The 68,792-nt window shown below is 32.7% G+C and overlaps 8 protein-coding genes and 1 pseudogene across 16 annotated transcripts; 4 read left to right on the top strand and 5 right to left on the bottom strand.

Annotated features, from left to right (window-relative positions):
• Positions 1–2,205: 2,205 nt before the first annotated feature.
• On the bottom strand, positions 2,206–3,399 carry LOC114730136 (subtilisin inhibitor CLSI-I-like). The gene is made up of 2 exons (XM_028917153.1): positions 3,339–3,399; positions 2,206–2,436 (listed from the first exon to the last, which is right to left on the bottom strand). Exons 1-2 carry the CDS (start codon positions 3,397–3,399, stop codon positions 2,207–2,209), a joined length of 291 nt encoding a protein of 96 aa, XP_028772986.1. The 3' UTR covers position 2,206.
• Positions 3,400–4,786: 1,387 nt separating this feature from the next.
• Positions 4,787–9,144, bottom strand: LOC114730145 (uncharacterized). The gene is made up of 12 exons (XM_028917170.1): positions 8,738–9,144; positions 8,487–8,619; positions 8,306–8,379; positions 8,158–8,204; positions 7,924–8,074; positions 7,792–7,836; positions 7,519–7,723; positions 7,369–7,430; positions 6,957–7,057; positions 6,495–6,549; positions 6,350–6,397; positions 4,787–5,397 (listed from the first exon to the last, which is right to left on the bottom strand). The coding sequence occupies exons 1-12, from the start codon at positions 8,949–8,951 to the stop codon at positions 5,219–5,221; spliced, it is 1,314 nt and encodes a 437-aa protein (XP_028773003.1). The 5' UTR covers positions 8,952–9,144; the 3' UTR covers positions 4,787–5,218.
• Positions 9,145–15,345: 6,201 nt separating this feature from the next.
• Positions 15,346–17,125, bottom strand: LOC114730144 (uncharacterized). Its single transcript, XM_028917169.1, has one exon. It carries the CDS (start codon positions 17,031–17,033, stop codon positions 15,669–15,671), a length of 1,365 nt encoding a protein of 454 aa, XP_028773002.1. The 5' UTR covers positions 17,034–17,125; the 3' UTR covers positions 15,346–15,668.
• Positions 17,126–26,841: 9,716 nt separating this feature from the next.
• Positions 26,842–27,362, bottom strand: LOC114730138 (transcriptional regulator TAC1-like). Its single transcript, XM_028917156.1, has 2 exons — positions 27,047–27,362; positions 26,842–26,966 (listed from the first exon to the last, which is right to left on the bottom strand). Exons 1-2 carry the CDS (start codon positions 27,360–27,362, stop codon positions 26,842–26,844), a joined length of 441 nt encoding a protein of 146 aa, XP_028772989.1.
• Positions 27,363–33,578: 6,216 nt separating this feature from the next.
• Positions 33,579–34,319, bottom strand: LOC114730137 (transcriptional regulator SUPERMAN-like). Its single transcript, XM_028917154.1, has one exon. It carries the CDS (start codon positions 34,317–34,319, stop codon positions 33,579–33,581), a length of 741 nt encoding a protein of 246 aa, XP_028772987.1.
• Positions 34,320–42,214: 7,895 nt separating this feature from the next.
• Positions 42,215–43,775, top strand: LOC114730142 (tropinone reductase homolog). Its single transcript, XM_028917167.1, has 5 exons — positions 42,215–42,288; positions 42,376–42,583; positions 42,770–42,986; positions 43,295–43,407; positions 43,608–43,775. Exons 1-5 carry the CDS (start codon positions 42,218–42,220, stop codon positions 43,773–43,775), a joined length of 777 nt encoding a protein of 258 aa, XP_028773000.1. The 5' UTR covers positions 42,215–42,217.
• Positions 43,776–46,224: 2,449 nt separating this feature from the next.
• On the top strand, positions 46,225–63,822 carry LOC114730139 (tropinone reductase homolog). Of its 5 annotated transcripts, none has more exons than XM_028917158.1 (5): positions 46,225–46,378; positions 46,476–46,683; positions 46,878–47,094; positions 47,346–47,458; positions 47,655–47,927. In XM_028917158.1, exons 1-5 carry the CDS (start codon positions 46,290–46,292, stop codon positions 47,820–47,822), a joined length of 795 nt encoding a protein of 264 aa, XP_028772991.1. In that variant the 5' UTR covers positions 46,225–46,289; the 3' UTR covers positions 47,823–47,927. The 5 variants fall into 5 exon arrangements, with proteins under 5 accessions (XP_028772991.1, XP_028772990.1, XP_028772993.1 ...); XM_028917157.1 differs by lacking the exons at positions 46,225–46,378; positions 46,476–46,683; positions 46,878–47,094; positions 47,346–47,458; positions 47,655–47,927 and adding exons at positions 53,702–53,838; positions 53,940–54,147; positions 62,538–62,754; positions 62,862–62,974; positions 63,434–63,822; XM_028917160.1 differs by lacking the exons at positions 46,225–46,378; positions 46,476–46,683; positions 46,878–47,094; positions 47,346–47,458; positions 47,655–47,927 and adding exons at positions 53,702–53,838; positions 53,940–54,147; positions 55,365–55,581; positions 55,692–55,804; positions 56,016–56,321.
• LOC114730140 (uncharacterized) lies at positions 58,567–60,512 on the top strand. Of its 5 annotated transcripts, XM_028917163.1 has the most exons (5): positions 58,567–58,618; positions 58,770–58,852; positions 59,104–59,294; positions 59,413–59,561; positions 60,073–60,512. In XM_028917163.1, exons 3-5 carry the CDS (start codon positions 59,169–59,171, stop codon positions 60,113–60,115), a joined length of 318 nt encoding a protein of 105 aa, XP_028772996.1. In that variant the 5' UTR covers positions 58,567–58,618; positions 58,770–58,852; positions 59,104–59,168; the 3' UTR covers positions 60,116–60,512. The 5 variants fall into 5 exon arrangements, with proteins under 5 accessions (XP_028772996.1, XP_028772999.1, XP_028772998.1 ...); XM_028917166.1 differs by lacking the exon at positions 58,567–58,618 and having other exon boundaries at positions 58,667–58,852; positions 59,190–59,294; XM_028917165.1 differs by lacking the exon at positions 58,567–58,618 and having other exon boundaries at positions 58,667–58,852; positions 59,180–59,294.
• Positions 63,823–64,043: 221 nt separating the features above from the next.
• LOC114730143 (tropinone reductase 1-like) lies at positions 64,044–66,831 on the top strand (annotated as a pseudogene).
• The last annotated feature ends 1,961 nt before the right edge of the window (positions 66,832–68,792 follow it).

Raw genomic sequence — 68,792 nt, 5'->3', positions numbered from 1 at the left:
TAATAAATAAATATGTAAAATAAATCTTACATATAAAATAACGTTAACTTTCACGTTAGGCTCTATATTAAGGACACGAGGAGTACTAATTATATATCTTTCGCATAAGGATTAATCTGTTATTTTACCATTAATTAAAATAAACCCTCATTCTCCTGATGTCTCGTCGGTCGCGCCGTCTTCAAACTCTTCGGCCTCAGAACATCAAAACTGATACGCGAATGGACAAACTCTTCCTGTATTGAGCAACATCCAATTCCAATTAACGCATGTAACGGAGACGATAAATATGACCGGAGCAATAATTGTAATTAAGCTAAGCTATACTTTATTCCAGAAGCCTCCATATAGTCAATAACTTAACTGATGTGTAAATGGAGAAAATTTTTTTCAACCGCTACTTTTAAATCCCAAATGAAAAGAGGCGTAAAGAAATTTAATTTAAGCAAGACAACGAATGATATGTGCAAGCAAATTTAAGTCCAGTCATGAGTTTTGGCTACTTCAATGTAAATGTCTGTGCCATTATCTGATATTGAAGGTTTTTCCTCTTCAAAATCCATGTTAAATGGCTCGTAGTCAGTTGAATTGTGATCTAGAGTAGGAAATAGGCTCAATTTTCTTCAAGTGGACAATAATGGGGTTGAGAAGGAGGGTTTATTTTGATGATAAAATCACGATTTAATCCTTGTGTGCAAAATAATAATTAGTATAAAATCATCAAATGTCACGTAAGATGCCACATGACGTGCCACATATCTTCTAGTAATTTGACGTGACAATTTCCGTTAAAAAGATAATAGTAAAAAAAATAAAAGATTAGGAAAATTATTAAACTTTAAAATATTAGAAAGGTTATATGCAACTGACTCATAGTTAATGGAGCTTTTATATAATTTAGCATTTAATAAAATTAAAAATATTTCACTTCCATAATTTTTGACCCCATAGTTGTACAAATCTTTTAATTGTAACACAGCACAATTCAGGGTCTATTTGGATTGGCGGTAAAAAAAATAATTTATTCTTAATATGACTTTTTTAAAAAAATTAGATTGAATAAAAATTAGATTAGATAATGTGATTTATGTTTAGATTAGCTTTTATAAAAAATTAGTTTGTAAAGTAGAAAAGTTATTTAAATTATAATTGGATAAGTAAATTTAGTTTATCGAATGATCAAAATAGGTATGGCTTTTATTAAATAATAAAAATAATTAAAAATATGAATTTAGAAAATATAATAATTTTAGATTATTATAATAGGAAAATGTTATATTTAAATTAGAAATCATAGTAATATGAAATTTTTGAATCAAATAATATTACATAATTAATTAGATAATATAATCTGCACATTTATGTAAATATAAAATAAAATTAAAATTAAAAATTAAAAATATTATAAAAACTATGTTAAAAATTATTTTTACTTAAGATAATATTAAAATAAATAGTTAAAAACTAACTAGGAAGCAAGAAAAACATAAACATATGAGCAAAAATGTTTTTTGATTCCAAAACTATTTTTGCATAAGTTATAAATAAGTTTTAGATACTTTTATAATCATACTTAAAAAACAGCTTTTGGCCCATAAGTTAGATGGGCCAAAAGTGAAATCAAACACAATCAAAATTATTTAATGTAACTTTTAGTTGATGAGTAGATTATAAATCACTTTATAAGCTCAACCAAACAGACACTTAATTGTTCTTGAATTTTTTAACTTGATTGAAACTCAGTTTCTGATCTTTTCCTATTTAGTAAATTAATCATTGTTATACATAATTCAATCCCTCAACGTAACTATTACTCAGTATGACAATGACTAATAATTTAATAAATGGGAAAAAAATTATGAGCTAAGTTTTAATGAGGTTAAAAATTCAAAAACTGAGTGATACTAAATCATAGTTAAAAGATTCAGTTATCACTTATAACTGAATTAAAAGTTGAAGGAATAAAAGATTAATTTTCTCATCTTAATCTTAATCAAGATTCCACGAAATGTATTTCATAGTAGTTCTGATAATTGAGCTTACAATGTGTACACATATTTATTCATCCAGAGATGCATGCTTTTTTTGGTAGCAAAAAAGAAGTAGAACGCTGCTATTTGAAGAGGTAGTAATTAAAAGTAGATTATTTTGGTGTTTCTCTTGGTGATATATATATTATATATATATATATTAATGTAATATAGAATTAGCCGATGGTGGGTGGCTTGGCAACATTGAGGGATTCATCAACGTAGAGACGAACACGTTGGGCGTTGAAATCCATAGTCACAAAAGAATCAGGTGGCACCACTTGGATCACTGCTCTTTCCATCTCTTCCTTTATCTTCTTCTCTGCTTCTTCTGCTGTTACTCCCACCAGCTCTGGCCAACTTGTTTTGGTTGCCCTATTTTCCCCCAATACTTTATTGTAATTCCCTGTAGTTTCATATATCTTACATATACATATCACTGTTTGATATCCTTGAATTACCTTCAGATTTGTGCCGGTAATAAATTATTGTTTACATACATATTTCAAGAGATTTTGATTATAATATCAAGAGCGCAAATTTTCAATTCTTTTCAAAGAACACCGTACCCAAATATTTTGATATTTTTAAAATTCATTAACAGAAATTACAATTAGAGCTTAATTTATATATATATATATAACAATACTCCTCTGGTCCTTAATATAAGACCCATTTAACTAATTTGATTAAATTAAGGAAGTTAGGTAAGTTAGTTAATTATAAGAAATGTGACACGCTTTTCTAAAATACCATAATTATCTTTCTTAATAGCCCCTCTCTCTCTTCTACTTGATTATAGTTGAGAAAGTATCCATATAGGTAATTTAAAAAAAATGATAAATATGAAAAATGGGTATTATATTTAGGACCAAAATCAACTCAACAATTGGGTCCTATATTAAGGACCGGAGGAGTAGAATCTTTACGGATTAATCTAACAATATATGCATATATAAATTGAGCCATAGTATACGTTATACTACTTCTGGTCCTAATTATAAGAGCTAATTGACTAATTTGAGGAGATTAAGAAAATAAGTTAAGTTAGCTATTTGTAATAAATATGTGTTATCTTTCCTAAAATATTCTCATTAGTCAAGTGTATTGGCTAAAATTCCCATTATTAGAAGGACTACCTTGGAAAAAATTACATAAATATGAGAAACAAAGCGGATTGGAATCTTATATCTAGGATCAAACAAAAGTCAAACGAGGTCTTATATTAAGACATGAGGTAATATCAAATAAAAATAAGAAGAATAATGATTAAATAAAATAAATGAAGAGGGGAAACCAAATAGTTACTTGGCAAGGGCTGATCAGGCAGCTCTGGAGGAGGCTTAACTCCTTGATTCTCCTCTGCCATACCAAACACTTGTTAATGATGACGATGATCTGAAGATTATCTTTCAGGCAGCTGTTTGTGTGTGAATCTGATATGTGTTGAATGCCATTTGGCATATGCATATATGCATGGGATTCGACGGTGTTCCCTAAGCTAATTAAATGAGAGTCCTATTTAAAATTCATAAAATTCATATTTTTATCCATGGAATATACTACTACTGCCGGCTCTATGAAGGCCAATAATTTAGACTGGGCTGTGAGATGAAAGGCATTATTAATTCATTCACTTGTTATCGTGCTTGAATTACACTGTTTTTCATACAGTGGTGAATATATTTTGAAAAAAAAAAATGCTTCCAAATAGAATTTCTTAGTTATTAATAGTGTGTGGTTTGTAAATTAGATATAGGGAGATGGAGCTCATTTTCAAAGGATTAGCCTATTGTGTGCGAAAATTTCCTGAATTTATAAGCCCCTTCTCCCATATGGGTTATCCAATATGGAACTCATAGTTTGAGAGAGGAAGAAGAAGAGTATTTAATGAAAGACATTAAGAAAACATCAGATTATTTTAAAAATAGCAACAGAGTGATTAAATAATATGATGTGAAGAAGGAAGAGTATTGCTATACTGTAGAATATTTTCTTTGAATCCATCGCGGAAGACCTGGCATTTTATTTCCGTTTTACTTAGGGGATGAAGACATAGGCCTTGACTGGTTTTATAAGATGGGCATATTCTTACTAATCCACAGCAGCGAACGCATTCAATCATTGCTTTATCCAATTAAAAAAAAAAAGAAGGAAGAATTACAATCAGATTTTAAGGAAAAGATTTAATCATCTTAAAATCTATTAAGTAAAGAGTAAACAATAATAAATTTAAGAATAGAGAATGACAACAAGTTTCTGTTGATCACTTGTCATCAAGATTTTTTTGGTAATTAATTTTTTTTTTCTGGGGCTTTCCTGGTAATTCCCCGACAAAATATCACTTTGATATTTTTTTACCTTAATATACTAAACGTAAATCGAAAAGATCAATTTCAGATATTAAATTTCAGTCTAAGGCTGAACTACAGTAAATTAAAATTCATGGATAGAATGATAGTCAAGTCAAAATTATAAAAATTTAACTGATGAATTTCTCATTTTCTTCATTAACGGATGAAGATTAGAGACACGTCAAATATCTGTTATTGACAAACACCTCCCCCCCCCCCAAAAAAAAAAATCTTCGTCTTCTTTTCTGCATTTTGAAGAAGTTTGAGAGGAGAAAAAAAAAAAAAAATTGAATTAGCCCCAGTGAAACTCGGAATTCTGTAAAAGTTTACGTCGGGTCTGACCATATCCAACATATAAAAACAAAATTTGCCTTCACATGTTGAAATGACGCATTCCAAATCTATAAAAACAAACTAAAATTATGTGCTTTCAAGGACTAAAAGATTTACTAAAATCATTTTCTTTCGGCTACTTGTAATAAAAATACATAACACCACCTATACATAAGGTTCCATTTGATGATTTGACACACTAAGTACAACTGCGACGTTATAGATGCAATCCAAAAGAATTACGTATGTCCCGTTTTGTCAAGTTAACTGGCAATGCCGTGACACAAGCTCTTGGCAAAAGTATCCCGCACCACCCATTTTAACAGTTTTTATTGTTCACCAATATAGTATCCGTGCCAAAAGCCTCCTCTTTTAACCTGATGCCGTAGAGACAAAATATGACACGGATGAATTGGCTCATAACGAGAAGTTGTATCCCACTAAGTGAGGTTGGGTGTAGAATCTGACCAGTATGAAGACCTAACTAGAGGATGGATTGACTTATATAATCCGGCTAATCCGAACATCGATAATAGGGACCTTGGAAGATGAATCTGAGATTTCTAAAGCCTCTGCCAGAGACAACCTCCGATTCTTCCAAATCGCCTCTGCCCAGCTCTTCATCTTCTCTCCTTGAACTTTTCTGTTTTCTTGGACACTGAGTACATCACCATATCCACCTGCAACATTGGGTTCTAGTCAGTAAACAACTTCAGCTTCAATATTAGCAGTCATGAGGGTAGCCTTGAACGCCCTTCAGAGTGTCCAAGCACCCTATTTCCATTTACTTTCAAGTAAAGTCTGAGGATGCCCCTAAATCCGAAATGTAATATCAAGAAGAGGGGAAAAAAAAAAACTAACCTTAAATGAGACCGCTACTTCGTTAAGAATTTATAATAAATCATAGTTGGAAATATGCAGGTGTGCCTCATAAGATGATTAAGAAGTATTAACACTATAAAAGCATAATCATATTCTCTCCAATAAAATGTTTCCTACACTTTAACTCATAAAACTCGTAATGATATTTTAACAGTGCGATTCATTTTGAACCCTGTAAATGCACAGACACAGTCTAGTTATTAGCTACATCAGCATCCATAATAAACATGTCATCAATATTCAATATGCAAAGTAAAATCTATATGAAGTCATACTATTTATAAGCCATTAACAATGTGGCACATTTTAGATTCCATGTGAAGTATAGGCCCATAATATGGTTATCTTTATATCAGCATCCATGCCTGTTAGCATGACATTAAACATGAAAAGAGAAAAAAGAATCACAAAACTACCATTCATAATACAACTTAAAACCCAAGCTGAAACACGAGCACACAAAGATGTATACCTCTGTGTGCATGTGAAAGAGACAGTATTTGAAGGGGTGCTACAAGATGCAAGAGTACTTGTTAACATGCAAAGCTAACATTGAACACCATCATTTATTTGACTAGAACTAGAGGGTAGCCCATCATTTTGCACCAAGCCCAAGATGGGTTGCAATATTCATGGCTTATAAACAAACAATATGACTTCTAACACATTTATACTTTATACTGGTATATTGATTCTTCTTCACTTTGGTAACACTAGTTACACTATAATGAATCAAAGGGTCCATCTTACCTCTTGCAAGGGCCACTATATCTCCTCGATCCATAGAAGTCACAGCACCTACCCAGATAAAGCTCATTTTCAAATATATACATCATAAATGCATGTGTCTCGTGTGTGAGAGTGTGTGGGCACCAAACAAACCCATCAACATTACCTTCAGTCTCCAACGGTGGAGCCTTCAACAATTCTATAGCCCTTCTGTACAGCCCCTGTCAAAGGTTTCAAGTCTAATTACACCATAAATTACGAGCACAGCAGTTGGTAAGCTAACTAAGAAAAGATCTGCTAAAGTCCTCAAGGACGACTCCTTTACTTGTCAGACTATAAGACTCGCCTCAGCAGAAATTTGGTTTAAACTAAACCAGATTGAAGGTCACTCAATTTTTCAGTGACAAGACAAACTCTATATAAGCTAGCACATTGGGAGTAAAAGAAGACGGATTGATAATAGAAACTAAAACAGATGAAACCAACTCTGTAATAAAACTAAAGCAGACTGAAGCACCTCTGCCGAGGCAAGAGGGCTGTGCATGTGTCAAAAGAATGGCTCAATTAAAACTTTCAATTTCTTAAATCTCAAAAGTGAACAAGAACTTGGCTTTTGGAGGGCTCTTACCTCTTGAATCAAAAGAGAACTTGAACGCTCAAGCACTGCCTTCCGCCTAAACATGAGAGCTATGCAACTCAAGACAACCCCAATCTTGGGATGATGAGAGCCTACATTTATTCATCACAAAAGATTAGCAATAAACTTTACCGGTAACAGTCTTTCAAATAATTGCTATATAAAATTTGTACACCAAGTTAGATGGTTTTTAGCCCCATCAAAGGGATGTAGAAGGAGACCAAAAAAGAGTGTCAAAAAAGTTATCAAACAGGATCTCTTGGTGAATGATATATCTCAAGAGATGACTGTTGATAAAACACAGTAACATCATGTGATTAATGTACCCAAGCTCATTTAGTGGAATAAGGCTTGTTATTGTTGTTGTAATTGGATACAACAATTTAAAGGACAGATAACTAACCAAAAGATTCCTCTGCCTTTGTCAATGCCGTTGTCAATAACTCCTCTGCATCACCAAAGTTACTGAAATTTAGATAGCAAGTATTAGTAATACCCCAAAAAGTTATAAGACTAGAAAATTGTAGCAGAAGAAAAGTATTATTGAACTTACCCCATATGTGATTCAAGCTGCCCCAAAGCACACATGGCCCCCAACATTAAACCCTCTGAGTTCATGTTACCAGCTGCTAAGAGAAAAGGGTTCCCAAAATCTTTATTCTCTGAACCTCCATCTATGACCTTTTGATAAACCTCCTTTGCCAAAGAAAAGTTCTGTTTGGCATGTACAAATTCCCCATATGATAGAGCGACACTGCCTATATTTTCAAATATCAATTTGGGACGGATAAATGTCTGACATAGTGTCTGATAAAACGAAAAGTACCATTGCATAGTCTGACATCAGGAGGACCTTGAAAGAATGCTTCAGCTGCACCAGACGCACAAGGTGTACTTAGATATTAAAGGATGAGTGGGATAAATAATCAAACGGATAATAACAAGAATTTAGAAGTACCTGACTCAAGATTGCCATTGACAAGTTCAACAAACCCTTTTACTGATTTTGCACGAGTAGTTAGAGTCTCAAAATCTTTGCCATCACACCCTGCTTCATGTTTCTCCATGAGCTCTAAACATTTATCTGCGAGCACTGATGATTTATCATCCTATAGGGGAGAATTTTCTTCAAATAAATATGAGTATTACTGGGAGAAATAAGTAGATATTTTGCAATGTGTTAGCAACCAACCTGGCCCAGCTCTAAATGCAGACCTACCAGAGCTTCGAAGGCAGCAACTACAACAAGAAAGCCAAGAGTACCGTTAAATTATGGGCACTTCTTATAAAGATATCAAATTGGAAAAGCAGATGCGCTATTATTATGAATGTAAATTCACCTCTCACTCCCAGGAAAGAACTGGTCAATTGTTGAACACTACGGAGCTTCTCGATTGCATCATCAGAATCACCTCTAAGAAAAATTAAACAAGATAAACTTTCACAAGCTTAACAATCTATCAAACAGAAATTATGCGCCAACATGGGGTTTGTAATGTCAGGAAGGAAGGAAAAAGTCACCTTTCAGACAACAAGGTAGACATAGCTAGTAACACCATTCCTCTTGAGTTTTCATCAGAGGGATCTTTCCTTTCACATGAGAGAGTCGAAAGGCACTGTTCCAACACCAGCAGGCCTTGTGCATACGATTCAGCTACATCGACACCAATCACGCCAGAACAGGAAAAAAAAAAAAAAAATGTAAACCACAAAACTCAACTCAAAGTGGGTAATTGGAAAACAAAGTTGGAAGAGCTTAGAAAACCATATACCTGTTTTCTGAGACCTCGCATGAGACAGAGCATAGTTGATCATCTGAATAGTAACGGGGTTTGCCAAAGAACCATCCGAACCATTGTGGAATAGCCTAAATCGTGGTGCGGATGAGACAAGATAAGGCTTGCTATATGAAATGAAGGCTAAATTGGAAGTTCGAGCAATAGCAGAAGAAGCTGTTGACAACTTAGCAGCCAGGCGAATCATCATTGCTTCAGTTCAGTGTTGTTGCTAGTCAAGACCTCAAGAAACCCTATGGAATGGACAGAGGGTAATTCAAAATGCTCAATAGAGTTCAGATTCAAGAGTGTGAATAGAAAACGCTGTTCGTTGAGGATGTCGACGATAATAGAACCCAGGTACTCAACTGATGAGTGAGGACTTCCAGCTTGATCTCGTTGATCAATATACTAGTCGAGCTCGCACCTCGCAGGAAGTGGCAATGAGATGTGTTGGTTTTTTTTGGGATGGTGAGTGATTAAAGAATCTGTTGGGAGTCTCCCAAATTGCTTAGCCCAATGGGCTTCCAGTAATATCAGCCCAACCCACAAAAGAAATGGACTAAATAAAGGTGGATTGGATTTTAGTTTTCTAGGCTTAAATTGGGGAAAATCAGTCATCATCATTAGCAGAATTTATCTGGGTCCTTATAACAGCAACAATTAGTTCTTGTACCATTACAACTTTTTCCAAGCATAGTGGAGCCAGACCTATTCTTCAGTGGCATATGGCTCCGATATATTTTTTGCTCCTCCAAGACCTTATCTTCATATGTTGAACAAATATGTGGGCAGTTTATTTTTATTAAAGTACAAGTATCCTCTTATTAGAAGCAATATTATTCGATGCACTGTTTAGCACTAATATAAGCACATCTCCAGCAGAGATTCGAAACTTGGTTTACCATGCTGTGAGGGATTAACCCTTCAACTAGACCTAACTCTGGTTAATAAATACATGGGCAGTTTATTTCGAAATTCATGGAATAAAGGTACAGAGACTTATCTTCTCACTATGATGTCTCGTGATAACTTATCTTCTCGATGTTTGCAATTATAATGCTTAAAAAAAGAGTGGTGGATTATACTTGTCGGGGGAATTCATGTGGAATCACCCAAATAATAGTGCATATTCACCCATAAAAAGGCATAGAGAGGAATGCTCAAAAGTATACTCAGTTTCGTATTAGGAACCTATACTCCCATCAGAATCGTGATTTTAATGATTACTAACATGAAACCAAATTGAAGCCAAATTGCGTGCCAAACAAAAATAAAGGGTTATATGTATAGGATGACGCTATATCTCTCTTTTTGGAAAACTGAGTTCAAAAAATGGTTGTAAACTGGAGTATCTGGCAACAGAGATTGTTTATCGTCCTACTTATTATGGACTGCCTATAATTTCACTGTGGGTTTGGAATTCAAAGGAGCTAATTACCTAAAGGCAATCCGTGATGAACTTTTAGATTGGGATATTGGGTTATATGATAGGGACGATTGATGACAAAAATATGCTGTGTTCTTTTTCTTAAAAAAATGGCTCAGCCCCTCATCGATGGCCAGCAGCCACCGCTGGCTGCTGGCCACCGGTGTGGTGGCTACCAGTAGAGTTTTTTGTCACAGTTTTTTTTTATATGAGAGAATATTGGTTCAAAGTGACATGAGTGGGATTTGATCCCATAACCCCTTGGCTATTTGGACTAACAAAAAAAAAAAAGATGACCATTGGGTCATAAAAAACTTCTTAACCTTATAATGCAAACAAAAATATAAGTTCACTCTTTTATTATGACTCCAACCTATGACAACAATTTACTTGAGGATGACAAGTCTTAATTGAGAAATAACAAGTCTAAATTTGATATTAACAAAGCAACTTTTTTCTAATACATAACAAGAAGTAACATGTACATTAATTAAAAATAACCATAATTTATTTGAAAATGACATGTCTTTACTAGAAATGACAAGTCTAAATTTGAAATTAACAATGTGTCTTTTTCTAATACATAACAAGAGATAACATATACACTAATTAAAAATGACTATAATTTATTTGAAAATGACACATCTTTATTGCAAAATGACAAGTCTAAATTTGGTATTAACAAAGTAGCTTTTTCTGATACATAATAAGAAATAACATGTATATTTCTAAATAAATTGTTGTCATTTTCCACTAAAGACATGTTATTTTCCAGTAAAGACATATCATTTTCAAATAAATTATGATCATTTTTAATTAATGTACATGCTATTTCTTGTTATGCATCAGAAAAAGACACATTGTTAATCTCAAATTTAGATTTGTCATTTTTCAGTAAAGACGTGTCATTTTCAAATAAATTATGGTAATTTTTAATTAATGTACATGCTACTTCTTGTTATGTATCAGGAAAAGTTGCTTTATTAATATCAAATTTAGATTTATTATTTCTCAATTAAGACTTGTCATCCTTATGTAAATTGTTGTTACGGGCTGGAGTCACAATAAAAAAGTTAACTTATATTTTTGTTTGCATTATAAAATTAAGAAGTCTTTGATGGCCCAATGATTATTTTTCTTTTTGTTGGCCCAAGTGGCCAAGGGATTGTATGATCAAATCCCACCACTGCTACTTTGAACCAATGTTTTCCCATACCCAAAAAAATATGTGACAAAAAACTGCACCGGCAACCATCACACCGGTGACCGTGATAAGGAGAATTAATCTATTGAACATCAATGCCTATAACAACTAGTCCTCGTACAATTAGAACTTTTTCCAATCATAGTGAAGCCAGACCTATTCTCCAGTGGCATATGGCTCCGATATATATTTTGCTCCTTCAAGGCCTTATCTTCATATGTTCAACAAATATATGGGCAGTTTATTTCGAAATTCATGAAATAAAGTTACGGAGACTTGTCTGCTCACTATGATGTCTCATGATAACTTATGTTCTCGATGTTTACAATTATAATGCTTAAAAAAAGAGTGGTGGATTATACTTGTCGGGAGAATTCATGTTGAATCACCCAAATAATAGTGCATATTCACCCATAAAAAGGCATAGGGAGAAATGCTCAAAAGTATACTCAGTTTCGTATTAGGAACCTATACTTCCATCAGAATCATGATTTTAATGATTAATAACGTGAAACCAAATTGCGTGCCAAACAAAAATAAAGGGTTATATATATATAGGATGACGCTATATCTCTCTTTTTGGAAAACTAAGCTCAAAAAATGGTTGTAAACTGGAGTATCTGTCAACAGAGCTTGTTTATCGTCCTACTTATTATGGACTGCCTATAATTTCATTGTGGGTTTAGAATTCAAAGGAGCTAATTACCTAAAGGCAATCCGTGATGAACTTTTAGATTAGGATATAGGGTTATATGATAAGGACGATCGATGATTAGCATTTGGAAACTGGCACTTGCGAAATGTAGCAATATTTTTTTTATTTTGAAGAACATTTTCTTTGAAATTTAAAGTAGAATCAACAAGGGAAAAAAAAAACTCTTTAAGAAATTAGATGTGTCTGGACCTCGAAAGGGTCTAAAGAATTGTTTCGAAGCCATCATTGGCTTAACCTCTATATATATATATATATATATATGTATGTATGTATGTATGTATGTATATGTATATTCGTACAGCTTATGGCTTTCGAATTAAGTGAGGAACAAGGATGTGTAATTATTGGTTCGTCAACGCCCAGAAAACACAGAGCGCAGATGAATGCGTCACAGTCACTATGTATTATTCTTCCCATCATTAGTATAAGACTTTATTAACTAATTTGAATAGATTAAGAATGTTAATTAAATTAGTTAATATGATATTTTTTTTCTTAAAACACCCTAAATATCTTTTTTAATTCTTTTTTCCTTTCTCTTATTTGATTATTGTCAATAAAATATTTATAAGGTTAATTTAAAAAAAACTGATAAACATGTGAATTAAGATTTATATATAAGATCAACATCAACTTTCTAATTAGAGTTTATATTACTGATTGGACGAGTGCTATCGAGATTTCAGATCAAAACCAGACATTGTCTCTCTCATGATCTTTCAGAAGACCTATATATTACCAGGTTGTGCCCCGACAAGTTAATTTCGTCACGATTGCGCAGGGGTCGGTCGTTCATCGTTGTGGGACTGTATGTGAGAAAGCAACCTTATACGCGTTAATTAGTTATACACGCCTATATATGCATGTCCTTATAGTTGTTCGTTGATTAACCACAACAATTAATTAATTTGTAACCTCTCTCTTCATTTGGCTAGCTCACCAATTTCTTTCTTAAGAAAATAGAAACAGTTATCTTTTTTAAATGTGTTATAAATTGAATTTTATCCCTGCAAATACCCTCGACTTAATGTTAATGTTTAAATTTCTATCTTGTATTTAATTATTTTTAATTACTATCTTCAATTTAATGTGAAAGGTATTTAGTGTTTCATAGAAATTTTTTTTTTGTATATTTATAATTTAAACCAAAACAAGCCTCAAGACTAATATATGGGTGGGAGTAATTAGCAAATTCTTAAATTCAAAGTTATTTTTATATTTTTTTTCAAATGAAATGTTATTTTATGTGCGTTATTATAACCTCTTTTTTTTTTTTAACGTAAGCTATGACAACATGCTGGATCCAACATTATTAACTTTTTATGCAAAAAGCACACCAATATATCCAAAATTGTTCTCACCACCTCCACAATTCATACTATGGTTTTCTTCATGAAATCTCGCTTTGACCCCCTCGTATGAATATCAGACACATTAGTCAATTTCTTTTTTCGGCCGAAACACATTAGTCAATGAGTAGTTTCTCGTAAAACTGTCTAACCTAACTTGATTCCTTACAAGTACAGTGTTTTCAATTGAACGAATTATAAAATTGTCTACTTCATTCAATTCTTTATGAATAATTTTTTATATTATCTCCTCTCCGAAAATAAAATCATTATCAATAACATTTTTTCATACCAAACTAAGAATAACCTATCCGTGAAAGATCCGTATTAATAACAGCTTTACTTATTCAAGGCAATTAAAATTAGGTCCATCTAACTAATAAAATTTTTAATTTAGGACTTTTCAAAGATTTTTTTTTTTTGAGTTAAAAGGTAAGACACTAAGACATCCACAATTTTTTATTATACTACCAAGTAATACTCGCTTTTTTATTACTTAAGCTGGTTCCTGTAAAAGTAATATTTACTTCTATTCTTGATATAAAAGGCTAGCTAACTAATTTGAAAATATTACAGAAATTAGTTATGTTAGGTACTTATAATAAATTGGTATTATTTTTTTAAAAATATCTTTATTAATCATACACATTAAGATAAAATTCTTTAACATGTGTAACCACTGTTCGGACTATTTTGAGGAAAAAATAAATAAATATAAGAGATAAAATCAATTGAGATTTTATATTTAGAATCAAATTGAATATCTAATTAGCTTTTATTTAAAAACCAAAGGTATATTCACTTTTTTTTTAATATAAATTGTATATCCATTAATCACAAAAAAGCAAAATCAAGGTTGAGTAGAAAAAGGGATCTTCTTTCATCATCATCCATATCTCATCAAGACAGATGGGATATGATGATCAAAGATGCAATAATTCTCTTGCACCCTATGTGATAACTTGGCAAGATGATTAGTCACAGAATTATTGTCTCTATGAGTGTAATAGACAATCACCTGCCAATCTTTACACAAAAGTAATCTAGTTTCATCAACAAGATCCTTTAAAAGAGTGTGTAGGATCACAGTCCCTATGCAAATAATTAATAACATCAATACAATCAGAGTAGACAAAAACATTCTTATAGTTTCTGTATCAGCACAGATTAAGACCATGAATAATTGCTATAAGTTCCGCGGTAGCCAGAGACACCGTGGTAATCTTGCAGTTAAAATCACATATCCTCCTATCGTTTTTATCTCTAGGCACACCTTCACATCCACTCTTTCCTCTTTCAATAACAGAGCCGTCCACTTCTAGTCTTATTGCATTATTTGGAATGAGCACCCTCACTTCTTCCTCTATTTGGGCTGTGTTTGGGTGACACCCCAAACCATGGTTTGGGGAATAAATCACCCAAACACCCACTCAAAAACCAAAATCATGGTTTTGGAAAAAACAAAATTTTTTACTTTTGAAGAAAAAAGGAAGAGTGTGAGAACCTGTAGGATATGTATCTTGTTATTTTTTTTATAAACATATTTAATCTTATATTTTATAAATATATATACATATTAATTAATTATTAATTATATTATCTTATCTATTATTAATTATGTTAATAAAAAATATATTATTAACAATTTTATTCCTTCAAATTAAAATATATCATAAAATCTATTTTTTCTGTAATTATCATATTAACTTATGTCTTTTTTTTTTTGTAATTTGTACATATAAAAAGTGCTTCTGATAACAACTATCCAAACACTCTCACTTCTCAAAATCACTTTTTCATAAAATCTATTATTTCCAAAATCTATTCTTCCCAGAATTTATTCTCCAGAATCACTTTTCCAAACCATAGTTTGGTTTCATCCAAACACGCCCTTGGACAGTATTGTACCAGTTGCTTCTTCTCAGAAGCTCTTGGTCTGCAACTACTCTGAAGAGGCTGATGGGTAAGCTTGTTTCTACTCCAAAAAGGTAGTACTCACTTTCACTTTCAATCAATCCAAGCACACTACATTTTTTTTTTTTCACATTTTGAAGAAACTTTTGTATCCATTACTCTACCAGGAAGCCGTATGCCAGCTTTGTGCCAACATTTCAAATCTTATCAACTAAGATGCTACAAAAAGAATCAAGTTGGATTGAGGGGGAAAATAATTAATTTTGTAAGTAATGCAATCTCAAGGGAAAAAAGACCCTAATTTTAATCCATTGAGGTCACCTCTGACGACGTCGTTTTTCATACTTAAATATACAACTCAATCCCACCAACACCTCCACGATGGCCGCCTCCGCCTTATCCAAATCTGAGTAATGCAAAGTCTGCAACAACAGCGTCGTCGGCTTCCCGTCGTACCTCTGCTTCTCCATACTCCTCTCCGCCTGCCACCTTGTCGTATCACGCGCCACCGGCGTCAGCCACTCCATTATCTCCTCCACCGCCTCCCGCCATCCCTCCGCCGGGGACCGTCCGTCCCCTCCCTCCTCCCACTCCTCCCCCTTCAACCACTGTCCCCTCATCTTCTTCCTCACCTTCTCCTTTAGTCTCTCCGGCAGCATTTCGTACAGCGCCTCACGCTCGCTCTCTCCTATACTCCCTGGCGAGTGTAGGCAACGCTCCGCGAACATAATCACGCTCGCGTATCTGAACGATAGCCCCGCCCCTCCAACCGTCGACGGCGACGCCATCTTCAATACTCTGTTGCTTTTCGCGATTTCGTCATCTTCATCGGGGACGAATCGAATCGGTCCCGATTTGTTTGTCTTCGAGATGGGACCCGACTTGGAAACACGATTGGTCAGGCAGCAATTGGTTTGGTATAATTCTCGGTGTTCAAGGAGGCAATAGCAGTCGCCGAAATTTTGGTCATTCGTTGGAAGACCCGAAATGTAGGGTTCGAAAACGGAACAAATTCGGGCATAGATGATGAAGACGATCCGAACCATGAGTCTTACAGCCTTGTCGAATGTTTGATTCCATAGCGACAGCTCCTTGTAACGCCTCACCTGCTTTCTCTGAAATGCAATTTGATCGCACAAAGTTTGTATGTTCACTTGATGTCTGTAACCAAAGTTTTTACAACCCAATGCTTTCCAGTGTTGCACTTTCTTCTCCGAAGCTTCCATATCGGCGAGACACACCATTGCGTCGTGAAGTTTCGCGGTGGCCAAGACCAACTTCTCCATCTTCTCAACGCTCTTCAGTACACTTCGGCTGCCGAATTGGAGCTTTCTAGTGTTGATCATTCCGGCTTTTAGATCGGCGTAGACAAGATGGAACTGGTTGAGTCCAGGATCAGAGCATTTCCGGCCCAACTGTGAGACAGTGGCTGCGGCGACGTCGAGCTCCTCGAGGCGTTCGGCGCAGGCCAGGTTGAGGAGGAAGCATTCTTGCTTGGAGTTCAAGTAGACGACCCCTTTAGAGTTGATAGTGTGGTTGCAGAGCTTTGAAACCTCAGCATCGGTAAGGGAGTTATAGAGTGAGACGAGGCGGCGCATGGTGTTGGCCGTATCAAAAGCAAGTATCTCAAGGGTGGCCGCCGGTGGCCTGTGGTGGAAGAAATAGTAGCGCTCAACCACCATGATTGTAACTTCAACTGACACTAACCACTTCTAAGGATCTACTGGCATATATAAATGAGATCTTTCTCAAGAGAAGTAGTAACCTAACAAGTGACAAGCTTTTTTAATTAATTTTGTAGTTTTGTTTGCTTTGTGAGAGCATATGGAAGAGAGGGTTCTAGGGTTTATAAATGAAGGGCGGTGGAGAGTAGAGAGTTACATATATATATATGGCATATGAATGGATAGGAAGCTGAAGATTCCAGGGGAAAGAACGCGTTTGGACAGGGGAGATTCAAAGGGATATCAACCAAGTGATTAAACAATTATGAAAAGATAGAAACCAACAATGTAGACAGTGGGTGTGTATAGGAATAATACCATAGAATTTCTTTGTCCTTATATTATATCCGTTTGCTCCAACCTTTGACCATCTGTGCTTTCGGTTTTCTCTTTTCACAGGGACTTCGTAGGAGCGGGCCAGGAAAGGCAGAGGAAAGTGTGGGCGCTGTATTTTTTTCTAATTTGTCGGAGAGCAGCAGCATATATCATAATCATAAATATATAATTAAACTGCACCCTCATTAATCCTAGTTATCTCTGCAAAAACCCAAAAAAAGAACGAAAAGAAAAATTAATTTACTGGAATGTACGTAGGTCGTCACGTTTTTAAAAAATTAGAGCTCAACCGTATTTCGGGAATGATATGTGTTTAACATCAAATATTTTTTCATGTGGCTTTAATGATGCAAATTGATTTTCATTGCTAAGAGATAATCCAAATTAATTTTAAAAATATTATATAATCGACAACAATATACTGTAAAAGCATAATTAACATGACATAAATTATCCTGTATGAGATATATGCACGACAATTGTTATCTTTATTCTATTTAAGTACTAATAACTTCTCCTTCTTTTAATATGTCAAAATGTCAAATTTTTTGACATGGTCAAAAAAATTTTCTTGGAGAAAAAAAGTCAAAAAATTTTTTGGCCACGAGTCAAAATATCAATTATAGTTTCAAGAGACGATCGACATTGGACACGCTTTCTTGTGAAAATGGAGATAATTGTAAACATAGAAAATTATTTCCATTTATTCAATGTAGAATATCAATTAGTCAAGGGATGAGGAGGAAGATTATCTGTGTCGGAATTTTTTTTTTTTTAAACTTCCTCCTTCAAACACGTGTGATGTTTTGAACGTTAATTTATTTATTTTTCTGAGCGTCATGTATTGGATCAAAATATCTGGAGGGAAAAGAAATCTCAAAACAACTTAGTTAATTAATTAGTACTAGTAATTAAGAACAAAATATGTTAACGGTAAATCTTAGCGAAACAAATCAGTGTTAATTTATAATTTATAATGATGAGTCACGAGTTTGTACGGGAAGATGAACACTGATCTAATTCTAACGTATGATTGAGTCAAACAAGAAACAAAGAGGGGCCCATCTGCTTTTGTTGGTTCTACTTGGGGACTCGGGTTCAATGTCGCAGGTCGAAGCAACACGTACCCACGATGAGACCGTTTTCACACTGATTCAGTTGGTGCAGAGTGTGAACGCAAGAAATTAAGAAAATGTCTTGTAGCAATGATTTCTAGTGGGACCTTGACTTTAGGCCCCTTACTTGTGAGCATATGAAATTCATCTATTTTACATATCACGCGATTTAGATAAAAATATTTCTTTTCTCTATTTTTTAGTCATACTACCAATTTTTTTACAATCTACCATTTTATCTTTCATAGATTATTGTGTAAATTATTATTTTTTCTGAAGAATATCTATATTACTCATAAGTGCAAATTAATGAAAGTTATAAAAATCTTAAGACAGTAATAAAATTTAAATTTTTTCTTAATTCTAGTAGAATATACTTAAACTGATTTATAAATAGAATCAAATTAATACCACATGATTATGCTGCAATAGAAATTTTATATTTTATATTAATATGAAAACACACATATCAAGGATATATCATTTATAATTTTTTACATTAAAATCATGACAGATACAAATATTCAACTTCAGAATTCACATATAACTTTTTTTTTCCAGCGCACAATTCACATATAGTACGGACCTTATAATTTTTCTATTTTGAATTCTTTTTCACTAATTTTTTATAATGCTAATAATTTTTTTTGCATTCTCATTTCAAAATTTTCTTTTGGTTTATATCAAGATGACAATCACTTTAAAACTTTGATTTTTATTTTAAAATGACAAACGCGTGGTTTCCTATAGTTAAGAAAGTGTGATGCAGATCCAGAAATACTATCGTTCTTAGGCATTGACGTTGTGACACCTTAGCGTCTTGGACTGAGTCAAGAGACGTTTTCATGATTGAAAGTCACGCTTGGACTCATTACCACTTTACCCGCAATGCATCTATATCTAATTATCTATACATTCTTTTTCTTACGTTTAATAATTCATTTGATTTTTATTTTAATTTTAAATATAATATTTTAATTCTTTTTATTTATTATATTTATTATTTTTTTAAAATAATCTTTATAATAATAATAGTTCTAACTAACACATTTGATTAGCAATGATACTTTAGGAAAGACAATACATATTTATTATAAATAACTAACTTAAATAATTTTTTTAATATATTCAAATTAGTCAACTAACTCTTATATTTAGGACCAGAGGTAGTAATACTCTTTGTAATTCCTAATATAAAAGCTAGATATAATACATTAATTTGTAGATATTAAAAAAACTAATTAAATTAATTATTTGATAACATATATATTAGTCTTTCTAAAATATCTTATTTAATTATTTGCATTGGAACTAGTATTTTATGAAAACTTTGTTAATATGTGCAATCAATATGCATAGCTTGAGGAAAAAATTATATATATTAACTTGAGAGACTTTAGAACTAAAAGAACTAGTATTTAATTTCTAACATATTTGAGCAAAGTAGCTTCGCTGGTTGTTAGTTAAATTTTAACGTGCCAATATCATTGACTCTTAGTTTGGATGGGAAGAAAATTAGACAGAAAATAATACTAAGAGTTTTTTTATAAAAAAAAACTGTCAAAGTTTTCCTTTGTAGCATTATCTTCTTATTTTTCTCCAATTTTTCCTACGTCCAAAAAGCCTGATCAGTTACACACACACACAACCTCATTGGGGCCGAATTTAATTAAATTTTTTTTTTTCAAAAGGAACCAAACCAATTTAATTCTTGCTTCATATGCAAGGAAACAGAGATCAGTCAAGTACGTTCCGAGGAACAAAACAAAGTTTAGGTGAATAAATATTTCACGAAGACTTGACCTTGAAGATGATCCTTTCTTGATTGATTGATCAATTAGGAATTAACTTAACCAGGAAGGTGGTGATAGAAAATCAAGTTATAAAAAAATCATGAAAAAGTTGGTGGAAAATGATGGGGCCGCAAGGTTTATTATTATAATATTAAAGACGGAATTATTATTAAAGAGTCTGAAACAAGTTCATTAACAGAACGCGCTTCGCCTTGGATTCTTAATGGGGCAATTAATTAAAAATTTTAAAAAAAAGAGACTAGATAAGGACATGAAGACCCCCAAAGAAAGAACGATGATGGGGGCTGCTGAATTAGTATTGTTTATATATTAAATTAATCATCCAGTTGGCATTATAGTATCACAAATCCAAAATCATCATGACTATGATTGTACTCTTCTGGTTCTAAATATAAGACCCATTTTGTAACATACATTACATTAGAAAATAGGTTTTATATTTAGAATTGGAGAGAGTATATATTATTTCAATTCAATTTGTCCTTAACATATACAAGTGAAGGCTTACAACTAGATAAATGTCTAGCACAAAGCGTTGCATGCACATCAAAATCCAATTGAATAAATAACGTCCCTCTCTGTGTCTTCGTTTCTCATTCTTAGAATTCTCCTTGATCTTATCAAATTATTTATATTCTTATATATTCCGGTCCTTAATATAAGAGCTTATTTGATTTTTATTTTGGTCTTAAAAATAAGATCCCAATTCACTTTATCTCTTATATTTATCTACTTTTTCTAAGATAGTCATTATAATAAGAATAGTCTAACCAATACACTTAATTAGTAATGATACTTTAGGAAAGACAACACTTATTTATTACAAATAACCAACTTAACTAATTTTTTTAATTTACTCAAATTCGTCAACTAGCTCTTATATTAAAGACCAGAGATAGTATTAACTTTATCACAACATTTAAGAAAGAGATACGGATGAAAGTACATTTAATAATATTACAATTTGAATGGTTCAGATTTTATATGTTATAAAATTATGAATAAACTATTAATTCTTTTAATAAATAAATAAAGAAAATTAAACTACCAAATTTGAGCCATTGTAATTTAAAACAATAATAAAAAATATTTTATAAAACTATTTTATATAATATAAAATCTAAACTGTTCAAATTGTAATTTTAACAACTGAGATGAGAAGCGAAGGGAAATGAAAAGAAAAGAAAACAAAGAGACCTCTTCTTAAAAAGAGATATACAAAGAGAATCATGGCTTCATCTTCATGTGTTTGATATGCAGTAGTTAAGCTACGACTTCAAAAATTTTAATATTTATTTTATTCAAAATTATACTCTATTTGATTCTAAATATAAAAACTAATTGAAAGATTTGATTTAATATTGAATGTAAGATATTAATTCACTCTGTCTCCTAAATTTATAATATTTTTTTTAATCTATCCCTGTTAATTACATATATTTAAGAGGATTTCTATCAATGACTGTACTGATTAATATTTATAAATTAGTTATCTAACCTCTCTCTCTATACATAAGACGTGAGAGAGTAAAATATTTTGACTATTTTGTGGTCTCTTGTTTTAAAACATTTTCATTTTTAGGTATTTAAAATTAAGCAATATTTTATTTATAAATATTTAGATGCCACTTCACTTAAAACCAGCATCCTTGTAGCGCCCGTGATTTTGAAAACCCAGTTTCAATTGATTTGGTCACTTTGACCCCTTTTCTTTTGTACCGCGTTCTACCAAACTTTCAATATAAATTTTTCTACTTACCAAATATATTTTTAACCAAAAAAATCTTATTTTTCGCTGTAGCTACCCCCCCCAAAAAAAAAACTAAACACAATTAACAGTGGAATCCTTTTCCACTAATTTTTGTGTCGGAAACGATGTGTTTTATGCTTCATAAATAAATATTACACTTATTTTCTGGCTTGGTCGATTTATGTTGTAATAATTTTGGTTAAAGTATATATGTTTGATGCTTTAAATTTGTATTAAGTTTCAATTTACTTTATTGAATTTATAAAATATATTTTTAGCCTATCATTTTAATACTGTTAGTCTTATTTAACAGAAAATATTAACTCAGCATATTTAAGTGGTAATTATGTAATTCAATGTATGTTGACAAAACATGGCATGTATTAAACTAATATTTAATTACATAATTACCATTATATTTCTCTATATAAGTCACTTGTACCTCATGTTTGCATATTAAGGAATGTATTAAACTAATAAAATTTATCAATAAAAGTTGATTCAGTTAATAAGGATTCGGCTTATAACCTACCAAGTTGTGAGTTTAACTTTCACTATCAATATGAGAATCTTGTTAGTTGTAAGTGAGCAATATGTAAATACATCTGAAAGTAATCTTTGAGCCTAAAGACATGTCCTAGCTTTAATAAACCTCCAAGACGTAACTCAGTTAAACAATTCTATAAAAAAAGTGATAAAATTTTTCACATTTGCTCCAATAAATAAAAGATGTTGAAAAAAATATATATTGTAATTTATCTATTTTTTTAATTGTGTTGATCAATATAGAAATAATCTTTTTCCTATAACGGACTTACATATAGGAATAGTGTCATATCATTTAAATATGTTGATATATCATTCGCCGTTAAATAAAGCTAACGATATTAAAATGGAAGACTAAAAATACATTTTGTAAATTTGAACCACCAAACTAAAATTTGATGTAAATTTAGAGGACAAAAATGCATACTTCGACCAATAAATTTTGAGTTAAGTGATGTTCGAATCAATTACAATTGAGAAGCATCGAAACATAAAAAAAATCTAGTGGCTGTATATGCTTTAATAATTAAATCTGTAAATAATTAATGAACAAGGCAAATCATATGGGTCATATCACCAAGATTCTGAAACATTTAAAATTAGTCTCGATGTCTTGCACCACACACAGCTCGTGAAAAAAGGCTCAAGTATTTTTGTAATATAAATCAAATCAACCTTTAATGGTGTTTACATTTGGGATCATGACAAACTACAGGATGAGAACACGAGATTTAAAATTAATTAAAACGGGGCACAGACATGACTAGAATGATTTTTGGGAGGGAGGGGTCATTTATCACCGAGTCAGCAGAACTTTATTTGTAGTCTGGTGGTCTTAACTGAACCCTATCAAAATTCAAGCACTTTGTTAAATTCTTGGATTGAATGTGTCATTTTCGCGTTTGGACTTTTTAGCCCCTTTCAACGTAGCGTCCTTAACTCGAACTCATTCTTCCTTCAAACTCTACTTCCCTCTCCTTTCTGCTTTTCACACGTTGATTTTACGTGTGGCTGAGGGCATAATAGAGAAAGAATTGGGGACACACTCTTCTAATTGTCTAAAACCACATGGGCCTACACTTCACATAGTGTTAATAAGAATAGGAAAAATTAATGTGCATTTTCATATATAAGCAATATAATACTCATCCAGTTCTTAATATAAGACTCAATTGTTAAGTTGGTTTTGATCCTAAATATAAGACTCATTTATCATATTTATCAATTTTCTCTAAATTACCCCTATGGATACTCCCTCAACCATAATCAAGTAGAAGAGCGAAAGAAGGTATTAAGAAAGATGATTATAGTGTTTTAGGAAAAATGTATCACATTTTTTATAATTAATTAACTTACCTAATTTCCTTAATCTAATCAAATTAGTTAAATAGGTCTTATATTAAAGACCGGAGGAGTAATTATTAAAAAGTTCCACAATATACAATGACAAAACTCTCGTGCCAGAAATAATCAATAACAGGTCAATACTATTCACTTATTATGAGATCATACAAAACTACAGCGCTGGTGTATCCTTTTTTGTATAAAATTTGAAATTAATTATATTGTCGATAATTATGAGTTTCACGTTTTTCTTAATAAATTTTATATTATGTGTAGAAAAGCATGTGTGTGTATTTGTTAATGTAATACTCCTCCGGTCCTTAATATAGGACCCAATTCTTGAGTTGGTTTTGGTCCTAAATATAAGAGCCTTTTCTCATATTTATCAATTTTCTCTAAATTACCCCTATGAATACTCCCTCAACCATAATCAAGTAAAAGAGGAAGAGGGGGTATTAAGAAAGATGATTATGGTGTTTTAGGAAAAATGTGTCACTTTTTTTATAATTAACTAACTTACCTAACTTCCTTAATCTAATCAAATTAGTTAAATGGGTCTTATATTAAGGACCGGAGGAGTATATTATTATTTATCAATCTTTATAATTATGGCACATAATTCTTTAGCGCAATCTCGTGCTCCATCTTTCTCATTTTCTCATGTTTCATGATGAAGACCCAATCCCCAGCAAAGCCCCAACTGAAGCAACTATATTTCTTTGGCCATAAACCTTTTCAAAACAATTTTTCTCTATATACGCCAAACCTGCTCCATCTAAAAAATAGGTAGGTTTTAAAAGCATATTTGCTGTGTGAAAAAAAAAATGAAATGCTGAGATGATTTTTGTTTGATATATATATATATATATATATATAGATATATATAAATTAATAGAGGATGAGGAGGAAACAAAGATTTTCCTTTGGAGCCCCAGGGGAAGGCAAATTGTTGAGTTGGATGGGAAATCAAACTGTCTTTATACTTCATACCTAGTAAGGTAATCTCTCATCAGTGACCAAATAATTCTTTCACACAAACAGCTAGGGTCTTAGAGTTGGCAAATTACAACTCTGCGCGTATATAGGAACTGAGTTTGGTGAGGACCATTTCAACGAAGGAGAGCACAAAAGTCAGTACAATCAGAGCTCTGCCCAACGCAAGTTGCCATGTGTGAACTCCACCCTCATCTATCATTCTATGAGTTACAGTTTTTAATAGAAGAGCTCGATAATATTCAATTATAATAAATATGTATTATCTTTTTTAAAATATATTTGTTAATTACATGCGTTGGAATTCTTTAATGGAAATTACTTGGGAGCAGAATAGATAAATATAAGAGACAAAGTGAACTGAGATATTATATTTAAAAGCAAATTAAATACATAATTAGCTCTTATATTAAGGATCAAAGGCAGCATTTGGTTTCTACTGATCAAAGTGCTAATTATTATTTACCCCAATATTCCATTCTATCGCATTCAGTCCAGCTTGCATGACACCAAATTCTTCAAATCCTAAAAATGGATTCAATTCAAATAATAATTCATAATTTGTTTTTAATTCTCCGAATTAACGCGCTCAAAGCAATTGGACCGAACACACTCTCTCTCTATAGGTCCTTTTCAATTTTCATTTTGAAAAAATAAAGCTTAATTAGTAAATTAATTACTAGTAAACAAGAGTTCACACCCCTGTCATAGCAATGTAGCTTGCTCAATCATGCGCCCTGTTGGCTTGAAACATCCAACATTAGCATTATTAGATCTAACTCTCCCAGAAATATTTCTTGCATTCATACATACATAAATACATATACATATATATATTCGTATTTAAAATTTTGTCTTTATTTTAAGCAATCAATGCCCCTTCTACAATAACTAACGCAGGTTGATCTAATTAAATATTTCTTTCCACAACAAATCTCCATTCTATATCTATTTCTATTCACCAAATATCCTCCTTTATGTTTATGGCCACATAACACCTAAATCAAAATTCTAGTTATAAATATACTTCTTCTGATTATTATTTCCGAAGTTATATTAAAGTCATATACTCTCCCCCTCGTAGTGCAAGATGTGGCTGTAAGAACAATTGACAGTGAAAATATATATGATTTTTTTTTTCATTTCCTTTTAAGAATTGTGTCACTTTAATGCTTTAGGAAATATGGTTAATATTGTCTCTGTGGTAGACTATCTTACAGCTAAATTAATTAACTCTTCAACTTCAAATAAATTTGAAATGTGAGAGTATTTTGGAACAAAAGTATTCAGCTTCAAATAAACTGAGAGGAGAAAGAAACAATAACGTCTACTTACATTACGAAACATAGGAATTATAATTTGCTCATGTAATGTCTGCTATAAGTCGTATATTCTGCCATAATATACGGAGCAGAAAGCTTCAGATGATGGATACATACCAAAACAATAACTTCATATATATATATATTTATATTTATACTTACATCTTTGATAGTAATTAAAGTCCAAAAATGTTTCCGAAAGATACACAAATAACGATCACATGTCTTCAACTGCATAGCCATAAGAAAGGAACATACAAAATTTAACAATTCTTATCTGTGCCATTATGGAACTAACAGCACTCTTATAATTATGACCCAATCCTATGTGAAAGGTGGGAAGAAGAGGTATAGGTATGAAAAAAACCAATAACCTCTTCAAGAATTCAAACTGGAATCCCCACCAACACACACATAACATCTAAGAAGCGCCAATATGACTCAACAACGTAACGAATTATACTTGTATATGTATATAGATAACGCAAAGTTTCAGGTACTTACTATAAATAATATATATGACTTCGTCCATGAAGCATCAGGCTGTTAAAAAAATTCTCTGGTGTTCAAAGTTGAGGCCTCATGCGGTTGATGACCTAACCGAAGCTCAAGATCTAGTTCACTGTTCTCCTCGTTATTCCCAGCAAAAAAGGGATTATTAGGAAGTGTTTCTGCAGAAGTAGAAGCATCAATACTATTAATTACCTGTGAATTTGTGATTATTGCTAGTGTCGTAATTTTATATCCTCACCAGAATCCCACTGAAACAAAACCTTCTCTTCTGAATTAGAAGGCTTGTAAGGAGGAGGAGGAGGAGGCTGATCATCATCAGAAGTACAAGTACTAGGGTTCTTGATTGAGATGTCCAGAGAAAGCAAGTTTTCTTCAGATGATTGTTTGAGCTTTGCTCTATCTCTTCTGTGGATGTTCATGTGACCTCCTAGGGCTTGAGCATTTGAGAATCCTCTCTTGCAGAAGGCACAAGTATAAGATCTGGCTCCAGATTCTTCCGGGCTCCATCTTACCTGCTCAGATAACTTCTTTGTACTTTGACGGTTAAATTCCATCTTTTTTCTTTCCTAACAATAGCAGAAGTAGCTAGCAAGAGGAACTGAGGCAAAATGAGAAAACAATTGATTTTTTTTCCCCAAAAGACAAAACTCGGGTCAATCAGGTTTATCTGTTTTGATGATGAGGATGATATATATAAATGAGAGATTAGAAACAATGGTAAAGGCCTACGTACGGCCGCTTGTACGAGTCTTGAAGTGTAGAAACCTTGTATTAATTAGTAAGAATATTTAAAAAAAATTAATTTCAAATAATTTCATTCGAACTTATCCATTCCATTTAAGATTGACCTAAATCATTCTCTTAATTGATTAGATTAATTGGGGATAAAAACTTCGAAAGCCATATTGGATCAATTTGGTAGGAAAGTAACTTAATAAAGTAATAGTTTTGCATTTGGTTTGTGCTCATTCAGTGATGCTACAAGACATCTTGCTTTAGACTGCCTAGAAAAGTACAATAAGAGTAAATAAGAATTTTTATGTTGTGATGCTTTAGGCTCGGTGAAAAGCTAAATAATATTTTCCATTAGGGGTTAAAAGTTAACTTGAAGAGTTAAAAACTCATGAATTAATTATTGATCCACCACCCCACCTCCTAATGATACCTTTTATACTTTCAAGAACGTATTCTATATATTGCATTGTTAATACTCATGTCCTTGAGAACTTGTAGTTGTCAATTGAAATATTAATTTACTTTTTATTTGTTACTTGACTGCAATATCAAATGTCACAAATATAAGAGTATTTTAATCAAAATGATTATATCTTTTGGAACTATTCTGGTAGAAAGAATGGAAAAAGGATAAATGTTTTTTTCCCTTAAAAAAGAACTAATCTTTTTTTCTCAGCCTTTTAGTCGCAGAAACTCGCTAGCTAGTTGGCTGTAGCTGGATAATTAATTACTGTATGTATATTCCCTCTTATCCTTGATATAAAATATTTTTAACTCCTTTACCCAAATTAAGAAATTAGTTAAAAGCAAATTTTATCATTAAAAATATAAAATATCACAACTACTTTCTAAAATTAATATCCCCAAATTAAAATAAAAATCTATCTTAATTTCGTTCAATCTTTTCTTATCTCTCTTTACAATATAATTAATAAAAACATTTATAAAAAAATGAATTGAATATTATTAACCTTTTGCAATTTGTGTTTTATATTAAGGTCCTAAAGGAGCATAACCTTAAAGGCTTTCACTCACAACGTTATTTTTGGATATAATGAAAAGAATTATTTTTAGTTAGAATCTTACAATACTCGAATTAATATTTAACAATATGGAGTATTATATGATTATTAAAACAAAAAGGCGGTGAGCTGATACTTTTGGCAGCAAGAAAATTAAACGACAAAAAAATTAATGGACGTGATCAGCGAATTTTGAAAAAAAAAATATTGACGTTGGAAATTTTTGGACTCCTGCCACACTGAAGAGATCACTGCCATTAATTTTTATCTATAAAATTACAAAACTTACTATTGTACCTATGCGAAGCTTCTTTTTTAATTATTAATGGAATTGCTTTTACAGGAAAATCATGCCAAATGGATACACTTTGGGTTAATCAATCTGTTTAATTAAAATTTTTTAGTCATGTAATAATCAATATAAAAGAAATTGTAATAATAAAAGCCGCGCAATTTATAAACTTTGAACAACCTATCTCATTTCTAAAATTCTATGTGATATATAGATTTTTTTTTGGGGGCCAATACCAAATTGAAAAAAAAAACACTTAATGTGGAGCTCAAGTGATGGGATAAACTTATTCTCGCACTCACGCATGCACCATTTTCACTGATGTGGGATTAAATGCCATTTTGTTTAAGATTTTTTAAAAATTAATTTTAATTAAGCCAAATATGAGCAGGTTATTGAGAAAACCTTAAGCACAAGGGATGTGCTGGGAAGTTTCTTTTCAGCGTATTTTAATAAATCCATCTAAAATCTAAACAACTTATCAAAATAAGTTTCTTTTTTTTGATAAAATGTTTAGCTTAAGTTTCTTCCAACGACTGTCCTGTATTTAACAAAAGTCAGTTTTTTTTTTTAATCTTAAACAAAGTAGCCCTAAACACAACCTTATGGTAGGCCTAATGGCCATGCCTCCACAAAATTTTATGCTATCTATGAGAAAACATTTGGCCCAGCACCACCCAAGAAACTTTGGGCCCATTTTATATCTTGTTTATAGTGTGAATTTCTATAGTATTAAATTTATATTAAATATATATTGATAATTTGATATATTGATTATTACATATGATATATTCGAAGAACTAATAAATATATGTTATATAGTTGTATTCTCTTATAACACTAACTGATTTTTTTTTTTTAAACAGATAACCGAGCAACATTAACCGCACATATTGTTTTTTCAATAATGAAGTCTTTGAGTTATTTTGTCCGTTAATATAGATTAAGATTTTGCCCGTATAATTTTGAAGGTATAATTTCTACCCTAAATCAACAATCAAATGTAAAATTTGAGCCGAAAAATCAGTAGGCTAAATTTTTTCCGAGTGTTTATTTATTTAAACACAAGATATTTGGAAAATGTTGAAGTCGAAATTTTTAAACTATATATGTTAAGTTGAAATTTATAAAGGCAAAAATGATATCGCATTTGGTGAATGGTAATATAGGAGGAAGATAAATAACGTAACGATAAAGTGGATTTATATGAGAAATAATATTTTAAAACGGAGCTTCATGATATCTTCTTCTATTATAGGTGTTTACTTACATTTCTTTGTCCCCCAATTATATTATGTGTATATATTACATAATAATGTTTTTATTTATTAATCAATAAGTATTCTTCATTAAATGACTATATTAATAATATCTATATTCGTAAAACTTGATCATATATATAGAAAATTTCGTTTTGCAAAATAATTCCAAAGTATATGTACGGGAAAATGTGTCCGCAGGGACATCGTTGCAAAAGATGATATCTCATGGTTGGGACTGGGGAGACCTAAGAAAATATTTTTGCACACAAAACATTTTCTCTTAACAAATGAAGAGAACATGTGTTAAGAAGTTAATACGACTGATTTATCTCACTAGATAAATTAATGAGATGAATGTCAAGTTTAAGTTGATCCTTTGGGAAAAACAATCTATATAATTAATATGAAAAATTGAAGATAGCGTACGTTCAAATAAACGATATAATAGACTATGTATATGGATCGAGACGCGCACACACGTAAAATTTTACCCCTAACCTAACCTTTTCTTATAGGAAATAAAAGAGACACACCCACCACATTGAAGTTAGAGCCCAAAACTTCTTTTGGTACCCAAAAAAAAGAAAGAAAAGAACGCATAACCTCTCATTTAAGGGAGGTTACAGGCTCTTGATATGTATCGATATATATATTTCAATCCTTAATATAAGAATTTAGTTGAGAATTTGATTTGGTTTTAAATATAAGATATCAATATATTTTGTCTACTATATTTGTAATCTAATCTTCAAAGTATTCTTATTAATTATACAGACTAAAAGTTTCTATCTAATGGTAGTCCTAATTAAAAAGGGGGCACTTTTAGAAAATTAATTCACATTTATGATAAATTACTAACTTAACTAATTTTTTTTATCTGTTCAAAATAATTAAGTAGTTTTTATATTAAAGACAGGAGCTAATACCTAGCCGTTGAGCATGAGATAATTTTCTTGTTGGAGGTTTTTGGCCGTAAGTTTCTTTTAAAGAAGCTGATATAGGATTTGCATATGCATCAAAACAGGAGCATGCATCCCTAGGAACTGTACTCAAACAATTATTTAACATATAACTGCTCATCATATCAAGAAAAAGAGAATCCGAGAGATCAACGTATCAGATTATTCTCCAGTTATTTGTGTCTGCACACACACACACACACACACACACACATATAAACACGCGCACAAACACACATATATATAGAGAGAGAGACTATTTGGTATATGTCAAAAGAGTTGAGTGATCTCGTGAATGAGGAACTTGTTCCCATGCAAATATGCTCTTAGTTGTCAAGGCTGTGTGTGTGTGTGTGTGTAGAGAGAGAGAGAGTATAATCACACACCCCAACATATGCTCTGCAATTTCCCTTTCAAAACGTTGTTAAGTATTCTGTAATAATCAATTCCATTTTTGAAATTACCAGAATGCTGCTCACTGTTCAGCAATACTTCCCATGCAGGCCCGTGAGAATCATAATATGATCCCATACCTTCCTCTTACTCACTCTCTTGTAGGGAAAATTATAGAAGTTCATCAATGCATAACCACAAAATTTGATCCTACGCAAGAACTAAGTAATTAAATAAATATGTAACATATCACTATTATAGAAAATTAAATTTATTAACTTTAACTCATAATAAATAATCTCGAAGTATAATTAAGTTTGAGTAATATATAAATTTATATTTTAAATAAAAAACTTTTTAGGATGTTTTGAACTTGAATACTTCATATTTCTGTTATAAAAGAGATCTGTGTCTATATAGATATAATTTAAAAGACATATCGTTCGGGTATAAATATAATTTATCCTATCGTACATAACTCCTTCCCAGTTCAAGTAGAGAAACGACAGTTTCTTCCATGTGCAGTTTCTGCCAACTTTTGAATCCTAATTTTTATTGGTTTCAATTTTGTTATTTATCTTTCTAAATGTCAGACATCAATGTTCTCATTAGACCCAACTCTATGAAAAATTGCTAATTCATGGAACTATCTGATGTGTATAGACAACAAATATAGCTGGTGCATATATAATTACTTAAAACCAATAAAATTAAGAGTATAACGAATTAAATTAAAGTTCATGTAAAGTAGATTAAAGACTAGAGTAGTAGGATAGTGAAGCTGGCCTTTTTTATTTTCAATAATTTTAGGGTTGTCATCGAGTGGCTTGCTGTACGAATCTCTAGAAGAACAAATTAATCAAAATTGTTTAATTAGGGCGTACGAATCTTGAGGGCATAATATTCTCTTATGATTATAATCTCTGGTATCATAGTTACTTTTTCAATAATTGATTGCAGGGCAGGTGTAGCAAATTTTGGAGGCATTTGGCAGAGAGGAGATAAGAGGAAGATTAAAAATAAAGTGGAGAGAGAGAAAGCAAGCATGTGGATTTATGTGGAAGGGATTTTACTAGCTAGCTAAGCAACAGATCTGGTGGGTGATATATAATAAAAACAAAAGAAAAGTGGATCAATGTTGGGACGTATCTGACTTTATATGGCTTCTGAAAAGCTCAATATCAGTATGTTTTATGGGTCAGTTTACCTGTCTCTGATAGAATGTCAGTGAGCTTCTGAATCAAAAAGAGCTCACAATATTCCAAGCAGTTTTTAAAAGACTCACTTTCTTTAACCCTTAAACCCCAAATCATTAACCCAATCTCATCAATAGTTAAAAAGTTAAACTAAACAAACATTAAAACCCATCTCAGCCATGCAGTATGCTCAAGACATGTGGTTTTAAAGTTCAGTCTTTAATAACTGTTGCCCATATAGATAAGATTTGCACAAGAAACGTTTGTGCTCAAGAAGATATTGGAAAGGCATATTTAATGATAAAGGTAAAAAATGTCGATGTAATGTATGCACCCTCTAAAACTTAGCTTTGAGCTTCAAACTAATTAAAAGCAATTCAAGAAAAGCCTCTTTAATGATGAAACTGAGATCATACTCGTATATCTAAGATTACTGAGGAAAACGGTAGGAGGAAAGGGAAGCAACTTAGATTTGAACATAACTCAAAATTCTTACTGTCAATACATGCACTAAATTTTATGGAAGAGGTTAGAATGTCTGTTTTGTTAATAGTAGTCAGAAGTTAAAACCTTTTTGGAGGCGTTGAGACATGCCATAATATATCATGAGGAACTCATTTTGACATAATCCTACTAAGGATTGAAGCTGGACTCATCAATTTCAGCAATCCATTCCTTATATTCGTTATAATAATCAAAACAATGCTTTTTTCTGTCTAGGAAGACGAAGTTTACAATCTTTGTCTATAATTGTGATATAATAAATCATCAGACGCTGCAACTTCAGTACCAGTTTCAGGAGATCCCATGGTCAAACATGAAGGAAGTCTTCGTTTGATGTATAAAATTAAGAAGAAGAAGAGAAAGAAGAAAAGAAACAAAATTGAATACATGATTGTAAGAGGTATATACTATACCTTGGGAGGACTGTGACCAAGCCTTAGCTCCAGATCTAGTTCTTCACTGGAACTAGGACTAATAAACTCGAACATCTGAGACTTGATATGATCATGCCGATTAACAACTGGAATTGATTTTGAGGAGAATGGAATTGATGATGAATCATCTGTTATTCTTCTCCTCTTGCAGCTCATAATATCAGCTTCTTCCTTATTACAATCAGTGCCTACTATCTCGGACATCTTCTCATCCCCAGATCCAATAAGATCGACCTTTCGAGAATATAATTTTCGTTCAGCAAAGTTTGACCATGAAATACAAGAATCATATGGTGGGGCGGAATTCTCTTGAATCAAAGATGGAGGGGCTAATTTAGCCTCGGGATGATGATCAGAATTAGGGTTAGCGTTGGAATAAGCCAAAGAAGTAGATGTGAGAGAATTTTGATATTCAAGACTGGTTTCATCTTGTTTTTGTGGACTTGGGGGTTGCTTTAGCCTAGCTCTATCTCTTCTGTGAACATTCATGTGGCCTCCTAGAGCTTGGGCTGACCTGAACTCTCTGCTGCAAAAGCTGCAAGAGTATGATCTTGGAGGCCAAATACACCCACCAAGACGCTCATCTTCTGCGAAAGCTTGTTCTTCCCATGAATCGCCATAGGTGAAGTTGTGACTCGGTGAAGCAAGAGCATTATAAGAGCTCAAAGATGAGTGCTTTCTCTTGGTCCAAACCCAACATTGACCTTGTTCCATGGCAGCTCAAACTTAGCTGCAGGTAAAACTAGATTGATGTGAGATGAGTTTGAGCAAAGGACTCTATAAGGCTGGGAATTTGGAAGCCTCCATATCAAGTATGTTTTGGAGGGAATTTCGCTGGGTGGGTTTGGGGAATCATTTTAATTTGTGAGGAGGGTGAAGGCAGTCGGTGTTTGGTACTGTACCTTGCATTTCCCCCCCCTCTCTTTTTCGGGTTGAAGAATATATGGAACTGATCATGTTAATTAAAAACCCATTTCAAATCTCTTACAATTACAAAAGTAATTTCATATAAGTTATTCAGAGAAAGATTAAAAGGCCAAAAAACAAAGATATGAATGAAAATTCGAGAGGTTAATTTTACTAGATCAGTTACATTTTTTTTTGAATTCTCCAACACACATTATTTGGAGTGAGATGTGCATGAATCCTAATACAAGTACATTCTTTTATTATGTTCTGCCCAAATATAAGAATCTAATAATCTAATAGACACTTTTAGAATTGGGGTCAGTGTAGGTACATGCGTACAGAAGAGACAGATGGCACACCAAATTAAAAGATTATTCATCAGGGAATCGCCTTAGAAAATATTGTCTATAATCGACGTGCACTTCAAATATAACTCCACTTGTTGACTCCTAGCTAGCTATCTCAGTGTTATATACAGTAGTAGGGGGGGAATTATTATCAAGTTATAAGAAAATTTCACCAGAATATAATAACAACTTTCATAAAACTTAAAGGCACGTACCTTTCTTCGTAAATCCTCTAAATGTAATAATAACTAATATATTATTATATTTTAAAAAATAATTAATATTTTTAAGGTCACAGTTTCTACAATACGCATAGCTAATCAAATTAATTAATTCCCTGCATTTCTTGCGGGTAGATAGTGTCATGATGGATTATAAAATTAACTACTAATGTGCGTCCTAAAAGTGTCTTAACCTACTAAGATGTAAGGTGGCCGCAGAGGACTCAAACTTAGTGAAGAAAGATGACTTAAATATGAATATATATTACAAAGAGGTGTCAATTATTTAGTTATAAATGTTCAGAGAACACTAATTGGCAGTTGGGGGTCCTCTTGCTATTTTCATTCAGAAAATTATATTATTATACGACCTAATAATAATAATAATATTGTTCGTTTCTGTACAGATAAGCAATTATGTGACTAAATCTCATATGTTCAATAATCCCATGACAATTGAGTATTTCTCAATAATTAAGCCTTACACGACAGCCAGTTTCTACGTTAATCACTAGTTAAATACCACAGCAAGCACATAAATTAATCTCTTTGAGACTTCGACATTTCATATTACCTAATACCTACCAGCATACATCATACTAATCGTTTTCTTCTTTTATTTTGAGTTTTTTTTTCAAAAATATTATAAAAAGAGAGGTGCCTTAGTGGATTAATATTATTATTTTCTAAAGCTGACAAATTTATAAAGGCGTGTGATTGACGAATTTGCACTGGGTTTAATTAATTGTTTGATTTTTATTATTGTTATGTATACTCAGATCCTCTGGTTTCTCCGAACAAGGACAAAAGTAAAACTTTTTTATAGCCACGTATAAATTAAAATAATTTCACATCATGTTAGAAGTCATCGTTTTATTATTTTTTCAGATAATAAAGTCTAATCTCTTCTGCGGTAATATTGAGAGTAAATAATAGATTTTTTTCAATCAGGTTGCTATACATACAAGAGTTGAAATTTGATCTCCAAAGTCCAAATCATCTGTTTAAGTGACAAAAATCTCTATCACTCACCAACTTGAGTTGGTATTTTTAAGCATTATTTAGATGAACTATTATAACGGTATACATGCATGAAAATCTAGTATGTGTGTGCATGTGTGTATTTAAAAGTTGTAAAGTACAACTAGTGAGAGATGAATGATGTAAAAGAAAATAATAAGAAGGAAGAAATTAACCCATAAAAAAAATGAAGGAAGAATTTAAAGAGAGCAAGTGAGTGATCGAATGAGATTTTTCTTTTTCACTTGATTTGACCATATATGTAGTTGCATTTAAACTTTGATTTTTATTTTTATTTTTAAAAATTATACTGAACAGATAATTGTTAGTTTGAATATAAATTCGTTATTTATTAAGTAATAATATTAAATTTAATAAAATATCCATATTTAGTTTTTGTTTATATACTGAAAAACCATTAATTATGAAGAATTTCATGCTTGGAAAGCGGTTCTCATCACGCAAGTTGATAATGTAATTGAATTATTTGCAACTTGACAAATACACAAACATTATGATCATTTGAAAGCAGAAACATTCCATCCCCAGAATTTGACAAAACAGAAAAGACAGATACCTGCTTCTTTTATATTATAATTTCTTGATACGATTAGTTTATAATGAAGATGCATGTTGTTCTCTCTATTTATTTATAAACTTAACAATAATTATTATCTTATTCCATCTCTCTATACGCTGCAAAAATTGTCTTCTTTCTCTCTACTTGCATATGTTCTTTATATCTCCTGCATTAAGGCGCTCGATCCGTTTTGTTTTAATGTAAAATATACAATACATCCAGAGAGAGAAAGTAGACAGCAAATAATAGAGAATTACAGAGAACAGAAAATAATTGATGAGAGATATATGAATAATAGAAAGATATTGACATGACACTAGATCACCCAAAAATGGTAAGCTGTGTTTTTAGGGGAAAAAATTAAGAAAACTAAAGTTCAAAAATCTTAAAAAACATATTAGTTTTTGAAATTAAAATTTTATCATACATTAAAATTAATTAATTATTGAAAGTATAATTATTTTTGCAAATTTATAGTTACCATAATTTTGTTAAAAGTTTGCAATAACTTCTTTTTTTTTTTTTGCCAATTGCAATAACTTCTTATATGTAAAAGGTTTGTGTAAAATCTAACAATAATGTCAATATTTATGGCCAGCAAATAATTTCACCCTTAATTAATTTTTCAAATCAGTGTTTAAATATAATTCTTCTTCACAAATGAAATGGTAAGATTCGGACTTATCTTAATGGTTATTAAATAATAATCATGTCAACATATGAGGCAGCATTAAATTAAAGATACAATTTAAATATGGTCTCAAATATTAAACATGTTGATATGTAAAGTAATATGAGATAAGTTATTGGCCAAAAAAATTCAAGAGACAATTCATTTTGAAATATATATATAATTAATGACGATGATTAATTTTATTTGCGTGTTGCTTGAGGATGCTCACATGCATATATATTATTGCGTTGTGGTGACATATATGCTCATCCCAGCACCGGTAAGGCGTTAATTAAGGTTCATTTTGGTGTATTGCTTTGTCGTATAATTTGACACCCACGAGCATGTGTGCGACTTCCAGGTTTGAAAATTTCTATTTTGTTGGCTTTAAATATTTGTAGGCTGCTAAGCAAAGGAGCAAAGCCAGTAGGTTGGTAGGTAGGATCCTTATCTTAGAAATTTGTTTAAACAAAAATTACCCTCAATTTTTGGTTCTTCTTTTCCACTCCTACTAATTCCCCTTCCTTATTTCCAAACTACATGGGATGCAAGTAAACGACTTCTCCCGCTTCACATGCTCTTGCTCTTTTATATAAATATAATGATCAATAATTTATAAGCAAATGTGGTCTCCCGACAAATTTTTTTTATCAATTCAAATATCAGCAAATTTGCTTGTATACAATTAGAGATATCTATGTCTCAGACAACACACACCTATGCAGTTTGTAATCTCTTTGAAAATTTCTATGGTGATCCATATCTCTTCCTATTAAAATTTTCTTGTTCATTTGGAAGCTACTGGTTTCTTTAATTTCTTGCCATCATGTGACATTCTTATAAGGCATCATCTAAATGTTTTCGGGTTGTGTCTCTTTAGTTGACATTAAAAGGAAATAACTGATCATTTTTTTCTCTGCCCATTCACTAAAGCGGTTCTGGTTTAAATGTTTTTAAATTAAAATTGATAATATTAATCCCTCTTGTTTAATTTCCTTTTATGGTTGAAGGACACTCTAACTAATTTGCATAAGTATAATCTTCGCTCTCAGATGAAGGGTCATAATGCCATTTGGAGGAGATAAAACACAGCTTTACATGAAAAATCTATATTGGATCCTCTTGTAGTTGCATAACAGATAAGAAATACTATCACATTTTCTGAGATTGCTTTTGTCGCACCAATTATATTGCTTTTTCTTGGTACCAATGCAATGCTCATACTCCGAATCCATATTTCTCCTTCATTAATTTTGGTGGGGTTATTCTACTGCATAGGGTCAGAAAAGGAAATAAGTCTACAATATGTCATTTATGAATATGTTTTCGGGGTCAATTTTTACAATATTTTAGATGGACCAGGAGATTTTACGGGGAGCACAGCTTTAACTACAACTCAGATCCTCCCTCTGTTGGATTATTAATCCTCGCTTCTTTTCTTCTAAGGTTCAATCGCTTCAAATGTTGACTTCAATCAAGCAATTTGCAAAAATTGTCAGATCCAGCTATGAATGAATGAAGGTATCTTGAAGGATATCATCTCCTTTTGCCAATTATTATTATTATTATTTTGTTTAGATATAGTAGTGATGCATTCTTCTCATTCAGATGTTCTCTAAATTTCCTTATCTTTACTCATTGCCAGTATTGTACTTTTAATATTACTCTTTCTTTTATTAATATTATTTGATCTTTTTTAAAAACAAATTAGAAATGAAAACAAGTAGGACTTGTTTAAATTGGCTTTAATAATATCAAAAACTACTCTGAAAGTTCAAAAATCAATTGAACCCAAAAATTATGTTTGGATTGGCATTCAAGTCAAATGATTTGTTTTCCCAAAAATCAAATTAGACCGAAAGCTATATTTTAGAGCTTTTGGGATTACAAAAGCCAAATGTGTATTCAAATTTTTTTTTATAATAAAAGTATATTCAAACATAAATCATATTATACTAATTAATTTTTTATCTGAATTTCATTTTGCAAAATGTAATTAGGATAAAAGTCACTTTTACAAAAATGTTAATTCAAACAGCCGCTTAAATCCTAAATGCAACTCTTACTTTGTAACTAAAATTTCTGTTTACAATTATCAGAATTAATATTTGCAACTACTTTTTCAAGAACCTAACTGGTATTATTATTTAATCTTTTAAGATTTAAATCTCGTTCTCCTTTGTATTTTTTGAAATGTAATAAATAGCATGACTAAGGACTTTGTGCTGCACGTAGAATGACTGAACTTCTTTTTTTTTTAAACGCTCGAAGTGATTAAAACATAATGAAAAGAAAGTGAATCTGTGTGTGTACACACACACACATAAAGGTCAAAAATCATCTAATTGTTTCCTTGTGAAAAGTCCACGGTCAACCCTCCTCTTCCTTGCCTTCTCCTCCATTATCACTTATCTTTCATATTCAAACGCCTATCCCTACTCAACTAATTAAATGCAAACCACGTCAATACGAAGCATGCGTAGCCATCTAATTTGATCTTATCATATATTTGTGTGTGTGTGTGTAATAAATTACTTGAACTTGTATTATCTATTTATTGATTAAATATACTACTTTTGATTCTAAATATAAGAGTTAGTTGACTTATTTGAGAAGATTAAAAAATAATTTAATTTAGTTATTTGTAATAAATAAATATTGTCTTTTCTAAAAAAATTTTTTAATCAATTGTATTAGCTAGAACTACCATTATTAGAAGGATTACCTTGAAAAAAATAAATAAATGAGAGATAAAGTTGATTGAGGTTTTATATTTAGAATCAAAATAAAAGTCAAACGAAGTCTTACATTAAAAATTGGAGATAGTAATTAGACAATGCTATTGGATTAATGTTTCGCATATTGCTTTTGTAGCGTAATGAAATTGAAATGTGTTGAGTGTGACTTGATTTTCAAACCGTTTGACGATTGATCTATCCACGAGGGCCAAAATTATTTGTTTAGATAGCGCTATCAATTTTATGAATTTAAAAACAAGATCAACAGTAATAATCTACAATTAAATAATATATAGCACATATTTATATATGTGTGTAATTAGAGATTTATAATAATAGGGAAGGAACCGCCCTCCTTTTGGCAGTATGCTAGTCGCGTGATTTGAGTTTAATTAGCGAAGAAATTTTTAAGTAAAATTATTATGTAGTCTCTTGTGAACAATTTATTAACTCACAAACATGTTATCACAAGTTACAGTACAGAAAATGACAACATGTGTATATTACTCACTTATTGTGAGATTTTTCAGTAGTTACTGGATTACTTATGTGAGATTGTATAGTGATTTTTTTCCCCAAATTTTTAAGAATCATTGTTTCACTCCTGTAGCTATAATTTACTCATCAAATATTCCAAATGCCACCTTCACTAGTCATTCACGTGTCACACACAATGAAATTGAAATGAAAATATTTTCTAAGAATTAATTTCAGGGTTGCTTTCATTAGCCAGTTTACGTGTCCTAATTTCAAAACCTTTGGGAATACGGAATTAATTTGAATCAATCATCAAATGCTGAATATTATTGGGACTGAGGATTAGCGCAACATTTAAGAAAATAAAAGGTGGCGAACAATGTTTGATTTCAATAGACTAAATTAAGTTTTTCTTAATGATTTTAATGAAAAATATCTACAGTTGGCATGGATAAATAGAATTTGTCATGGGCATGCAAATTGTTTTTAATTATAATTACTATTTATCAAAGTTTATTTACGAAAATTCGATTGGGCTTATGCACAAGGCCCAATAATATATGTTTAGCGTCCTTTGAGTTGGTGGGCTTTAGCAAGTTTTGAGAGAAAAATGGTTTACTTTTGGTAATAAAAAAAAAAGGCTTTAATTACACAATGACACAGCCCATGTTGACCCGAAATGGAATTGTTTGACCGTACCAAAAAGATGGAAGGATGATGGTTTTAAAAAATATTAAAATAATAATATTGAAGAATCAAATTTATAAATTAAATTAATTATTAAGCATATTTTAAAAGTCATTACTTATGTAAATACAAATTTAGTGACCAGATTATGAGTATATATCATTTACATATCCAACCACTAGTTGGACTTAGGAATGACAGGCCTTTTTGGAGAAAAGCTCTTTTGGAAGTTGGGCCAGATTTACCAAAGTCCATGTTTGGGCCGGGGCCTACCCAGGTAACTGTACCCGTTGTTTTGATTTTCAGACGCGAGAGAGATTTCAGACCGGAAATTAACTGGAAAGAGACGAACGCAGGGGAAGCGTTTAATTTTGGACTTACTCCTAAACAGGAAAGAGCAGAACGTAGTGCTGAATAAACGAAGTGAAATGTCACTTTCTTCTTCTTTCCATGCGTGACCAAAATATCTAAATAAAAGGCAAAAATCATTTTTTGAAGTAACCATATTTTCTCTTAAATCTTTAACTTTGCAGCATCGTCAGAACTAGTTTCGGTACTCATCACTTTAATAAATACCTTAAACTTATCAAACCTGAGTTATTCATATTTCATTTAAATAATCAGAATTTGATTTCTTTTTTATTTTTATATATTTAAAATAATTATTTTAATGTGTATAAGATCTAAAATAGAGAAAATTTCTTCACAATCATTCTTTCAAAAGATAATTTTTCCTATTTAAAATTAATTAATTAAATATTTTAAATCTGAACTGTTTAAATCAAATATAAACAGTTTAAATCTAATAAGCTTATAGTACTCATGAAGATGATGAGTCCTGGACCACACAATACTTTTTACGTGCCATTTCATATCACGAGGACCTCACAGAAGCTGGCAGGTTCTCTTATTGTTGGCTTTCATCATCCGCTCCGGCCAAGGGATCCGCTGTTAGAGAAAATGAGCAGAGGCAAGAGGTGGTCACTGAGTGGGATGACTGCTCTGGTCACCGGAGCAACCAGAGGCATCGGGTAACTTGTTCATCCAAACCTCATCTCTGTTTATATATTGGTCTGTACTTTCTGCCTACTAATTTGCGTTTACTGATTTGGATATAGGCATGCCATTGTAGAAGAACTGGCACAATTTGGAGCAGCAGTGCATATATGTTCCCGTAACCAAGCAGACATCGATGCGTGTTTGAAAGAATGGAAAAGCAAAGGATTTAGTGTGACTGGATCAGTCTGCGATGTGTTCTCAAGTCACCAGCGTCAAAATTTAATGGAAACTGTTGCTTCCATTTTTCGTGGAAAGCTCAACATCCTTGTAAGCTTTTCTCAGGCTAATTGGTGGGAAAATGAAAGTAAAATTCTCAAAATGTCAATCTGTTTAGTTTTTGTTTTTCTTGCGTCCATTCGTTATCTTATGGACATGATGATATATATATATATATATATATATATCTTTCTTAAATCGGAAATGAAATTGACTTCAAAAGCTGTCTTCTGTTAGATAAACAACGCTGGGACAATCATATATAAGAAAGCCACACATCAAACTGCAGAAGATGTATCTACTGTTATGGGCACCAATTTTGAATCTGCTTACCATTTGAGCCAACTTGCACACCCACTCCTTAAAGCTTCAGGATATGGTACCATCATAAATATCTCCTCCGTTGTGAGTGTGAAAGCTCTGCCTCTTGTTTCCGCCTACGCTGCATCCCGAGGTATATCTTTGCAAGGAAACATGCCTTTTTTTTTTTTGTCTCTTAAAGATACATTCCATAAAATCTTTAGCATGTACAACTAGAAGGGCTATCTTGATAAAAAATAGATAAATATGAGAGATAAGTGAATTAAGGTTTTATAGTTAGAACTAAATTGAATGTCAAACTAATTCTTATATTAAAGACTGGAGGTAGTATGTAATTTCAAATTCCAAGCATTACATTTCCTCTATCTTTGCTCATTAATTGTGACAAACTATCATGAAGTTTTGAGCAAATTTACTCATTATCTCTGTAATTTTATTCAGGAGCTATGAATCAAGTCACAAAGAACTTGGCTTTAGAATGGGCAAAGGATAATATTCGTGTAAATGCAGTCGCACCAGGAACCATAATGACCTCGCTTTTGGAGTCTAGCTTGGTATAAAATTACCAACATATGTCTAATTAGTTCATATCTATGGTGATGCAGTCATTAGTATATATCTGCACTCAGTTTTGATCAGTATTTAGTATTGTCTTGCTAGTTTTCAGAAGTATTGTCATATTTTTCTTTCCTGTATATGAATTCATGTTAGTTTAAGTGAGAATTGATGCTCCATATGTTTGATCTTCTTGTAGAAAGAACCTGGTGGAGAAGTTGCAGTGAATCATACTGTATCTCAAACTCCGATGAATCGCATGGGAGAGCCGAAAGAGATATCAGCGCTAGTTGCTTTCCTTTGCCTTCCTGCTGCTTCATACATCACTGGTCAAATCATATATGCAGATGGAGGTTTCTCTGTTTAAAGCTAAGATCTTAGAGGCCTGCTAGTTATTTCTCTCGACTATGTATGTTTTCTGCTGCTTTTTTATTATTTGGGATGACAAGCCGATGTTTGTTTTCTTGTTTTAGCTTAAGTAGGGAATTATTATTTACCGTCTATATCCCAATCTAATCCTCCAAGAGACATAAAGAGAAGTATGGGAAAAGAGGATACACATGAAACCACGTTTTGGGACGTATGCATAGCTTTGAGAAAAGTGGAAGGAAGATGCTGAGATGTGAACTTCAGTGACAGAAACATTAACTGACCCTAAAAAGAAAACCTCCAATTACAGCTCAGGTGCATGCTGAGATTAGCGTCTTCATGAAATTGCCAAGGATAATTAGTATTTGCTCTGGGCATGCAGATTGTTTTTAATTTGGCAGCATGGTTCTAAAATGTTCAAGTCGTCATCATCATCATTATAATCAGAGCTGATGCAATTTTTAGTACATCAAATTTGTTCTCATTTTGATTTTAATCACTCAAGTTTTAAATCATATATTTGGGTTTCTCAAGCATTTTTCATTTAAAAACATTGGTTTCTATAATTTAATAAAAACTTGGATCATTTTGTTCATTAAAAAAACTAAAATTTATAGTTTGAAATTCAAGAGACTAAAACCAAAATTAGTGCAAATTTAAGGTACTAAAAATTATATTAACCATAATTACTATTTCTTGAACTTTATTTACCAAGATTGGTTTAAACTCTTGATTCAACAGAGATTAGTCTCAATCTTAAAATGATTTGAGGATGCTGAGTTATAGTAAAAAAAATTTGGATTGGGATTTTGCATGAGTCCCAATAATATAAACTTAGCTTCCTGTGAACCGGTGGGCTTTAGAAAGTTGGAAAAAAGCCAATGGGCTTTTAATTACACACTTATCGCAATGGAATTATTTGAACCAATAAGATTTAGGTTTAGTAAAAAACGATAACGTGATAAATTAAAGTTCAAATTCTTATCAAGTTACATGCCCACATTTAATGTCCCGACTTCCAACAAAAAGACACTGATAAATTCTTATTTTAATATATTATTTGATATTTTTTTGGGAATAATTATTAATTAAAGTGTGATAATTTTTATTGATTGTGGATATTTTGAATTAAATACTAAATGCATGAAATTATATATTTAAAAAGAAATCTTATCATATTTTTATCTCCACGTAAATAATTATTTTAGACTTTATGATAGTATCTCAATTTATTTTTTACAGGCCTCGAAAGAGGAAATAAATAAAAAGGAAAACTGGAAGGAAAAAGAAAAGAATTTAAAAGAAAAAAAGAAAGAAACAAGAGACGCAAGCCCACCATTATGGGCATCACAGGATTAGGAGTGGGGACGGACATACACAGCCGCACGCATAACAATTTTCATATCCTCTTGTCAGACACCTGTACGTAAAAACAGAAATGGAATTATTTGAGCGTACCAAAAAAGATGGAGAATGAAGGTTTTAAAAATATTAAAAGAATAGTATTGAAGGATCGAATTTTTAAGCTAAATTAATTATTAAGCAAAATTTAAAATTTATTATAATTACGAGTTTTCATCATTTACATAGTGTTTTGAAAATTGAGCTGGACCGAATGCTCCAACGATTAGTCCAACTTGGGGATGACATGTTTTCCGGACAAAAGTTGATTTAGAAGTCGGGCCAGATTAACCAGACCCACATTCGGCCCAGGCCCATTCCAGGATTCAATAACGAGACTGTCAGAGTGTTTTTAGGAGACATATTTCTAGCACAAAAGTAAGAATCCAGGAGGGGAAAAAAAAAAGAGAGCGAAGAAAATTTAACTGGCAGCAACGCAACAATAAGAAGAAGATAATGATATATGATGGAACCTTACTTCGATTGAGAAACGAAAAGGTAATTGTAGCTGCGTTTTGATTTTTTGAACCATGAGACAGATTGTCGGGCTGGAGATCGAGACAAGGGAAACGAACGTAGAGGAAGCATTAATTATCCACTTACTAACTAATATGAAATGCCATTGTACCAATAGCAATGAACAAAAGAAGCATTTATTCTGGTATCTATACTTTTTTTTTGAAATCTTAATTAAATCCTTGACTTTGCAGCACCGTCTCAATATAACCACACAAATATCGGGATTTGCATTGGATGCTCATTGGATCAGATCTTCCGATCTGAACGGTCTAGATTTAATTTATTTTTATTTTTATTTTTTAAAAATAATTATTTTAATAAATATATGATAAAAATAAAGATAATCTTTTAACTATTATTATTTTAAAAAAATAATTTTTTTTGTTTTAAAATAATTATTTAAAAATATTAAATTTAGACTATCTAGATTAGATTTGAACGGTCCAGATTGTTCATGAAGCGCTGTGATAAGCACTAAATGCAGATCCCAAGTATCGTGTCCGTGCAGTTGATATCACGAGGACCTCACAGAAGTTGGCAGGTTTTATTATTGTTGGCTCTCACCATCCACTCCAGGGGATCCATAGAGAAAATGAGTGAGACAAAACTGATTTGCAGAGACAAGAGATGGTCGCTGAGTGGGATGACTGCTCTGGTCACCGGAGCAACCCGAGGCATCGGGTAACTTGTCATTATTTCCATTTCATTCAAACTTGATCTCTGTTCATTTCATTCCCTACTTTCTGCTGCTGATTTAAGTTTATTGATTTGGATATAGGCATGCCATTGCAGAAGAACTGGCAGAATTTGGAGCAGCTGTGCATATATGTTCCCGTAACCAAGCAGACATCGATATGTGTTTGAAAGAATGGAGAAGTAAAGGATTTAGTGTTACTGGATCAGTCTGTGATGTGTTCTCAAGTCACCAGCGCCAAAATTTAATGGAAACTGTTGCCTCCATTTTTCCTGGAAAGCTTAACATCCTTGTAAGCTTCTCTCAGTCTCTTGATTGTTTAATTTGTGGGAAAGTTAAAGATTTCATTCTAAGGACTACAAATTCTCAAAATGTCAATCTGGTTAGTTTGTGTTTTTCAAGTGTCTATTTGTTATCCTTTGGACATGATGATATTTCTTTCCTAAATTGGCGATTAAATTGACTTCAAGAGTTTTCTTCTGTTAGATAAACAACGCTGGGACAATCATATATAAGAAAGCCACAGATCAAACTGCTGAAGATGTATCCACTCTTATGGGCACCAATTTTGAATCTGCTTACCATTTGAGCCAACTTGCACATCCACTCCTTAAAGCTTCAGGATATGGTAACATCATAAATATCTCCTCCATTGTGAGTGTGAAAGCTATGCCTCTTGTTTCAGCCTGTGCAGCATCCAGAGGTATATTTTTGCAAGGAACCATACTACTTAGATCTTGTTGGTTGTTACTCCATGGAATAAATTTGTACTTGTGTCATAATTTTGCCCTGTTTTCCATTGACGGGGAGCTAACTGATAATGAACCAGGAAGTTTCAGGAAGGAATAAGTGCATTTCTAAGATTCTAGGACATAGTAGTTGATATGTCTAATTCCGAATTCCAAGCATTACATTTCCTCTGCCTTTACTCATTATCTCTGTAATTTTATTCAGGAGCTATGAATCAAATCACCAAGAACTTGGCTTTTGAATGGGCAAAGGATAATATTCGTGTAAACGCAGTTGCACCAGGAACTATTATGACCTCGCTTTTGGAGTCTAGCTTGGTATAAAATTACAAGCAGATGTCTAATTAGTTCATATCTATGTTGAGGCAGATCACTAGTATATATCTGCACTCAGTTGTGATCAGTATTTAGTATTATCTTGCCAGTTTTCAAAAGTATTGTCATATTTTTCCTTCCTCCATATGAATTCATGTTAAGTGAGAATTGATGCTCAATATGTCTGATCTTCTTGCAGAAAGAACCTGGCGGAGAAACTGCTGTGAATTCTATTGTATCTCAAATTCCTATGAATCGCACGGGAGAGCCTAAAGAGATATCAGCGCTAGTTGCTTTCCTTTGCCTTCCTGCTGCTTCATACATCACTGGTCAAATTATATATGCAGATGGAGGTTTCTCTGTTTAAATAACGGTCCTTTTTTATAAATTTTCTCTAGACATCAGGGTAGAAACAAAAACTTCTTCATAATAAATACTCAATTGGCAAATACTACCTTCAGTCCTTAACATAGGACTACGTTTGACTTTTATTTTGGTCTTAAATATAAGACCTCAATCCACTATGTATCTCATATTTATGTATTTTTTTTCAAGATAGTCCTTATAATAATTGTAGTCCTAACCAATATAGTTTATTAGTAAAGATATTTTAGGAAAGACAACGTCTATTTATTACAAATAACTAACTTAACTTCTTTTCTTATTGTCCTCAAATTAGTTAACTGGATCTTATAATTAGGATCGGAGGTAGTATTATCTTTTAGTTAAGATATTGGAGGTCTCCACTTTTTTTTTTTTTTTTTTGGGTCAAAAAAGTCAATTTTATTAATAGTCAAAACAAGAATACAAACACCAATAGCCGAAACACTCAAAGAAAACTTAAGATACAACCTAACACACAAAAAAACTCACATAAAAACAAGCAAAAACACCGGCCTAAAAAAACAAAGAACAGACTCTTAACCAATACCTGATCTAATCTCCTCCACGGGCTCCAATAATTCCAAGTCCTTCCTCAGCAGCTCGATCAGAGAGGTTGGTGGTTTTGACAACCATCCTTGCGGTGCCAATCCTCCCATAGTTTGAGCTGCCAGCCAATCAGCAGCACAATTCCCATTCCTAGCTACTAAAGTAACCTCCACATCCTTATACTGTGAAGTTTTCAACAACCTGATACACTTCATCACCACATCCTCACAAAACCACTCACAGCCTTTTAACTCCTCCCTTTTCACTTTATAGAGTAATTCCTGGCAATCCATTTCAATCATCAGTCTCCCTCCCCACCATAGGTCTCTATTTTCCAGAGCTTCAAGTAGGAGGTCTACACTTTGTTTCTCCCGAATATGTGCGTTTTCTGGTGCATTTTTATCATGTGGAATGACAAGCTGATATCTGTTTTCTTCAGGAAAACCAACTCTATTTTAATGTTAAACTTGTTGCCCTTTTGAAGTCCTTTCCTCCATCTCATTAAATTTACCCTCAATCCTATCTAATGCTCTAAGAGACAGAGAACTACGGGAAAAGAGGATGAAACCACATTTTTAGACGTGCATAGCTTTGGGAAAAGTGGAAGGAAGATGCTGAGATGTCAACTTCAATTACAGAAACATTAACTAACCCCAAAAAGAAAACCTTCAAACGCCATGGGCTTGCACACGGGAGTGTTTGGACAATCTAAATTATGGTTCGAAAAATAGTTTCTGGAAAAAAAAAATTTTGAGAATAGATTTTAAAAAAATAGTTTCTAAAAAAATGATTTTGATAAAATGAAAGAATTTGGATAGTTATTATAAGAAGTATTTTTTCAAATGCAAATTATCAAAAGATATACAAGTTAATATGATAATTATATAAAAGATAGATTTTAATTTACATTTTCATTTGAAGTAATAAATTTACTAATAATTTTTTTGCCAACGTAATAAATGATATTAAAAAATAATTAATTAATTGTTAGTATGTATGTATATATTTATAAAAATATAAAATTATATATGTTTTTAGAAAATTGAATTTTTTGCCAACAGAAAAATATTATTCTAACATTATAAGCATGAAAAATTACTCAGCGTAAACTATTTCGAAAGTTGGAAATTACTCATGTCCACGTGTCAGGATACCTACTGACCCTAACACGCTTGGGGTCTGACCACGGAAACCCATCCTTCTGCACCCGTAATGATTTTCAACCACCAGTTTTTAGTCCTCATAAGCCAAATGTTTAAGGTGCTTGGATGATTTGGATTCAAATCATGGTTTGAGGCTCAAAAGTGCTTCTTGATGGTTTAATTCTTTTAACTTTTCAAGAACAATGGCAAGCTCATTCTGCTATGGAAACAAGCTGAATAAAACCAAGACCGATAAGTTTAATAAATAATACCATCTCCAGTTCTTTATACTGGTTAATTAATTTAAGTAGATTAAAAAATTAGTTAAGTTAATTATTTGTAATAAATAGGTATTGTCTTCCTTAAAATACCATCGCTGATCATGTGTATCAGCTAAAATTACCATTTCATGAAATCTTTAACATGCACAACTACTACAAAGATTACCTTAAAAAATAAATAAATATGAAAAACAAAATGAATTGAAATCTTATAGTTAAGAACAAAACTAGCTTCCAGAAGTGGTAATATTACTACATCTGGTATGTAATATAAGAGCTCATTTGACTTTTATTTTGGTCATAAATATAAGATTTTAATCCACTTTATCTTTTATATTTATTTTTAAAAAAAATATCCTTATAATAATGGTAATTCTAATTAGGGATGGAAACAGGCCAGGTTTGTCCTTAACAGGCCAGACCTATGGCCTGTAATAGACCTTTTTTTCTAGTTTGGGCCTGGCCTGTATAAAGGTCTAGCCTAGCTTGAGCCTGTTAAAAAGGCCTGTAATTTTAAAATTTTCAAAATGCATAAGCTAATAAAAAAAATGTAAAATATACATATTGCATAATAATTATTTATTATTATCTTTTATTTGAATTTTAATGTCATGAGTAATATTTTAAAACTTAATTACAGTTAATATTATTGAAAGCAAGTAATAATTATATATGAAAATTTAAAATAAGACTGGATATAAATATAAAATAAAAATTAAAAATAAGATAAAAAAAACAAACCAGGTCAAGTCTGACAGGCCTAACAGGCTTTCCAAGAGGTTCAAACGTGACCTATTAGGCTAAACAAACTATCAAAAAGGCCTGTGCCTTTTTCTATTTTGAAAAAGGCCAGGCCACAGGCCCCTGACAGGCCGCCTAGCTTATTTTTACCCCTAATTCTAATCAATGCATTTGATTAGCAATAATATTTTAAAAAAATAATACCTATTTATTATAAATAACTAGTTTAATAGTTTTTATATTAAAGATCATTAGTTTTTATATTAAAAATCATGGTAGTATTTCTATTTAACTACATCAACAATAAATACACAGTTACACACATAATATACACCAACATAGTACCAAAAAGATGGAATCATGGAAAGGTGATGGTCTTAAGAAGTTTAAGGAATATCAGAAGCTAGGGTTCATATACTTTCACGCAAGCCGCCCAACAGCATTCAATGGGTTCAAAAAGTTTGATAGATCCTGCTCAGTGTATGGTTCCTCTGAAAATTCATAGCCCTGTTAGTTCAGCTTTCACCTTTCCTCATTCTCTCTCGCACCTTCTCGCAACCCCCACTGGGTTTAAGTTCAGGTTTTTCTCCTGTCTCTTGTATAATATCTTTTGTATGAATCACCATATTTGAGAACAACAACTTCTCAAAGCTCTTTTTTGAAAGAGTTTTAATCTCAAGATTTCTACCAATATCATGTGGTGAAGAAATTGTCCCGAATTTATGAGTGATATTGACAATTTGGTATCGGTTGCTCAAAGCAGTGGTTTTCAATGGGAGAGAGGTCTCTCATTTCTCTTTCCTTCTATTTTCTTTTATTTCTCATTTCAATTATTAAAATTAAAATTTGACATTATTGATTCCTTATAAGGAAGCTTGGCGTTCTGAAGAGGCATCAAGTATTATAATTTATTTTTCATAAACCAAGATATATTTCTCATAACATCTCTCTCAACTTTTTTTTCCTTCTGAAAGTTTATTCTATCTGTCTCTAAAATTTAAATATCTTTTACACTTGCTTGATATGAAGATGCCGTGTAGAATCTGATCATAATGACAATAACGTGAGAAGATCCCTGCAGGCTGAAGACGGGGCTTCGAAATAACCAATGTGATCACCCGCAAGTATTTAAAATTTGAAAAGGACATATATCTTACCCGCATTTCATGTTACAAGGACCTTCAGGTCAATAAATGTTACGAGGACCCCGCAGAAGCTGGGAGGTTTTATTAGGTCTATTTGGATTAGCAATTGAAAAAATAACTTATTCTTAATTTAACTTAAAAAAAGTGAAGTTAAGTAAAAATTAAATTGAGTGATGTGAATTATATTTGAATTAAATTTTATAAAAGTTGGTTTGTAAAAATTAGATTGGATAAAAAGTTGTGTGGATTATGATTGAATAGAAATAAATTTAGTTTGTACAATTACCAATATGGGTTTGAGTTTTATTAGATAATGAAAAATAATAAAAAATAAATTTTACATAATACAATAAGTTAAAATTGGTAAAGTTAATTTGTATAATTACCCAAATCAGTATGAGTGTTATAAAAAAATAATAAATTGTTAAAAAAATGAATTTACATAATATAATAAATTAAATTATTTAAATATGAAGAAGTGAAATTTCATGACTGAAATATATTTTAAAACATTAGAGGCATAACAAATTGTTGTAAATATATGGGAAACATAATTTGAATGGATAAAATAAATTAAAATTAAAATTTATGGTATTGTAACAAAGTTAAACAAAATAATATTACATAATTAATTAATTGAGAAGGAGGTTTGAGCGTATGGGGAACAAATGAGGAGGAGTGAGAAAAAAAGTAAAAAACTAATCATTTGATTCCATAAGCACGATTCTGATTTGAAAAAGCTCCCTCCATTTAGCTTACCAAAACGCATGATTTAATCTAATTTTTGGTCCTGAAGTGAAATGGCCAAAAGCTCTTTCAAACAGCCTCTCATTGTCCAAGCGGGCTTATGCTCAGACTAAAAAGGTATTTGGATGAAACCAAACCATGGTTTGGAGAATAGTTTCTGAAGAATAGATTTTGGGGAAAATAAATTTTATGAAGAATAGATTTTGTGAAAAAGTGATTCTGAGAAATGAGAGTGTTTGGATAGTTGTTATCAGAAGCACTTTTTATATATACAAATTACTAAAAAAGACATAAGTTAATATGATAATTACATAAAAGATAGATTTTATGATATATTTTAATTTGAAAGAATAAAATTATTAATAATATATTTTTTTACCAACATAATTAATAATACATAAGATAATATAATTAATGAATAATTAATGTGTATATATATTTATAATATATAAGATTAATATGTTTATAAAAAATTAATTGAGAGATGTTAAAGTCATATTATTATTGAGATCTACTTTGACAGGCACAATCATATTCTCCAATTTGAGCCAGAAGCAGAATGGATTCACTTCTTCTGAAACCATGGTTTTGGGTTCCAAAACTATGATTTTGGCCCAAACCATTGTTTCAAATTATGACATCAAAATTAATACTGTTTGGATGACATTCCACCCAAATTATGGTTTTGCCTCCCAAACCATGGTTTTGAGAGTCACCCAAACAGGCTCTAAGTGACTTTTGGCCCAACAAACACTAATACAGACAGATTATTGTTCGGTCTTGTCAACGAGTGCAACAAATTAAAGTTGATTTGCAGAGACCAACAAGAGTTGGTCCAATTGATAAGGAATCAGCTCATAACTCACAAAGTCATGAGTTCAAATGCCGGTGATCTGTAAATACCTCTATAAGCACTTTTTGAGCCGGAAGGCATATCCTGATCCTGGTGAGTTTCTGAGACCTCACTCACCTAAATTTTTTTTGTCCCAAAAAAAAAGTTGATTTGCAGAGACAAGTGTAAAGTCTTACATGACGTCGTAATGCCCTGAGCTTTTGGAACTAGTCGGCCCCCAGTTTTTATGGCCTGTAACACTGTTTCTTTATACATAATAGGCCGTAGGTGACTCATAAACATACATCACATGGAAGCATTCAATTATAACCATATGCCTGTGCGTGTAAATACAAATACCACAAACGCTTCACAGACGCTTGTTGCCTCTTTTATATATATATATATATATATATATATATATGTGTATATATCACCCACTCCAAGGTTTCCATTGATTAGCAGAGAAATAAACAGAAATGGCTGAAGCGATACTGCTCAAAGACAAGAGATGGTCGCTGAGTGGGATGACTGCTCTTGTCACCGGAGCAACCAGAGGCATTGGGTTAGTTATCAGTTACTTCCATTTGGTTCAAAAGTTCTTTTCTATTTAATTTGGTCTGAGCATTTTCTATTACTGATTTATGTTCCTTGAGTTTGAAATAGGCATGCCATAGTAGAAGAATTGGCAGAATTTGGAGCAGTTGTGCATATATGTTCTCGGAACCAAGCAGACATCGACAGGTGTTTGACAGAGTGGAAAAGCAAAGGATTTAGTGTCACCGGATCAGTCTGTGATGTACTCTCTCGTCACCAACGTGAAAATTTAATGGAAACTGTTTCCTCCATTTTTCATGGAAAGCTCAACATCCTTGTAAGTTTCTCTCGTTTAGCGTCTGTCCGTCTCTGCTCTTTTCCTTCCATTCGCTTCTTCCTAATCTTGTTTTTGTTGTATTTGTCATTGTAATAACTCTAAGGAAGAGTGGAGGACTTGGTGATAATTTACTAAACCTGTAACTTCTGTATGCAAGCGATGATCTCATATTTCTCTGCTAAATTTCTGTTGGATCCGAGACGAAGCCACATGAAAATATATGTGTGAATTTGATCCTATGTCCAACTAAAGAGGCATTCTGTTAGGTTCTAGAATAAGAATTGGCCTGGGAGAAGGAAGAGAGGGAAAAGAACAGATGAGAAGGTAGAACAGAGATGTGTGATAGAAAGAGCCTAGAATCAGCATTTGAAATCCTAGGAGAGAAGAAGAGGGAAATTCCTTAATAATATATTTTCATTCATACCCTAATGTCATCATACAGTAGACTTAAATAGGCTGAAAATGTGATTGAAAATAAATGACTAATAACTTCCTGATAACCTCCTATATTCTAAAAAAAAGATTATCAGTAACTGACAATATCGGGAGCACCCAAACTGGTTCTACCAATAACTAGTATTTAAATAACCCCACTGTAATACTACATCTGTTTCTAATTATAAGAGCTAGCTGACTAATTTGAGGAGATTAAGAAAAAAGTTAAGTTAGTTATTTGTAATAAATATGTATTGTCTTTTCTAAAATATCCTTACTAATCAAATATATTGGTTAGAACTACCATTATTAGAAGGACTATCTTAGAAAAAAATACATAAATATAAGAGACAAAGTGAACTAGGTTTTTATATTTAGGACTAAAATAAAAATCAAACAAGATCTTCTATTAAGGACAGGAGGTAGTAGTCTGAAAGGATAACTGAAATATAAAACCACCCAAAACTGAAGATTAAAAATAACTAATTTGTACTACCCCTAACATTGGACTCTAACATTCAAAATTTCTTTTCTCGCCTAAATTTGACCCAGAGAAAATTTTAAGGTGAAGTTTCAGCCCAAGCTTAAACATTTTTTGAGTTTCAGCACTACTTCTATGCTTCTGTAATGGAGTTCTGTGAATGGATTTTTATAAAAACAGACTACAAGAGCTATGTTGATTCGTTAACATTTTCAAAGTTTCAATCGGTCGTTTACAAGATCATATTTCTTTCCTGAATGAACCATTTTCCATTGGACTTCGTTAAGATGTTTTCTGTTAGATAAACAATGCTGCCACAGTGATAGCCAAAGAAAGCACAGATTATACTGCTGAAGATGTATCAACTATAATGCAAACCAATTTCGAGTCAACTTACCATTCGAGCCAACTTGCTCATCCCCTTTTAAAAGCATCAGGATATGGTGCCATAGTAAATATTTCCTCTCTTGCGGGTTTGAAAGCTTTTCCTAATGTTTCAGTCTACGCAGCATCTAAAGGTAAATCTTCTTTTCTCCCATCAATCATCTGAGAGGTAATCCAATTCTATCAGATAATTGGATATTTTGACTGATACAAAATCTGCGCACACATATATAATTTGATTCAGGAGCCATAAATCAAGTCACCAAGAACTTGGCTTTGGAATGGGCAAAGGATAATATTCGTGTCAATGCAATAGCACCCGGAGCCGTGATGACCTTACTTTTAGAGGCTTGCATGGTATAAACATTAAACGCAAACCTGTATAAGCATCAGGCAAATCAGTTTCCTGCACTTGCATTCCTCATTTACTTTGGATTTCTTGCATACTGCTATATATATATACTACTACATTTATATGTACTTTGCCACGTATTTATATATCAGGTCATAGTATTAATTAGTGAGACTTGGAACTGCTTGTAATGTGCATTGTAATTTGTCTTTTTAGGAAAAATCAAGAGGAGAGAATGCAGCAGATGTGATAGCATCGGAAATTCCTGTTGGTCGAATTGGAGAACCTAAGGACATTTCAGCTATAGTTGCATTTCTTTGTCTGCCTGCTGCCTCATACATCACTGGACAAGTCATAAGTGCGGATGGAGGCCAAACAGTTTAAGAAGTTTAGTATTCTGGTCACATGTCAGCCAGAATAAAATTGTCTGTTTTTCAGTCTTCAACCCTTATCTCTCTGTTACTGATTTGGAGATTTTCGTTGACTAAGTTGTTTTAAGCCGACTCATGGATGAAGAATTTTCATTAATTTTCTTTTTTCTGCATTATTAATTTATTATCCGTTCATCCCTATCAAGCCAGAATGCTTTAAGGGACGTACATGGAATGAAACCACTTTGTCTCACACGGATGGGTCTTTGAGGAAAGTGTGAGGATTGTTCTGAGATGTGAACTCCAATCACAGGAACAATAATTGACCCGAAAAAGAAGAACCTTCAATTGCGGCGCAGGAATATGCTGAGAGTGGAGAACATGAGCAGCATCATTTCCCACTTGATAACAGAATTTAGTATGCAGTTGAAAATAATGGAATTTATGCACTTCTGTGATATTTATATTTCTTTTTGGTTATAATTGATTTCCCTCTTATTACTACTCAAATACTTAATGGAAGACTTAATTAACTAATTTGAATAGATTAAGGATGCTAGTTAAATTAGTTGATACTACTATGATCCTAAATGATTATTAATGATACTACTCGTATCGTTAATATAAGATTTAATTAATTAATTTGAATAGATTAAAGAGATTAGTTAAATTATTTGATATGATATGTTTTTTTAAAACACCCTAATTATCTTCCTTAATTCTCTCCTTTTTTCTCCTACTTGATTATTATGGAGGGAATATCAAGAGGGTTAATCTAGAAAAAAATAGTAAACATCTGAAATAAGTTTTACATGTAGTACTTACATTAACTCTCAAATCAAGTCATTTATTCACAAGAGAAGTATGATTTTAGAAACCACATATATCTTCTTCATGCATATGAGTACTAATTAAGAAAATTTACTAACCCAAAACTCAATTTGGTACAAAAATGATCATGAATTATATGTCAAGATTTATAGAAGGGAAAATTGGAGATAAATTTCTCATTAAAAATTTAATTGACAAATAGGATGTAAGTACTTTGTGTAACTTAATTTTTATTGTTTGCAATTTAACTTTCTTTATGTGCAATTTTTTTTTGGGTGCAATAATCTTCCTTTGTGCGATATGTAACTCAATTTTTTTTTTGTGTAAATAAAGTTCTCTTATGTGCAAGTTGTCTTCCTTATATACACCAATTCATTATATCCAAATAGTTTTTAACAAATTATTTTCTCTTTATATAATTTACCTTTTTTGTGCAATCAATCACCCTAAAAACTATTTACTAATTAAATTTGTAAAATTTGTTTGTTTTTTTAATTTTTTTCCCTGACAACGTTGGGCTTAGCAACAACACCACCGGCGGTCACCCGCATCTCCATCTGGGCCTCACCGCTGCCTCTTCCCTCTTCATCTCCCCCACGATTAGGGGTGGAAATAGGCCAGGTCAGGCCAGGCTTTGCTCTTAACAGGCCATGCCTGTTTTGAAGCCTATTGGCCTGAGCCTGGCCTGTGGCCTGTTACAGGCTTACTTTTCAGCCTGAGCCTGGCCTGTATAAAGGCCTGGCCTGGCCTGAAGCCTGTTAAAATGCCTGTATTTTTAAAAAATTCAAATTATAATAATTTATTTTTTAAAAAAAGCTAAGATAAAAAAAAAACGTATATAATAATTTAATTTTTAGTCTTATCTTTTATTTAAATTTTAGTATCATAAGTACTATTTTAAATCTTAATTATAATTTATAAGAATATTATTGAAAACTAATTGTAATTATATGTTAAAATTTGGAATAAGACTACGTTTAAGTACACACAAAAAATTAAAATTAAGACAAATAAATAAAGAGGAAAAAAATACTAATTTTATAATGAATAAAGAGGGTATCATACTTAAATTAACATAATACGTAAGTTAGTTAATTTATCATTCTTGGAACCAAATTTTTCTTTCCTATTTTCTTTATATTTTTAAGATTTAAAAATCACATTATTTATTGATATTATTATTTTAAATTATATTTTTATCTTCACTTGTCATCTAAACTTCAAAATTTAAGAAAAGATCAAGCTATTAACTATATATTAAAATTAAAAAATAAATTAAAAGAGCACATTAACAATAATAGTATTAATTAATTTTTTTATATATTATGATTATAAATTCCTGACAGGTCCAGGCCGGCCTAACAGGCTTAACAGGCTTTTTAAAAAGCCTAAACCTAGCCTATTTAACTAAACAGGCCTTCAAACAGGCCTGAGCCTGTCTTTTTTGAAAAACAGGCCAAACCAGGCTAGGCTAAATACAGGTCAAGCTATAGGCCCCTGACAGGCCGCCTGGCCTATTTCCACCCCTACCCACGATCATCAACCTCCTCCCTAGGCTCCAGCGAAGTCTGTCTTCTCTGTTCCAATTCCCTCGTTAGATTGCTGACTGCAGAAAAGGTACCATTAACTTCTCTTCCTGCCGCTGTAGAATCAGAGACGGAGAGAGCTAAAAACTTGATAGGCTTGCTTCCACCGGAAGTTCAAGATATTATAAATATAGAATCTTCAAAATCCTTGTAACGAGGCGACGCAGCTTCTTGTCTTCCAGGATTAGCAGTGGTGTTGTCAGAAGAAGGCGCTTTCAAGAGGCAGCAAGGCTCACCTGCAATGAAATCGCAATAAGAAATTAAGGTCCAACAAAGTCATTGTAGATTAGAAAAATGACACTTCTCGGCTTTGGTTTTTTTTACCCCCTACTGAATTGATCTTAGATGCATTTCTTTATATTTTTCGCGATCAAGTTTCTTTTTTGGCATTGCATTATTAAATAAGCCCGCTATCGGATCAAACGGGCCCTTATTTTTATTTTCTTTTAAGCGAGCACTTGAAATTTGGCCCTGCAGAGTCGAGTCGAGTCAATCCCTATTGCTAACTGAACGCAGGAATTTGGATGGATGGTCTATATTGTTTGAGAAATTGCATTTGATAGGCACACATATTCGACGATATGAATCCTAGGTCATTGCAAACGTTGGTTATGGGAACTGGAGTCATCTTGGGTGGGATTCTTACTCTCAACCTGGCTTCTACTGTTACTCTCAAGACCCTTCATCTTGTATCTGAGAAAAAACGGGTAAAAACTAGCTAAGATTCATGTCTTTCGGGAGTTTTTCTAACTGTTCCCCCTCCGGTTTTGATTTGCTTTTGTTCCCTTCACAAATGAGACGTTTGAGAATGTGGGTTTTGTGCAGAAAAAGGTTGCTTTGCCTTGCATGGCTTGTAGAGGGAAGGGGTTTTATATATGCAAGCTGTGCAAAGGAAATTCCACCATTGAATGGTCCCCTTTGTATGACCCTATTGCCATTAATCCTTGCCTTTGTCCTACTTGCGAGGGAAATAGGTTAGCTCTTTAATTTCCTGATTCCCTTTTCTTTTGCTTCTCCTTGATATGCAAATTTGCTTATTCCTATGTTGAATACTGGGGAAAGAATTTCCTCCATGTCTCACTATACTTGCTGAGTTCTGTAACGTAAGAAACAGATCATTTCATATCGAAAGTACTTCGACGCAATCCAATTATTTGGTGTCAAATTGATTAGAATTATAGAAAGTGATGATATAATCTTCTTCTCGTGGAAGAGTTAACGGTGGGATGCTGAGTTATAAAATTTGTCTAAATATTATCAGTGACCTCATGGCAAAGCTAACTCCTTGTGGACATTACTTAGACTCCTGTTCCCTGATAACTGATTTATGAATATAAACTGACTCTCCGAACGCTTAGAATTCAGTTAACTTGAAAGCTATGCTTTCTGTTGATTCTGTCGATGAATTTGAGATTAATGTGTTCTGCACCATCCTTTGTTATATAAACTGTTTTTGTTTTCCAATGGTTATACATGGTATTGCAGGGTGCAACGCTGTCTAAACTGTCTAGGAAAGGGCTACGATTGATCCGTTTAGACATGCTGCATTGTTTTATGTTCCAGTGGACGGTGATTTTCTAAGTGAGTGACTTGCCTTTAACTTGAAAGTTTATCCCTACTCAGTTACCTGTTGCCTATTCCTATGCCATGAAGACTCTATTTTGATATTTTCACTGTTTCTGTTTAAGGATTAAGGAAGCACCAAGCTCCGATGTTGGACAAACCTTCATTATGCACCAAATTCTTTACGTTAGATTAGTTTACCGAGGAAGATGTTCACACTATTGTCTGCAGTATCGTACTGTCATGATTGAACATATTTCTGTTTATGTATTGATTTCCTCAAGGTATGGCTTATTAACACGATCTCAATCTCCATCTCTCCTACTCTAATTTAACTTCCTCAATGAGGACCCGTTGTAATTTTTTCGGTGTTAAATTTTCTTACGCCGAGTGCTTCTTCATACACTGGAAATAGATAGTTGTTGTTTTTTTTTTTTATTCAAACGAGGGCTTACTTAAGGCCTAAAACAAACTAAGAGACTACCCTATAGAGGAACTCGGACCAAGAGCTTCTTTATCCACCAGCGATCGAAGGTTCTGTGGACGTGAGACCCAAAGGTTGGTGGAGGAGAACCCATGCCAGAGCATCTGCCAAAGAATTCTTTTGCCTAGATATATGCATCAAAGATAGTTGGTTCTTTTTTTTTTTGCCACAGAAAGGTAGTTGGTTCTAATTGTTACAAGCAACTGTCTTTTTTTTGTTCTGGCCTCGCTTAGCCCAACTAGCCAATTTTGGACAAGAAAACAAAAAAATTAATTGATGGAGTATTTCGCCCAAAATAAAAGTCTATGGGGTCTAAAACTAATTGTAGATGTTGAGGAGATAAATTCCAAAATGTTCTGAATGAGAGAAATCCTTTGTAGATATTGAGGAGATAAATTCCAGAATTTTCCGAATCAAAGAAATCCTTCGTATTATTATAGCCAGAAAAGCTGGGCCGTGGCGTTTCCAAAGATCCAAGGCATCATATCATATAACATCACCAAAGACTTTACAAGAGTTTGTTTCTTTCTATAATCGGCCTGCACTTGCATTTCGTGACTCATAATGTTTTCGGTTAGCCAAGCTTTCACTATCACTGTCTTACCATGGTCTGGTATAATTTTTTTTTTTTTCAAATTAAATCCTAGCCTGACGGCATACAATCGATATGAAAATTTATATGACAAAAAAGTGTTTTATATTCACACTGTGTTCTTCGAATATCATCAAACATATAGAAAGTGGTGAATGCTTTGTAAAAGGCATTAGTAATAAATTATAAATAATATGAAGCATATCTAGTATATAAATAAAATAATTAAATCAGGGAAGGATGCTAGAGTTTAAGAAAATTTGATGTTAGAACTAATGAGAAATAAGTTTGAACTTGAAGATTTCTTCCATCGATGTTGATTTACGAAGTATCTTACTCTTCTAGGATAACTTATGCGGTCCTAATACATTCTCCACTGTCGTCCAATCACTTGGAGATCCGAATCTACTGATCAGCATCAATAACACTATCACGGTGGTCCTGCTCTTGGAAGCCATTGTATTGTATTGTTTTGTCAAGATTCACCGTTGTCCACCCAAAAAAAGAAAAAAGCTTCACTGTTTCACTATAGTTTAGCGAATAGGGCAAGTGCAGTAAGGCTCGTTCCAACCACCACGTCAACTTTTTTGCAACTTGTCCACTTAATTTTAGTCACTTTCAAGCATTCATTTATAACCACATATATGCATCTTATGTTTGTTCATCTAAATATGAATACCACAAACACCTCACAGACACTTGTTGGTTTATCACCCCCTCCAAGGTTTGCATTGATTAGCAGAGAAATAAACATAAATGGCAGAAGCGGTACTCAAAGACAAGAGATGGTCGCTGAGTGGGATGACTGCTCTTGTCACCGGAGCAACCAGAGGCATCGGGTTAGTTATTAGTTACTTGCATTTGATTCAAAGTTCTTTTCTATTTGATTTGGTCTGTGCTTTTTCTGATACTGATTTATGTTTGTTGAGTTGGAAACAGACATGCCATAGTGGAAGAATTGGCAGAATTTGGAGCAGCTGTGCATATATGTTCACGTAACCAAGCAGACATCGATATGTGTTTGAAAGAATGGAAAAGCAAAGGATTTAGTGTTACTGGATCAGTCTGTGATGTGCAGTCTCGCGACCAACGTCAAAATTTAATGGAAACTGTTGGTGTCGTTTTTCATGGAAAGCTCAACATCCTCGTGAGTTATATATCTATGAAATCATGTTTTCTTCTATGCGTAGCAGAAAAAGATATATTTAGTTATTTTTATAAGTGGGGAATTGACTTTAGTCTCTACTAGTTATCCTTATCTTTGAGACATGATCATGTTTTAGTGGATTTCATCCAGTGATTTCGTTTTAGATAAACAATGCCGGGACAAGTGATGTTAAGGAAAGCCTGGATAACAAAGCTGAAGATATATCAACTATGATGAGCACCAATTTTGAGGCTACTTACCATTTAAGCCAACTAGCACACCCTCTTCTAAAAGCATCAGGAGATGGTGCTATTGTAAATATCTCCTCCATTTCCAGTGCCAAAGTGCTGCCTCTTGTTTCAGCCTATGCAGCTTCCAAAGGTAAATATACCTTCTTTTTCTCTCATCAATCGTCTGCTTCACCTCTGACTGATAACCTAATTACCTGAATACTTTGATACGACACCTGCAAATTTAATTTGATACAGGAGCCATAAATCAAATCACCAAGTACATGGCAAAGGAATGGGCCAAAGATAATATTCGTGTCAACGCAATAGCAGCTGGAACTGTGATGACCGTACTTTTAGAGTTTTGCATGGTATAAGCATACCAGTTTCCTGCACTTATGGTCCTCTATTATTTCACGGAAGCTTGCATGTTGCGGTATCTACAATTATATTTTAGTATTCTCATGTTGGGACTTGAGAGAGCATACATGCTGAGGAGATTATTTTAGGCATTATGTTTCACTTGATTTCAAGAGTATGCATGTAAATGAGTTTGGAACCACATAAAACTTCCCTTTATAGACTACAAACACTTTGCATTTGTGTTTCCTATTATTTCATGAAAGCTTGTATATTATTCTAATATTGTCATGTTGGGACTTGAGAGAACATTACCTGTCAAAGAGATCCTAATTGGGTTTGAACTCTAAGGCATTAGATTCAAGGGTCTTCTTCTTTATAAATTTAAATCCTCTCTTCTGCATGTTAAATTATGTTATCCAATGAGACTTGGTACTGCTTATGATTCCCGTTTTAACTTGTTTTCTCAGGAAAAATCACCAATGGGAGAAAATGCAGCAAATGCTTTTGCGTCCCAAATTCCTGCTGGCCGAATAGGAGAGCCTAAAGAGATTTCAGGAATGGCTGCTTTTCTTTGCCTTCCTGCTGCCTCATATATCACTGGACAAGTTATATGTGTAGATGGAGGTTTCACTCTTTAAGTAGTTTAGCCTCATTTGTAGTTGCTTCAAGTCAGCCAGAAACTCCTACCACATATCATATGTAGGAGCTGGCCATGCTCAGTCAAGTTCACATTAGAAAGCTGCTGTTTTGTTATGTTGACAGCGTTTGAATTTATATTTCTTCAGTAATGACTTTAGTATCCAGACCTCTTCTTTGTTTAATGAAAATGTATAGCCCTAATATCCTTATTCACATGAACCTTTCTTAGCTTAAAGATTATAAACATACTACAACCTAACCAAATTGAGAAAGACTTGTCTTCAGTGTCAAATGGCAAATAATTTGTTCCAGTGACTTAAGTATCCTTTAAAGGTTCGATGTATTAAAGAAAAGTGTAGCAGTTTGAGTCATTCTTTCATCTCTCTAAAGGGGATTTATATTTTAACTTTTATCGCCTTCTAAATCAACGATGATAAAACAATGCACTGCTGGCTGTGAAACCTAACAATCCAAAATCTGCTATGAGGTGATTGGTTTCATTCCATAATATGTTCCTAATCATAATCAATGTTAGAAGAGTTTATTTGCATTGTCTGAGAAATATGTTGTTTGAATTTCACTGTCACTATCTTTGGAGAGACACATCATACGGTTAAGTAACTGTAAACAACCATGGAACACTCTACTATTTATAATCACATGTCAATCATTATTCAAGTATTCTATCATGGTAATAAAGAATTTAAAACCCAAACAACAATGATTTTCATGGTAAAAAGTTTGAAAAACAATTTCAAACTGTTGGCCACAATAGAAAATAACAAAACTCAATATTTACTGCTATGAATAAAAAATGACTTGTGATTGCGAAACTCCACAACACACTATCATGGTAAAAAAGATTTAAACATGATAGAAAAGATTCAACGTAATTCAAAGTATGTCAAAAGTAGGCTAGGGCATGTTCGAGACACAATACAATAACTCACCATAATCTCACTAAAACAAAGCATGCATGAAGCTCATCTCACTGGACCTGTCTAAACATACCCATTTAGTCCAAACATTTCCAACTCAACTATAATCCAATTCATAACTCATAAAGCCATTCAAACAGAAACTGCTGGTCTCTTTCTTTCTCCCCCGCTCCCCTCCTGTGCTCTAGTGCAAAGATCAACTTCAAAGACGAAAGGCAGTTACAGAGTGGGAAGCGGTGAGGCCTAAGTAAGTTGTCACTTATAATTTTGAGAGCAATCTATCACTTGGTTTGTACTTCCAGACTTTAACTGATCTTTGTTCACACCCCTCACCTATCGACTACTTTTAATGGCTTCTTTTGTTTGATTCTTGGGCTAATACACATTCTCAAATTCCAGCTCATTGGCATTCTGAATTAGTTCCAAAAGAAATAGATACAAGAGAGAAAGTACTTCGATTTTCTTAGGTCTCTGTGTGCTCTTAGGAATCTATTTGATTATATAAAGCTGACATCACGTCCAATATCATAAGAGTCCATTTTTATCTCTGGACTATGGTCCTATGATCTTTCACTATGTTGCTAACTTCCAAATCCAAGTGATTATGATTCACAAGCAAGCATTTAATCGTCACCACATGTTTCCATCAATAATATTACAACTACCAGATGCTATGATCTTTGTAAACAAGTGGACGTGTTGATTTCCTCTTTCAACATCACAACCAGCTCAAAGAAAGTGCAAGTTTTTTTTCTGCTATACACCACAACTCTTAGGATTCCATTGTTTGGCGACAAGAGAAATGAGCAAACCAAAGTTGCTCTGCAAAGACAAAGGGTGGTCACTGAGTGGTATGACTGCTCTTGTGACAGGAGGAACCCGAGGCATTGGGTTAGTTATTACTTAAAGTTAATTAATAGTTATTCTTTATTGATCTTTACTTTCTGCTTTGGATTAATTTTTTCTGTCGATTCAAAATTAGGTATGCCATAGTGGAAGAATTAGCAGAATTTGGAGCAGCTGTGCATATATGTTCACGTAACCAAGAAGACATTGATAAATGCCTAAAAGAGTGGGAAAGCAAAGGATATAGTGTAACAGGATCAGCTTGCGATGTACTATCTCACAACCAACGTGAGAATCTAATGGAAACAGTTGCCTCCATCTTTCATGAAAGCTCAATATCATGCTAGGGCTTCATTGATTAGCCTTCAGACATGATCATGATACTTCTTTACTAAACCGGTTGAGTTTCAAACTGTAAATTGTTTTTTCTCAGATTAGTAATGCTGGGACACTAATATATAAGGAAGCCAAAGATGGGACTGCTGAAGATATGTCAACAATAATGGGAACCAATTTTGAGTCAGCTTACCATTTGAGTCAACTTGCATACCCACTTCTAAAGGCATCAGGATGTGGTAGCATAGTAAACATATCCTCTACTTTAGGCGTGAAATCCTCCTCAAGTGTTTCAGTCTATGCAGCATCTAAAGGTATCTTTTCTTTTCCTCATTAATCATCAGCTTCACCTGAGAGTTATTTGACCTTTACCCATCTGCATAATTTTATTCAGGAGCTATGAATCAAGTCTCCAAGAACTTGGCATTTGAATGGGCTAAAGATAACATTCGTGTGAATGTTGTAGCACCAGGACCTGTGAAGACTGTGCTATTGGAATATTTTATGGTATACACACCAGAAAATATGTCCAAATTGTTTATGTATCTCATGAGTCATATCACTTGTCTATTTTCAAGTACAGTAGCAGATACAAGCTTTCAACTTGAATATCGTTATGGAAAACAAAGAAATCTTGAATAATTTTTTCCATTATCTACTACTATATTTGAATCACATTCCTCATGTTATCAAATGGTACTGGATGCTATGCTAAGTATTTATGTAATCTGCATTAATTCTAACTGTTCTTCTCACAGAATGTATCTAAAGGGAAAGATGTGAATAATAAAGCGTCAGACACTCCTGTCGAATATCGTGTAGAAGAGCCTAAGGAGATTTCAGCACTGGTTGCTTTTCTATGTTTACCAGCTGCTTCATACATAACAGAACAAATTGTATTTGCAGATGGAGGTTCCACATTGTAAAAAAAGGAAAAAAGCCGGTTTTGTCACTGCCGGGTTACCCTGTAAATTTCTACGATTGAAGCCAGCTATGAGAAACTCCAAATTAGTGACATGTTATTGGAATGTGTGTGTGGTTGTTGTTTGTACCTGTCACTCAACAGACGTTTGAATTCATCAGATTATGATCTTTCTTTCCTAACATTTCATCCATCCCAGCAGAAAGTTCCACACTAAGTTTAATCTTCAATTACTTCACCAAGTGGGAAACACCGAATTTTTCAGCTTGTCTTCTCTTGGATTTTCTGTCTGTTAAAGCTATGGATGAGAATAAGGCACTACAAAGATCAACAACAGGTTAAGTTATGGGTAGTGCTCCTCTGGTATGATGACCACACGTCTCATTCCCATTCCACAATCTACAACTACCTTTGAACAAGGCAACTGGCAACGTGTAGAATGAGTCTGACATCTTTGGATCTTAATTTTAAGGGGCGGTGAAATATTTCTTAGAAATAGAAATGAGAATATGAATGCGATGTGATGGAGTAAGATCAATGTATAGTCGCAGGAATCTTGACTATTTACATGGGAATAAGAACAGGATTTGTGGACTGAGTGTATTTGGTTGACTTATTTGCAAATTCCTTTAAAATTACACACGTTCCCAGCTTCCCAATAATTTATTGGAGCTTTGATGAGCAAGAACAACATAGTAATGATGTTTCGGAAAAGATAGCTGGTTAAACAGTTATCATAAGCTTTCTGTAATGAATGTATGTGTAAAATTCATTTTCATATGATAAATTTTTGTAACCACTATCAAGAGCTAACCATATCATTGCGTGGCTTGGTTGGATAAAATTTAATTTCTGTCCTGAAAGTTTTCTGGTAGAAAACTGTGTCTTGGAGATCATGTTAATCACATAAATCTTGGTTTAGCAGTCCCCTGGGCATTAATGATTCATTGCTAACTAAAATGGTGTGAAACTTGCATACAGGGATCCTCGTTGTGTGAAAATTACATATAAATTCCCTCCTATGTGAGAATTACATATCAATTCTTTGATTTACATGGTTTGCTTAGCAGGTCTTCATTGAGTTGTGCACCTTGTCTCATCTATCCTGTTTAGTTGAATGAAGTTTGTGTTCATGAGGGTTCGTTGGGAGGGACTGGTATAGAAAAGGCCTATGATAAAGGTATTATGTTGCTCTCTTATCCTTGGGTTGATTATTGTTAATTGATTTGTTTTGCTAGCATGTTGCCATTATTGTTATCTTCTTTTTTTAAAAAAAAAAATCAACAGACACTTCTATAAAACAAGTAGAATGATTACAACTTAAAAAGCCAGCTCACTACAATTACTTAATTTGAATAAAGCCCAACCAAACCAAAAAAGTTAGTCCCGCTATAATTGAAAGGAAAGGCAGCGAATAAACACAACTAACGAAATGTAACGAGGATCAGGAATTCGGTTAGCAGAAGGGGCTAGTCTCTTATAATATAATGAACTAAGCTTTGAATTCCCACTAGAATAGATATCCATATTTAGTGTCCGACAGTACCTCGAATATGATTGCTTTCAATAGGAGGATACCTATGCTCTAGCAAAAAAAAAAATATATAATGTGTTGGTGGGTGATCTATAAGTATTCTCTTCGTCTTAAAGTATACCTCGAGTCTAGTGAGCCTTCAGGACTCAACTCATAATTTTTTTCACAACTAAAAAAAATTGAAAAACAAACTGCAGGAAGAAAACGGAAATACATGCAACTAAAGATCTTCCAACTTCGATCCTATCCTGAACATCTTCCAACTTCGATCCTGTCCTGAACCACACAACACCAAACAAACTGATAAGAGGAATTTGTATAATCCTCGCTGGAAAGCAATTCCTCGGAAACCCGTGGTTGATTATTGTTAGTGGGTATCGCTGCTTTATATTGAATGGATTGGGTACAGTGTAGAGTTAGATTGATTTTGGGAGACTGATGACATGAGCTTTTAACTTTTTTTTTTTGGGCAAAGAAAGAGGCTTAATGCCCAAACAACAGCAACTAAAATATAATGCTCCAATACTTAATGAATATCCTAATTGCTGAGTTAATTTTAGTTTTAAATATAAGTATATTTTTCATATTTATTAATTTTTTAAAATTATTTT

The sequence above is a fragment of the Neltuma alba genome, unplaced genomic scaffold (assembly GCF_004799145.2).
Source record: "Neltuma alba isolate B1F8T4 unplaced genomic scaffold, ASM479914v2 tig00012713_pilon, whole genome shotgun sequence".
Lineage (NCBI taxonomy): Eukaryota > Viridiplantae > Streptophyta > Magnoliopsida > Fabales > Fabaceae > Neltuma > Neltuma alba.
Note: the sequence above shows the minus strand (reverse complement) of the source record. Positions and strands in the feature narration are given on the sequence as shown.

What these genes read in the sequence shown, in the direction of transcription:
- LOC114730139 (XM_028917157.1), top strand. Translation starts at nt 53,753, where the DNA reads ATGGCTGAAGCGATACTGCTCAAAGACAAGAGATGGTCGCTGAGTGGG. An exon ending in ATGGAAAGCTCAACATCCTT is followed by an intron (nt 54,148 to 62,537) that starts GTAAGTTTCTCT and finishes ATTTCGTTTTAG; the next exon opens with ATAAACAATGCCGGGACAAG. An exon ending in TACTTTTAGAGTTTTGCATG is followed by an intron (nt 62,975 to 63,433) that starts GTATAAGCATAC and finishes TTGTTTTCTCAG; the next exon opens with GAAAAATCACCAATGGGAGA.
- LOC114730142 (XM_028917167.1), top strand. Translation starts at nt 42,218, where the DNA reads ATGAGCAGAGGCAAGAGGTGGTCACTGAGTGGGATGACTGCTCTGGTC. An exon ending in CGCCTACGCTGCATCCCGAG is followed by an intron (nt 42,987 to 43,294) that starts GTATATCTTTGC and finishes AATTTTATTCAG; the next exon opens with GAGCTATGAATCAAGTCACA. An exon ending in CGCTTTTGGAGTCTAGCTTG is followed by an intron (nt 43,408 to 43,607) that starts GTATAAAATTAC and finishes ATCTTCTTGTAG; the next exon opens with AAAGAACCTGGTGGAGAAGT.
- LOC114730144 (XM_028917169.1), bottom strand. Translation starts at nt 17,033, where the DNA reads ATGGTGGTTGAGCGCTACTATTTCTTCCACCACAGGCCACCGGCGGCC.
- LOC114730136 (XM_028917153.1), bottom strand. Translation starts at nt 3,399, where the DNA reads ATGGCAGAGGAGAATCAAGGAGTTAAGCCTCCTCCAGAGCTGCCTGAT. An exon ending in GCCTGATCAGCCCTTGCCAA is followed by an intron (nt 2,437 to 3,338) that starts GTAACTATTTGG and finishes ATGAAACTACAG; the next exon opens with GGAATTACAATAAAGTATTG.
- LOC114730145 (XM_028917170.1), bottom strand. Translation starts at nt 8,951, where the DNA reads ATGATGATTCGCCTGGCTGCTAAGTTGTCAACAGCTTCTTCTGCTATT. An exon ending in TCTACCTTGTTGTCTGAAAG is followed by an intron (nt 8,380 to 8,486) that starts GTGACTTTTTCC and finishes AATTTTTCTTAG; the next exon opens with AGGTGATTCTGATGATGCAA. An exon ending in TATAGTGGCCCTTGCAAGAG is followed by an intron (nt 5,398 to 6,349) that starts GTAAGATGGACC and finishes CCAATGTTGCAG; the next exon opens with GTGGATATGGTGATGTACTC.
- LOC114730140 (XM_028917163.1), top strand. Translation starts at nt 59,169, where the DNA reads ATGAATCCTAGGTCATTGCAAACGTTGGTTATGGGAACTGGAGTCATC. An exon ending in TTGTATCTGAGAAAAAACGG is followed by an intron (nt 59,295 to 59,412) that starts GTAAAAACTAGC and finishes GGTTTTGTGCAG; the next exon opens with AAAAAGGTTGCTTTGCCTTG. An exon ending in CCTACTTGCGAGGGAAATAG is followed by an intron (nt 59,562 to 60,072) that starts GTTAGCTCTTTA and finishes ATGGTATTGCAG; the next exon opens with GGTGCAACGCTGTCTAAACT.
- LOC114730137 (XM_028917154.1), bottom strand. Translation starts at nt 34,319, where the DNA reads ATGGAACAAGGTCAATGTTGGGTTTGGACCAAGAGAAAGCACTCATCT.
- LOC114730138 (XM_028917156.1), bottom strand. Translation starts at nt 27,362, where the DNA reads ATGGAATTTAACCGTCAAAGTACAAAGAAGTTATCTGAGCAGGTAAGA. An exon ending in TTTGTTTCAGTGGGATTCTG is followed by an intron (nt 26,967 to 27,046) that starts GTGAGGATATAA and finishes CTACTTCTGCAG; the next exon opens with AAACACTTCCTAATAATCCC.